At 42.5% G+C, this 56,494-nt stretch overlaps 5 protein-coding genes across 9 annotated transcripts in view; 2 read left to right on the top strand and 3 right to left on the bottom strand.

Moving 5' to 3' along the window:
- The first annotated feature begins 1,923 nt into the window (after positions 1–1,923).
- Positions 1,924–19,323, top strand: LOC105009079 (complement factor I). Its single transcript, XM_029117801.2, has 14 exons — positions 1,924–2,064; positions 2,898–3,079; positions 4,702–4,865; positions 7,991–8,138; positions 8,304–8,485; positions 10,368–10,478; positions 13,032–13,157; positions 13,433–13,468; positions 14,285–14,412; positions 15,020–15,123; positions 16,787–16,891; positions 17,145–17,320; positions 17,475–17,576; positions 18,700–19,323. The coding sequence occupies exons 1-14, from the start codon at positions 2,002–2,004 to the stop codon at positions 18,915–18,917; spliced, it is 1,845 nt and encodes a 614-aa protein (XP_028973634.2). The 5' UTR covers positions 1,924–2,001; the 3' UTR covers positions 18,918–19,323.
- A 1,699-nt stretch (positions 19,324–21,022) lies between these two features.
- Positions 21,023–35,954, bottom strand: LOC105009076 (phosphatidylcholine:ceramide cholinephosphotransferase 2). 2 transcript variants are annotated; one of them, XM_029117836.2, is made up of 7 exons: positions 35,869–35,954; positions 35,528–35,723; positions 25,141–25,926; positions 24,686–24,803; positions 23,823–23,976; positions 23,121–23,287; positions 21,023–22,200 (listed from the first exon to the last, which is right to left on the bottom strand). In XM_029117836.2, exons 3-7 carry the CDS (start codon positions 25,695–25,697, stop codon positions 22,012–22,014), a joined length of 1,185 nt encoding a protein of 394 aa, XP_028973669.1. In that variant the 5' UTR covers positions 25,698–25,926; positions 35,528–35,723; positions 35,869–35,954; the 3' UTR covers positions 21,023–22,011. The 2 variants fall into 2 exon arrangements, with proteins under 2 accessions (XP_028973669.1, XP_034146563.1); XM_034290672.1 differs by lacking the exon at positions 35,528–35,723 and having other exon boundaries at positions 35,869–35,944.
- Positions 35,233–46,454, top strand: aimp1b (aminoacyl tRNA synthetase complex interacting multifunctional protein 1b). 3 transcript variants are annotated; one of them, XM_029117855.2, is made up of 7 exons: positions 35,233–35,413; positions 42,887–42,987; positions 43,409–43,522; positions 43,833–43,976; positions 44,720–44,922; positions 45,372–45,570; positions 46,196–46,454. In XM_029117855.2, exons 2-7 carry the CDS (start codon positions 42,936–42,938, stop codon positions 46,360–46,362), a joined length of 879 nt encoding a protein of 292 aa, XP_028973688.2. In that variant the 5' UTR covers positions 35,233–35,413; positions 42,887–42,935; the 3' UTR covers positions 46,363–46,454. The 3 variants fall into 3 exon arrangements, with proteins under 3 accessions (XP_028973688.2, XP_034146564.1, XP_028973687.2); XM_034290673.1 differs by lacking the exon at positions 35,233–35,413 and adding an exon at positions 35,998–36,060; XM_029117854.2 differs by lacking the exon at positions 35,233–35,413 and adding an exon at positions 39,359–39,885.
- A 1,131-nt stretch (positions 46,455–47,585) lies between these two features.
- Positions 47,586–49,362, bottom strand: LOC106023979 (GTPase IMAP family member GIMD1). 2 transcript variants are annotated; one of them, XM_029117868.2, is made up of 3 exons: positions 49,210–49,362; positions 48,225–48,827; positions 47,586–48,111 (listed from the first exon to the last, which is right to left on the bottom strand). In XM_029117868.2, exons 2-3 carry the CDS (start codon positions 48,738–48,740, stop codon positions 47,839–47,841), a joined length of 789 nt encoding a protein of 262 aa, XP_028973701.2. In that variant the 5' UTR covers positions 48,741–48,827; positions 49,210–49,362; the 3' UTR covers positions 47,586–47,838. The 2 variants fall into 2 exon arrangements, with proteins under 2 accessions (XP_028973701.2, XP_028973700.2); XM_029117867.2 differs by having other exon boundaries at positions 48,225–48,799.
- Positions 49,363–54,802: 5,440 nt separating this feature from the next.
- LOC105006243 (dickkopf-related protein 2) overlaps positions 54,803–56,494 on the bottom strand; it is a 3,708-nt gene continuing 2,016 nt past the window's right edge. Inside the window, exon 4 of the mRNA XM_020043352.3 lies at positions 54,803–56,390. Coding sequence (XP_019898911.2) covers positions 56,053–56,390 — 338 coding nt within the window. The 3' untranslated portion in view covers positions 54,803–56,052. The remainder of the gene's footprint in view (positions 56,391–56,494) is intronic.

Here is a 56,494-nt window from a genome sequence, read left to right as displayed (position 1 = left end):
GATCTTTCAGAATATGACTTTCTATCTGAACATAACCTAAAATCTAAGGATGTGTTAGCTTATTCTGTTATTTGTGTCTTATTCATGTTTTTAATGGCTTCAAAACATTGTTGAAAAATAAATGGCATTTTCATAAAAAGAGCATTGACATTATTGTATTTAACAAGAAACCAGGCAAGCCTAGTTCAGCCAGCCCGCGATAAAAAGCGTTGCTCTCTCAAGATTCAAACCCAGTTCACCAATGTGGAAGGCTGTATCGTTAACCACTACACCACAATGCTCCACGTTCAATGGGTATAGCCTCTTGTCTCTATCCTGAACAAATCCTCTTTTGCCACTGGTTATTTTAACAGCTAATTGGCCATTCGTGATCGATATACAGTTAAACTGACTAAATTTTTTTACCTACACCACAAATAGTGTAAATGTACTGTATGATGTTTGCCACTGGCGGTTTTAACAGTGTATTAGCCAGTAATAGGCTTTGCCAGTTAATACTAACTTACAGGAATAGTCATAAGAATTGAGCAATTTCTAGTGAGTCTGCCAAAGCTATAGACTATTTAGTGGAATAGGAACATATTTTTTTCTTTCGTGGTATAAAAAAGTACTTTTTTCTTTCATTCGTGACTGACATTGATACAATAAGTAACGATTACTAACTAAGTGAAAAGACGAGAAAATCGTGGAATCTAATGGAAATAGTATTTCTATAGGATGAAGGATTTCTGTGGTGGCAGTGGTTTTGGATCTTGTTTATATCTGGTTTCTTCTTTGAAAGGTAGATTTTTTATTTGCGTTTGTGAATGCAGCGACATACTGTGTTCACAGACAATGGTTTTCTGAAGTGTTCCTGAGTCCATGCAGTAATTTCCACTACAGAATCATGTCTGTTTTTAATGCAGTGCCGCCTGAGGTCCCCGAAGATCATGGCCATCCAATACTGCTTTTCGACCTTGTCCCTTGCATACAGAGATTTCTCTGGGTTCTCTGAATCCTTTAATGATATTATGTACCATAGATGATGAGATGTCCAAACTCAATATTACATTGAGAGACTTTATTCTTAAATTGTTGCACTATTTGCGTAGTGTTTCACAGAGTGGTGAACCCTCCACATCTTTACTTCTGAAAGTCTCATTCTCTCTGGGATGATCTTTTTATACCCAGTCATGTTACCGACCTGTTGCAAATTAACATAATTAGTTGTGAGATGTTCCACCAGGCTTTTTTTTTGTATTACACTGTATTTCCAGCCTTTTGTTGCCCCTTTCCCAGCTTTTTTGAAACGTGTTCCTGGCATCAAATTGAAAGTGGGCATATATTTTTCAAGAAACAATAATATTACTCAGTTTCAACATTTGATATGTTGGCTTTGTACTATTTTCTACTGAATATGGTTAAAAAAAATATTATAACAGATTCACACACACACACATGGACACAAGAATACACGGACACACATCAAGACTCTACAGAAAAACATACACACACGGAAATAAAATAAAAATCTGGTGGTTAATGAACTAGCCTGGATAAATAGCGGTCAAATAAAACCAAACAGTCAAATAGTGGGTGCATGTGTCTGTGTGTGTGTGTCAAACAACTCTGTCAATATAAACAATAACCAACTGGGTTATACAGGACCATCACAAACAACACTGTCAAAATAACCAATATTGACATCTTTATTCATTTTCCCCAGTCATTCATGGTTTTTTCACATTTTTACAACACTGGATTTAGCTTATATATAGTATGAAATTCAAAATGTTAAGCATTATGTCAAATGTTTACTTTTGCCTTCACTTTTTGTTATTTGGTGTATGTTTCAAATGTTCTAATAGCTTGGGCAATGTAATGAAAGGCATGTGGTCCATATTGACACATAGAGTTAATGATTGACTAATGATCAATGTTACAACGAGAGACACAGACAGACTGTTACAGACAGATAAAGTATTTCTCTGATGTAGCTTGTTTGTTATTTGTTATATCACTATGGAGAAAACAGCCTTCAAATTACTGCTTCTAGGAGTTTTGTACATCTCACATGTTGCTATGGTGAGTTATTTGTGTTGTTGCTGATTGGCATTTCCTGTTTGTTTTATTTACATCAATTACTACTGTAGCTTTAAAGTAATTCTAATACTTTAACATAATAATATTTACAAGGTACTGTATATTGATCAATGTGATCAAAGGCCAAAATAATATATTTTATTGATAGTTCCCGTTTGTCTGAGAGCTGATTAAAAATGTATAGTAAAACAGGTAAGCTGGTACTTTTAACCAACTGTATGATTTCACAAGGATACATTCCATTACAACAGACCAATGACTTCAACTGGTTTAGGGCTGGGTTCCAAACTGTTCTATTAAACAATCAGGTCTGTGGACTGAATTACCTTCCAGTTGGTTTCCTAACACCTGCACAATCAGGCGTAGCATTATGCCAAAACATATTAACAGAAATAAATTATAAATACATAAAATATAAATATAAATGCACACTGTGATTTATTAGATAAAATACAATATAAATGGACACTGATTTATTACATAAAATACAATATAAATGCACACTGTGATTTATTAGATAAAATACAATATAAATGGACACTGATTTATTACATAAAATACAATATAAATGCACACTGTGATTTATTAGACAAAGTGATGACTAAGTGATTAAAGGATTTCGATAAAACCGATGACCAAGTTTGACCTATGACCTTTTAACTCTGCTTAAAGAGACTAAGATTCTGTAGATATGAAGATGCCCTCTGTTATTTTTCTTATCTGCCCTCTGAGTTTCTGTTATTAGTTGGTCCAACGGAAAGTTATCAGATTTTTCTCTAGCAACCTCTAACCTTTGATCTCTACCTGTTGAGCAGGGTGCACCAGGAAACGTAAAATTCCCCAAGAAACCCCCCTCCCATCTCCAGACCACCACCACCCCAGCCCCTCCCATGACAGATGCTTTCCTGGGACCGGCAGAGTGTTTGGATCAGAACTACACCAGACTGTCCTGTAACCGGGTCTTCTGTCCTCCCTGGATGAGATGTTTGGAGGGCAGGTGATTATCATCTAGTATGTACAGTATCTCACAAAAGTGTAAATATTTGATTAAATCTGTTCATGTGACAACACTGAAGAAACTACACTTTGCTACAATGTAAAGTAGTGAGTGTACAGCTTGTATAACAGTGTACATTTGCTGTCCCCTCAAAATAATAAAACACACAGTCATTAATGTCTAAACCGCTGGCAACAAAAATGAGTACACCCCTAAGTGAAAATGTCCAAATTGGGCCCAAAGTGTCAATATTTGACCACCATCATTTTCCAGCACTGCCTTAACCCTCTTAGGCATGGAGTTCACCAGTGCTTCACAGGTTGCCACTGGAGTCCTCTTTCACTCATCCATGATGACTTCACTGAGCTGGTGGATGTTAGAGACCTTAGGCTCCTCAACCTTTTGTTTGAGGATTCCCCACAGATGCTCAATAGGGTTTAGGTCTGGAGACATGCTTGGCCAGTCCATCACCTTTACCCTCAGCTTCTTTAGCAAGGCAGTGGTCATCTTGGAGGTGTTGGAATACTGCCCAGTCTCCAAAGGGATGGATCATGTTCTGCTTCAGTATTTCACAGTACATGTTGGCATTCATGGTTCCCTCAATGAACTATAGCTCCCAGGTGCCAGCAGCCCTCATGCAGCCCCAGATCATGACACTCCCACCACCATGCTTGACTGTAGCATGGTTGCAGCCACACACTCTTGACACCATCTGAAACAAATACGTTTCTCTTGGTCTCATCAGACCACAGGACATGGTTCCAGTAATCCATGTCCTTAGTCTGCTTGTCTTCAGTAAACTTTTGGGGGCTTTGTTGTACATCATCCTTAGAAGAGGCTTCCTTCTGGGACAACAGCCATGCAGACCAATTTGATGCAGTGTGCGGCGTATGGTCTGAGCACTGACAGGCTGACCCCCCACCCCTTCAACCTCTGCAGCAATGCTGGCAGCACTCATACGTCTATTTCCCAAAGACAACCTCTGCATATGACGCTGAGCACGTGCACTCAACTTCTTTGGTCAACCATGGCGAGGCCTGTTCTGAGTGGAACCTGTTAAACCGCTGTATGGTCTTGGCCACCGTGCGGCAGGGCAGTTTCAGGGTCTTGGCAATCTTCTTATAACCTAGGCCATCTTTATGTAGAGCAACAATTCTTTTTTTCAGATCATCAGAGAGTTATTTGCCATGAGGTGCCATTTTGAACTTCCAGGGACAAGTATGAGGGAGTGTGAGAGTGATAACACCAAATTTAACACACCTGCTCCCCATTCACACCTGAGACCTTGTAACACTAACGAGACACACGACACCGGGGAGGGAAAATGGCTAATTGGGCCCATTTGGACATTTTTACTTAGGGGTGTACTCACTGGCTGTGTGTTGAGTTATTTTGAGGGGACAGTAGATTTACACAGTTATACAAGCTGTACACTCACTACTTTACATAGCAAAGTGTCATTTCTTCAGTGTTATACTCAGATATTTACAAAAATGTGAGGAGTTGTACTCGCTTTTGTACTCGCTTTTGTAAGATACTGTATGCGTGTATGTGTGTCTGTGCGTCACTAGTTGTGTGTAAGAGCTGTGTGTTTCACCAGGTGTATATGTGTGTTTATACAGGTGTGTGTGTAAGCTGCCCTACCTGTGTCCGAAGGATGAGAAGATGCTTCCTGTGTGTGGGAATGACGGCAGAACCTACTATTCCTATTGCATGGCCATGGCTGTGTCCTGTCGGAGCGAACGACCAATCATGAGTCACTTTGAAGGAGAAGGATGCTCTAAAGGTGAGGCCAGATAACCAGTTACATGTTGATTTGTCTAAAGGTGAGGCCAGATAACTAGTTACATGTTGATTTGTCAAAAGGTGAGGCCAGATAACCAGTTACATGTTGATTTGTCTAAAGGTGAGGCCAGATAACTAGTTTCATGTTGATTTGTCTAAAGGTGAGGCCAGATAACTAGTTTCATGTTGATTTGTCTAAAGGTGAAGCCAGATAACTAGTTTCATGTTGATTTGTCTAAAGATGAAGCCAGATAACTAGTTTCATGTTGATTTGTCTAAAGATGAAGCCAGATAACTAGTTTCATGTTGATTTGTCTAAAGATGAAGCCAGATAACTAGTTTCATGTTGATTTGTCTAAAGATGAAGCCAGATAACTAGTTACATGTTGATTTGTCTAAAGATGAAGCCAGATAACTAGTTTCATGTTGATTTGTCTAAAGATGAAGCCAGATAACTAGTTTCATGTTGATTTGTCTAAAGATGAAGCCAGATAACTAGTTTCATGTTGATTTGTCTAAAGGTGAGGCCAGATAACTAGTTTCATGTTGATTTGTCTAAAGGTGAAGCCAGATAACTAGTTACATGTTGATTTGTCTAAAGATGAAGCCAGATAACTAGTTACATGTTGATTTGTCTAAAGATGAAGCCAGATAACTAGTTTCATGTTGATTTGTCTAAAGATGAAGCCAGATAACTAGTTACATGTTGATTTGTCTAAAGGAGAGGCCAGATAACTAGTTTCATGTTGATTTGTCTAAAGATGAAGCCAGATAACTAGTTACATGTTGATTTGTCTAAAGGTGAGGCCAGATAACTAGTTACATGTTGATTTGTCTAAAGGAGAGGCCAGATAACTAGTTTCACCCCCTTAGAATAGAACACAGCCCCTTAAAGTTGAAATTGAAACTTGCTTAGGAACAACCAACCACCTTACAAATCCAGCTAATCGGCTTCCATCTGTGAGTAATTGCAGTGATTTTGATTATTTCAGAATAAAAGCAGTTGTTCTTAGAGAACTCCAATGATTAGTAGTGCAATTCAAAACAGAGAACCCACTGTGGGCAGAAAGTTACTTTCAAAAGATCTATGAGATAATGTGGTGGAATCAGTTCAGACCATCAGATAAGACCATCAGATAAAACCATCAGATAAGACCATCAGATAAGACCATCAGATAAAACCATCAGATAAGACCATCAGTTCAGACCATCAGATAAAACCATCAGATAAGACCATCAGATCAGACCATCAGATAAGACCATCAGATAAAACCATCAGATAAGACCATCAGTTCAGACCATCAGATAAAACCATCAGATAAGACCATCAGATCAGACCATCAGATAAGACCATCAGATAAAACCATCAGATAAGACCATCAGATAAAACCATCAGATAAGACAATCAGTTCAGACCATCAGATAAAACCATCAGATAAGACCATCAGATCAGACCATCAGATAAGACCATCAGATAAAACCATCAGATAAGACCATCAGTTCAGACCATCAGATAAAACCATCAGATAAGACCATCAGATCAGACCATCAGATAAGACCATCAGATAAAACCATCAGATAAGACCATCAGATAAAACCATCAGATAAGACAATCAGTTCAGACCATCAGATAAAACCATCAGATAAGACCATCAGATCAGACCATCAGATAAGACCATCAGATAAAACCACCAGATAAGACCATCAGATAAAACCATCAGATAAGACCATCAGTTCAGACCATCAGATAAAACCATCAGATAAGACCATCAGATAAAACCATCAGATAAGACCATCAGATAAAACCATCAGATAAGACCATCAGATAAAACCATCAGATAAGACCATCAGTTCAGACCATCAGATAAAACCATCAGATAAGACCATCAGATCAGACCATCAGATAAGACCATCAGATAAAACCATCAGATAAGACCATCAGTTCAGACCATCAGATAAAACCATCAGATAAGACCATCAGATCAGACCATCAGATAAGACCATCAGATAAAACCATCAGATAAGACCATCAGATAAAACCATCAGATAAGACAATCAGTTCAGACCATCAGATAAAACCATCAGATAAGACCATCAGATCAGACCATCAGATAAGACCATCAGATAAAACCACCAGATAAGACCATCAGATAAAACCATCAGATAAGACCATCAGTTCAGACCATCAGATAAAACCATCAGATAAGACCATCAGATCAGACCATCAGATAAGACCATCAGATAAAACCATCAGATAAGACCATCAGATAAAACCATCAGATAAGACAATCAGTTCAGACCATCAGATAAAACCATCAGATAAGACCATCAGATCAGACCATCAGATAAGACCATCAGATAAAACCACCAGATAAGACCATCAGATAAAACCATCAGATAAGACCATCAGTTCAGACCATCAGATAAGACCATCAGATAAGACCATCAGATAAAACCATCAGATAAGACCATCAGATAAAACCATCAGATAAGACCATCAGATAAAACCATCAGATAAGACCATCAGTTCAGACCATCAGATAAAACCATCAGATAAGACCATCAGATAAGACCATCAGATAAAACCATCAGATAAGACAATCAGATAAAACCATCAGATAAGACCATCAGTTCAGACCATCAGATAAAACCATCAGATAAAACCATCAGATAAAACCATCAGATAAAACCATCAGTTCAGACCATCAGATAAAACCATCAGATAAAACCGTCAGTTCAGACCATCAGATAAGACCATCAGATAAGACCATCAGATAAAACCATCAGATAAAACCATCAGTTCAGACCATCAGATAAGACCATCAGATAAAACCATCAGATAAGACCATCAGATAAAACCATCAGTTCAGACCATCAGATAAGACCATCAGATAAGACCATCAGATAAAACCATCAGTTCAGACCATCAGATAAAACCATCCGATAAGACCATCAGATAAGACCATCAAATATTTTGGACAAATGTGTTGACGTTGAAAACTATCAGCAAATCTGTGTTGTTGTAAGCGACTGTTTGGCTGGCCTAGATGATCATCCTTTCTCCTCCATCCAGACAGTGAGAAGGTGGAGTCCAGTATAGATAACCCTCCTTTCTCCTCCATCCAGACAGTGAGAAGGTGGAGTCCAGTATAGATGACCAGACAGGTGTGGTCAGTCTGAAGATTCCAGGTAAAGGGAAGTTACTGGTTTGTGGAGAAACAGGGTGGAACATGGCTGCTGCTAACGTGCTCTGTCGGAACAAGAACCACCTGCTGTAAGACACAGTTGTTATACACACTTATTTACACAAAAATACACTAACACACAACAAAATACATAAGAAGGCCTTGTGTGTGTGTTTGTATATGTGTGTGTGTGGGTGTGTGTGTGTGTGTATGTGTGTGTGTATATGTGTGTGTGTGTGTGTGTGTGTGTGTAGGGGAGCGGTTGAGGCCTCTTCTGTTGATTATACAGACAAGGAGACGACTGGTGCAGATCACTGCGTTAATGTACGTTGTCAAGGATACGAGAACAGCCTGGCCGAGTGTTCCTTCTCAGACAGAACATCACGTGGGAGGGGTGACAAGATCGCTACGGTAACCTGTTTCCAGGAGCCCAAAGGTAGTGACCTTAACTATTAACAATGTGATAGTCTCCTATTGGCTGTCTGACCCCTGAGCCACAAGGCCGGGAATGGGAGGGGCAATCCACATAAAAAACACCTTTCATGTCTTTGTGATATTTTCAAACATTAATTCAAATGGTTTTGTTTTTTCCCAATGTAGTTAGGCAATTGCAGTAATACAATACAATCTTAAACCTTTTTTTTTTTTTTTCAACACATAATAGGCCTCCATAATTACACCAGGTGTTCATCATTAGGCTGCATTCTGTTGTAATGATTTTGTAAACAGGATGCCAGGTACAGAGTTCATGGACAATGAAGTTCGGTTTAATAACTGAACTAAAACAGGTTTTCAAATAAAACACACAGCAGGAACACAGGAACAAGGCAGCCAGTCAGGCAGTCAGGCAGGCAGGCAGCCAGTCAGGCAGCCAAGGAGGCAGGCAGGCGGGCAGGCAGCCAGTCAGGACCACATATAACTAAAGGCAAGATCCCAAGTCCTGTTACCTGAAGCCTAGACCCGGGCAACAGGACCAGCCTAAACCAAAAAAGCCAAATAAAAAAAAACTTTCTGGACCTTTCCTTAAAACACCACGAAGACTGTGGCCAGCCAATTATGGATAGAACCTGATAATTTTGCTGAAGAATAAGGATGTTGCCCAGGGTGTAGTGGTGAATCGTTACAGAGGGGGTTGAGTTTCAGATTTTTGCAAATTGATTTCATTATTGGGTGGGGACCAATTATCTGTTTCTAATATTTGGGGTGACATGTCCCCCTGTCCCTCCCATTACTACGCCCTTGGATTTCACTAATATATATTCAGAATCAAGAGACAAGTTTCCAACTTCAGGACCCCAGCTGCTCCTGACAGTCATATCAACACATGCCTTGTGAAGAACAGCGAGGGCAACATTGAATGTTTTTGTAGTCTCAAAAAGACACATTTCAGGAACATACATTTCTGTCAGAATCAAGTAAGAAACAAGCTAATAACTCATTATTAAAGATGTCAGAACAGCTCCTGCTCTGAAGGTACACCACCTGTGTCTTGGCACAAAGACAAATACTTGTTTTACTGTGGAGGGCTACAATTGAGCCCCAGTGCAATATCTCTGAAGGGGAAACACTGGTAGATTAATCCTGATCTCTGATAGCCTGGAGGGATTCAGACCATTTCCTGGTGCGGTGTGCATTTTTATTATATTGGTACTGTATGGATGTTTTCATTGCTAACCAGCTAGCAGCTATTAGATATATTTTAGGAAACTATGTGAGTAGCAACAATATCAAACGATTTATCCACACGTTTCTTCTGGTCTACTTACCTCTCCCATCTCATTGATCTTATATAGCTCTGGAAAAAATTAAGAGATGTTAGACCACTGCACCTTTTTCTATCCTTTCCAAAAAAGGTGGAAAGGAAGGTTTTGAGTGAGGAACAGAAGGGTTCAAATTAAGAGGAAAGAAAAACGTGCAGTGGTCTCTGAATTTTTTCCAGAGCTGCATATTTCGAAATATACAGAAATGTTAACAAATAGTTATAACCAATGAGAGTAGACCTACAGTTTGGATATCACATACACATGCCCCTATATGGAAACACCTTGGCAGCCATGTTTAATTTTCTGTACCAGGATTATAATAGAACCTGATCACCTGAGGTTTCAAAAATGCAGAACATGCATTTCTTAGATCAATAACTGTAGGGAAGGCAAAATGTAACAGAGTAAGAACAAAATATATTTTATCAGTAACTGATATATTATTGGAACAGTGCTCCATCATATTACTTGTTACAGCAAAAGGTAACATTATTCCTGTAACATGTTAACCCCTGCACTGCCACTGAGTATGCTTGTCTCCTATTGGTGGTCCAGAGGGGTCAAAGTGTGAGTTCCGGTGCGTCAACAGGAAGTGTGTGTTGTTGGAACAGACGTGTGATGGAGTGGATCACTGCGGAGACAGGAGTGACGAGATGTGCTGCACAGGTACACACACACACACACACACACACACGCACACACTTCTTTACTTTTTTTTTCCTCTGTCAAACCTCTTACCTGTGTGTTTTTGTGGCCTTTTCCTCTGGGATCACCTGATCAACTTACTTCCTCGTATTTATCTGACCTCAGCTTTAATCAGGTGAAGGCACCAAGCATCTTTAATCATGTGACGGCACCAAGCATCTTTAATCAGGTGACGGCACCAAGCATCTTTAATCAGGTGAAGGCACCAAGCATCTTTAATCAGGTGAAGGCACCAAGCATCTTTAATCAGGTGAAGGCACCAAGCATCTTTAATCAGGTGAAGGCACCAAGCATCTTTAATCAGGTGAAGGCACCAAGCATCTTTAATCAGGTGACGGCACCAAGCATCTTTAATCAGGTGACGGCACCAAGCATCTTTAATCAGGTGAAGGCACTGAGCATCTTTAATCAGGTGACGGCACCAAGCATCTTTGGTTATTTCACATTTGCCCTGGGATCTATTTATTTCGATTTATGTCTTTGGAGGGATTACACCTAACTCAGTTTACCAGGCACTGGAATGTAGCGTAAGGCGTAACTTGACTCACTGCAAGGTCAGTTAACTTCCAACCTGGCTTATGACACGCGTCCTAAGTCTGGAACGGTCCTATCGATCAATCCTCCGACAGAGGAACTTTTTATGTTGCCACCTGGCGGTTCCTAACGCTCAACAATATTTATAGTCGTGCGTATTTGGAACCGGTTCACTCACCGAGCCTGAGGTACTGAGAGCCACCCCTATCGTACATGTGCTGGCTTTAAATTGTCGAGGGGTCCCTTCTGGTCTGTTTAAACTACTGTCAGGTGCTCTCCAAGGTGTGGGTCCTTCCCAGCTGTAACTCACCAACCCTTGTCAGCCTGTTCCCCTCCTATCTGGCTCTAAGCCAACCTCCTAGCGCTGCCCACACAATGCCAGAGGTCGGATCTTTTAATGGACTCAAGGTTCTGTATTCCTTCTCGGGAACGAATCTCTGGTCAACCTGCTTTTTTGACCCCACCATACACTACGGAAAATATACTTACTTTCAATAAAACCCTTTTAAAAATCGTATCTGACCAATGCTGACCTTCTGTCAATCCAGCCGTTCTCCGCTTAGACTGGGTCAGAGGTCAGATCTTTTTATGGTGGGGACACAAGTTTCAATATACCTTCTCGAGAGCGAATCCCTGGTCAACCCGCTTCTTTTGACACTATCCTATACTATCGAAAATATGCTTACCTTCAATTATACCCAGAACAAACACCTCAAAGAATGAATGTATTTTCACACAACCTTGGAGCAAACCAGAACCAAACACACTCTCCTTACCCCTTTCATTCAGTTGCCTGCAAGGGACCTGGATGGGGAACTGAGATCGTCTCAAGGTTTAGGTTTTGATTTACGGAGTAGATGGTTAATCTCACTGCCTACTAACTCTAGTAAAAACAGGGCTGTGGCTCAGAGGCAGAGGAATTATGATCAAGCATTTGACAATCACACACCCACACAGAGACCAAAAGGGAGACAGCGCTCTTGCAAGTTCCTACCTTTATTTGGGTTAGTCAGTCACTAGTACAGACAGCGCCGGGTTCCGGGAGGGTCCAGTAGCCAAGAGTCCACGATCAAAAAGCCCCTGTTACGGGACCCTCCAGGCCCTTTTATAATGTTTTTTATTCATGATGTTTATGAAGGAGGTACACATTTTACATAATTTTACAGCAGTGGCGTCGTTAGGACTGGGCGCTCGGAGCTATAGCCCTGGATCTTTTATGAACAGCCCTGGATCTCAAATTGACCCAAAAAATAAAAGAATAGTCTCTTATCTATTCATCTATAATTTCAATCCATTATGACAATGAAGACTAACATGTATATTGACATTTTCTGCATGTACATTCAAAACCCACATACTTCCTGTCCCGGGCGGGGCCGGGGAGTGGGCTAAGCCCCGAATGTATTGTGATCCTAGCAACGCCTCTGATCCTAGCAACGCCATCTTCCAGTCCCCTCCCTTTGTGTATGAAGGATGTACATATTATACAACATTGTTCAATGATTGGTTTATCATTATCACATGACGCCAGACTTTACCACCCCTCCCATAGTCCTTATTTGGGGTCTATGTAGGCCCTCCCCATTTCTTCACAGAGCTGTTGAAAGTTTTCTGTTTAACTGGGGTCTTCGTCTTGTTCATAGAAAAACACCATGGGGGAGGGGGTAGTTGGACATCATCCATCTCAGGTCCTGGTGTAGATTAACACCAAGGGGGAGGGGGGTAGTTGGACATCATCCGTCTCAGGTCCTGGTGTAGATAAACACCAAGGGGGAGGGGGGTAGTTGGACATCATCCGTCTCAGGTCCTGGTGTAGATTAACACCAAGGGGGAGGTGTGTAATTGGACGTCATCCGTCTCAGAGCCTGGTGTAGATTGTTGATCCGAAAACCTCGACTCACCTTTTCTCAACAGTGTGTAACCCTCTGTATCTGTGTGGTTTTGAATCCGTGTGTGTGGGTGTGTGTGTGTGTGTGTCAGCCTGCAGAGGTGATTCAGCGTTCTGGTGTAAGTCAGGAGTGTGTGTGTCCAGAGAGGCGGTAAGAGACGGCATAAGAGACTGTCTGGGAGGGGAAGATGAAATGAAGACACACCCTGTTCAACCTGGTGGGTAGACACACACACACACACACTCACACTCACACACACTCACACACACACACAGACACACACACTCACACACACGCACACACAGACACACACACACACACACAATCTCACACACACGTACACACTCTCACACACACACACACACACAGACAGACACACACACACACACAGACACACACACACACACACACACACACACACACACATACTCACACACACATACAATCTAGAAAATATGTCTACAATTAGACAGACTGTGTATTTGATCCCAGTTTCAGGACATTCAGAGTTCAGGTCTCCTCTCAACGGTAAGGCTTTGTTTTATTTATTTATTTACTTCCTTTTTACATCAAGAAAACTTGGTTGTAATAAACTGCATAAGAGATAAGAAAAAGTATCTATAGTGGTGAACCAGAGTTCAGAAAAAACAAGGACCAATGTTGAGAAGTGAAGAACAGTGTTGTTGTATTGTGTATTGTTGTTGTGTTGTTTTGTTGTGTTGTGTTGTTGTGTTTTTGTTGTTGTGTTGTATTGTGTTGAGTGTGTTGTATTGTGTGGTTTTGTTGTATGTTGTTGGATTTTATGTTGTGTTGTATTATGTTGGTTTGTGTTGTATTGTGTTGAATGTTGTTGTGTTGTATTATGCTGGTTTGCTGTATGTTGTTGTATTGTATGTTGTTGTATGTTGGGGTGTTGTATGTTGTTGTGTTGTATGTTATGGTGCTGTATTGTGTTGTATGTTGTTGTGTTGTATGTTATGGTGCTGTATTGTGTTGTATGTTGTTGTGTTGAATGTTGTTTTGGTGTATTGTCTTGTATGTTCTTGTGTTCTTTATTTTGTTGTATCTTGTTGTATTGTATGTTGTTGTGTTGTATGTTGTTGTATGTTGTTGTATTATATTTTGTTGTGTTGTTTGTGTTTTATGTTGTTGTATTGTATGTTGTTGTGTTGTATTGTTTGTGTTTTATGTTGTTGTGTTGTGTTGTTTTGTTGTATGTTGTTCTGTTTTGTATGTTGTACATTGTGTTTTAATGTGTTGTATGTTGTTGTGTTGTGTTGTATGTTGTTGTGTTGTTCTGTTGTATGTTGTTGTGTTGTTCTGTTGTATGTTGTTGTGTTGCAGAGCTGAAAGCATCCAGAGACATTCTAGAAGGGAAGATCCACTGTGGAATCCCCAACGCCACGGCAACAGAGGAGATCAGGGAGGGAAGGAGACAGAAACGTGTGGTGGGAGGACTGGAGGCCAAACCAGTGAGACACACACACACATATATGTAGACACACACACACACACACACACACATATATGTAGACACACACACACACACACATATATGTAGACACACACACACACACACACACATATATGTAGACACACACACACACACACACACACACACACATATATGTAGACACACACACACACACACATATATGTAGACACACACACACACACACATATATATAGACACACACACACACACACACACATATATGTAGACACACACACACACACACACACATATATGTAGACACACACACACACACACACACCCACATATATGTAGACACACACACACACACACACACACACATATATGTAGACACACACACACACACACACACACATATATGTAGACACACACACACACACACATATATGTAGACACACACACACACCCACACACACAGAAACAGGTGGTGGGAGGACTGGAGGCCAAACCAGTGAGACACACACACACACACACATATATAGACACACACTGACACACACTGAGACACACACACACACACACAGAGACAAACACACCATTTAGGTTTGAACCAGTCCAACATCTGACCTCTAACCTCACTCCAGACTCAGATCCAGTGGCAGGTTGCGATTCGGGAGAGGGGTCGTATCGACTGTGGGGGCGCTTACATTGGGGGCTGCTGGGTTTTGACTGCCGCCCACTGTGTCAGGTAGGTATAAGCTGTGTGTGTGTTCGTTTGTGTGTGTGTGTGTGTGTGGACCCCTTGGGGTACCTCACTTTTCCACAGGGGGTACCTGAGAAGACTCGTGAGGGGGTGCAGCTGTGTAACAGGACAGCTGTGTGTGTGAGGGGTACAGTCTACTGGTACATGAACATGAGGGGTACAGTCTACTGGTACATGAACATGAGGGGTACAGTCCACTGGTACATGAACATGAGGGGTATAGTCTACTGGTACATGAACATGAGGGGTACAGTCTACTGGTACATGAACATGAGGGGGTACAGTCTACTGGTACATGAACATGAGGGGTACAGTCTACTGGTACATGAACATGAGGGGTACAGTCTACTGGTACATTAACATGAGGGGGTACAGTCTACTGGTACATGAACATGAGGGGTACAGTCCACTGGTACATGAACATGAGGGGTACAGTCTACTGGTACATGAACATGAGGGGTACAGTCTACTGGTACATGAACATGAGGGGGTACAATCTACTGGTACATTAACATGAGGGGTACAGTCTACTGGTACATTAACATGAGGGGTACAGTCTACTGGTACATGAACATGAGGGGGTACAGTCTACTGGTAGATTAACATGAGGGGGTACAGTCTACTGGTACATGAACATGAGGGGTACAGTCTACTGGTACATTAACATGAGGGGTACAGTCTACTGGTACATTAACATGAGGGGGTACTTCAGGCATCCTCAGTTCTGTGTTCCATTCTGTTGGTGCTACAGTAACAGAATAAGGGAACCACTGTGTGGTTGATATGAGGAGTTCTTGGCATCTTGGCTGCCACCTTGTGGCCTTTATAATGTACTGTAGAGTAATTGGGTTAATTAATTCTGGGAAACATTAGAAATCACTAACACTACATTATTTATTGCCTTTTGTCCTCTGCACATTTATAATGGCCATGTAAACCATTTGCATTAATTGCACATCCATACATTCCACTGGTACATACATATACATTTTCTGCACTCCTCTATTCGCACTTCTAGTTAGACGCTAAATGCATTCTGTTGTACTGTATTTTTTCCAGAAATAATTTGCCAAGTGAGCGGGTCTGGTCACCATGTTCCCAAGGACCCTGTCTCTTGAGTCCATTACCTAAACCTTAACCCCTAACCCTGTCTCTTGAGTCCATTACCTAAACCTTAACCCCTAACCCTGTCTCTTGAGTCCATTACCTAAACCTTAACCCCTAACCCTGTCTATTGAGTCCATTACCTAAACCTTAACCCCTAACCCTGTCTCTTGAGTCCATTACCTAAACCTTAACCCCTAACCCTGTCTCTTGAGTCCATTACCTAAACCTTAACCCCTAACCCTGTCTCTTGAGTCCATTACCTAAACCTTAACCCCTAACCCTGTCTCTTGAGTCCATTACCTAAACCTTAACCCCTAACCCTGTCTCTTGAGTCCATTACCTAAACCCTAACCCCTAACCCTGTCTCTTGAGTCCATTACCTAAACCTTAACCCCTAACCCTATTTTTAACCTAAAATGTAAAATAAGTAAAACTGAGAAATGTAAATGTGACAAAATGTTTATAAATCAAGTGTTTTAATTTAGATGTATTTCTTCCTTCCCTCTCCACTCTCTCTCCTCCCATCTCTCTGTCTCTCCAGGCCTGAACCAAAAGCATACATAATTATGTTCAGCCTCTGGAGGAAGAGAACTGTTCAGGGAACTACAGACAAAGTCCCTGTCAAGAACATTATCATCCACCACAAGTACTGTAACTTAACCCACAAAAAATATAAAAATTAAACAACACTTTTTTGAGAATCTCCCTACCAGAGTATGTACCGGGCCTCCAACCTTTAACCTCTATCTCTCCAGGTTTATTGCTAACACCTCTGACCTCTCTCTCTCCAGGTTCAATGCTAACACCTCTGACCTCTCTCTCTCCAGGTTCAATGCTAACACCTCTGACCTCTCTCTCTCCAGGTTCAATGCTAACACCTCTGACCTCTGTCTCTCCAGGTTCAATGCTAACACCTATGAGAATGACATTGCGCTGATAGAGATGAAGAAGCTGCCCTTCAGAGAGGACTGTTTCTTACCCAACCCAGCTGTGTCAGCAGTATGTGTCCCATGGTCTCTTCAACAGTTCAACCCCAATCACACCTGCAGTATCTCAGGCTGGGGAAGGATGAGAGGTGTGTGTGATGCCCAAACCCAAGCTCTTTTTTCTGAAACCTCTGTCAAAACTCTTCGCTGTTCTGACCATCTTCAGAAAACATCTGAAACCTCTTAGAAAACATCTACAATAAAACGTCTCAGTCTTGCTCATGGTTTCGGTGTGTTTTCCAGATGGTTATTCGGCTAATGTGTTGATGTGGGCCAACGTCTCTCTGATAGACAACTGTCAGCAGTACTACGGGGAGCGCTTCAAGGACGGCATGATGTGTGCAGGTACACTTCTAGTTCCCTGCCTTATGACTGTCATTACACCTTCATAACACCTGCATAACACATTCATGATGTGTGCAAGTACACTTCTAGTTCCCTGCCTTATGACAGTCATGACACCTTCATAACACCTGCATAACACATTCATGATGTGTGCAAGTACACTTCTAGTTCCCTGCCTTATGACAGTCATGACACCTTCATAACACATTCATGATGTGTGCAGGTACACTTCTAGTTCCCTGCCTTATGACAGTCATGACACTTTCATAACATCTTAATGACACATTCATGATGTGTGCAAGTACACATCTAGTTCCCTGCCTTATGACTGTCATGACACCTTCATAACACATTTATGATGTGTGAAGGTACACTTCTAGTTCCCTGCCTTATGACTGTCATGACACCTTCATAACACCTTCATAATACATTCATGATGTGTGCAGGTACACTTCTAGTTCCCTGCCTTATGACTGTCATGAGACCTTCATTATACCTTCATGACACCTTCATGATGTGTGCAGGTACACTTCTAGTTCCCTGGCTATGTCTTATGACTGTCATCAGGGGTGTAGAATTAGGGGGCATGGGGGGGGTCATGACCCCCCAAAATTACAGACAGGTCAGGGTGACCCCCCTGGAAAGTGTGAAAATGCTGGGATCCATTGACCCTGACCCCCCAATAAACAATACAAACCTACGCCGTTGACTGTCGTGACACCTTCATCAAACCTTCATAACACCTTCAAAACAAACCTATGCCGTTGACTGTTGTGACACCTTCATAACACCTTCATAACACCTTCAAAACAAACCTATGCCGTTGACTGTTGTGACACCTTCATGACACCTTCATGACACCTTCATAACACCTCACCCCTTCAGAGACTCTCAACAAGCTGCAGTTGGATCAGTGCTCCGGCTGAATCCATCAAACTTCTCGTTGTGTCTGACATTCTATGGTGTAATTTGATGTTTGAGTTTATTTTCCAGTATTTGTATTTACATATTTTTCTTTATACATTATTTAGTGTGTTGTCTTCTCTTGCAATTCGATGCCTTTCACCATAGAAAATGAGAGTTGGTTGTCAACTGATTTACCTGCATGTGTGTCTGTGTGCAGGTGACCTGGAAGGCCATGTGGACTCTTGTCAGGGAGACTCAGGTGGTCCTCTGGTGTGCCAGGACTCTCTGGGCATCTCCTACCTCTGGGGAATCATCGGCTGGAGGGAGAAGTGTGGACAGGCCAACTACCCTGGAGTGTACACTCAAGTAGCACACTACTTTGAATGGATCCGCGGCCACACCACCTGGTCTGCCGTAACTAAATACAATGTGTGAAGAAACAGCAGGGGTTCGTCAGTAACATCTGCCGGGTCTGGAGTATCGCAGGTTTGCAGTTCTACCGGGTCATTCATTGCCAGCCGAGGTCCATTGTTCTGTGTCAGCGTGCATAACTGTCTGATGTGAGACAATGACTTAGGACTTAATCAGCCCTTAGGGCATAAAACATGCATAGAAATAATGAATGGAACATGAGAGCCCAGGTCATTTGTCTGGTTACATGTTTTGATTTATTCAATTATAAAGGTTGATTTGGATTTGGTCAATTTTAAGTGTCTAAAGCAAGTATGAGGAGTCTACAAGTCAATGAAAATAGGGCCGGCGAGATCGTTTAAATGGGGAACATCTCAATCACTTTGAACAATTTTTAAGAATAAATAATATTTCAAACTTTAATTTTAAACCAAGTGCAGGTGTATTCTGGTCATTTATGCTTGTTGTACGCCTACAGTACATTACATATGGCCCCTTTATGGAAATCTGTAAGGCTGTTTATCGTGGGTTGTTTTAGAGCCGGTCTGTCGTGGTGAAGAAAGAGCTGAGTCGCAAGGTAAAGCTCTCGATTTACCGGTCAATCTACGTTCCTACTCTCACCTATGGTCATGAGCTTTGGGTCATGACCAAAAGGACAAGAACCCGGATACAGGCGGATGAAATGAGCTTTCTCCGCAGGGTGGCTGGGCGATCCCTTAGAGATAGGGTGAGAAGCTCGGTCACCCTGGAGGAGCTCAGAGTAGAGCCGCTGCTCCTCCACATCGAGAGGGGTCAGCTGAGGTGGCTTGGGCATCTTTTTCGGATGCCTCCGGAACGCCTTCCTGGGAAGGTGTTTCCGGTCCCGTCCCACCGGAAGGAGACCCCGGGGAAGACCTAGGACACGCTGGAGGGACTATGTCTCCCGGCTGGCCTGGGAACGCCTCGGTGTCCCCCGGAAGAACTGGAGGAAGTATCTAGGGAGAGGGAAGTCTGGGCATCTCTGCTTAGACTGCTGTCCCCGCGACCCAGCCCCAGATAAGCGGAAGAAGATGGATGGATGGATTTTAGAGCCATGGGCTTGAAACAAATCCAGTAGGCCATACTGTCCATGTTTTAGAATTACCCCACTGAAACGTAATGCAATTATTATTGTTTTAATGACACGTTTTAATGAGCTAAAACATATTTGACAGAGAATCTAGCTGTCCTGCTAATGTCTGTTTAATGTGTTTTTGGTTTTCATTAAGTCATTTCAAAAATATATTCTGGATTAGGAGAGACCGTTAACTCCAATTCAGACCCAGGTTAGGACCATGACAGCACAGCAATTGACTTCAGGAGTCTGTCAATCTCCTGCTCTGTCCGTCCATTATCAGATCCACGGGTGGACCTTTACAAGACTGCCTACATCTGATAAACATGTGTTTTAGATAACTGATCACTTCGCAAAGACGTATAGAAACTTTATTATTTCAACACTCTGTTCATGTAGTCTGTCTCGCCGAGTAGAGAACTTGAATATCGCTGCAACGGCTGACCGAGCGCGCGGAGAGCGCGAGCAAGTCCCGATGAGGCGAGTACTATTCTGTAGCATATCAGGGCTGCAAACGGAATAAGGACACTCAAAAGAAAAAGTCTGGTAAATTTACTACCTTGTAGGCTACGAAATAGTCTGAGACCGCCCCTTCTTTCTATGTCAAATCCGGTCTTCCCATTGGCGGAATGTTTACCGTCGTGCCAAAATGGACGTATACCCGAGTGTAGTGACGGCCATTCAAGGCTCCATTAGCGTTATTTCAGCAGCAGGATATTATGCTGGCAGCACTCAGATTTTGATTAATCACAATAAAAGCCATCATGGAAATGTATAAGACAATATGGTTTAAGATAGTCTGTGCCTCGAATGGCCATCACTACCTGAGTATAGTGTATTTATGTTGCATCTTAAATGTTTTCCAAAAATAACCTAAGCAAGGAAGACATTTTAACATGGTGTTTTGTTGGCTAAGGGGGTTTTAATCAACTGAATCAAAATTTACCTAGCTGTGGTGGAAGGAGATTGGGGCAGAGCCTGAACAACACACTGTGACAAAGACAGATGTCCTGACTAATGTTTGTGCTTCCTGTCACATGGCTAAGTAAGAACCGGTTTTATTACCAAAGCATACATTAGATTACACTCATTTACACAAGTTTAAATTACAAACAAATTAAGAAGTATATGAAACAAAAACACATTTCAGTAACATGGATAAAAGCAAACTCAATAATTAATAATTTATCTAGAACCAAACATTTTCTGGTGCGCCAGTCCGGTTGTGTCCACTTCTTTTCTGGGTCATGTGGGAAGGTCACGTGGAAAGGTCGTGTGGGAGGGTCATGTGGAAAGGTCGTGTGGGAGGGTCACGTGGAAAGGCCGTGTGGGAAGGTCACGTGAAAAGGTCGTGCGGGAAGGTCACGTGGAAAGGTCGTGTGGGAGGGTCACGTGGATAGGTCGTGCGGGAGGGTCACGTGGAAAGGTCGTGTGGGAGGGTCACGTGGATAGGTCGTGCGGGAGGGTCACGTGGAAAGGTCGTGTGGGAAGGTCACGTGGAAAGGTCGTGTGGGAAGGTCACGTGGAAAGGCCGTGTGGGAGGGTCGCTATGAAGATATTTGAATTATTATCCTTAAAACGTCAGAATTAGATTTTGTCCAACCTCTGGCTGGAACGACCAATGGCAGATGCATACAGATGCATAATGAGTAGTTGTCACATGGCAGTCTACTCCCTAATGAACCTCTCTGAACCAATACAGTCCACAGACCACCTCATCACAGGAAAGTCTACACTCAGACAGTCTCTGCAGACTACGCCGCAGTCTCACTGGACAGACCTTCATTCTCTCCACAAGGCACAAGGCCTGGAAGACATGTTTAGAACAGTTCTCCATTCTATATCCACACACAGGCACCTACTTTAGAATTGCCCAGTCCTAGAATGTGTGTGTGTGTGTGTGTGTGTTTGGTCAAGTTGGAAGCAGACAGTCTGCAAACAGGAAGACAGGAATGTTTTGGCCTCATTGTCCTCAAGTCCAGTGTTTCATCCGGCTTTTCAATCTTCCTCCTCTCCTCCTCTCCTCTACTCGTCCCTGTTTGCGTCTCCTTCCACCATGGAGTACTGCTCACATGGGTTGGTGTTACACCAGGGCAGAGATATGGGCCAGGAGAACACACACGGTACCGGCGTGGTGACGTTACTCTCCAGGAAGTTAAATATCGGGTTCCACCAGGTTCTTGACAAGTAGTTGTTAGGCGCCCCGCGCAGGGCCTGAACAAAAATACAATAACACGGAATGTGTTGGACAGGGTTTAACCTGACAGGGGGATTACCTTAATGTTGGACAGGGTTTAATCTGACAGGGGGATTACCTTAATGTTGGCCAGGGTTTAATCTGACAGGGGGATTACCTTAATGTTGGCCAGGGTTTAATCTGACAGGGGGATTACCTTAATGTTGGCCAGGGTTTAATCTGACAGGGGGATTACCTTAGTGTTGGACAGGGTTTAATCTGACAGGGGGATTACCTTAGTGTTGGACAGGGTTTAATCTGACAGGGGGATTACCTTAGTGTTGGACAGGGTTTAACCTGACAGGGGGATTACCTTAATGTTGGCCAGGGTTTAATCTGACAGGGGGATTACCTTAGTGTTGGCCAGGGTTTAACCTGACAGAGGGATTACCTTAATGTTGGACAGGGTTTAACCTGACAGGGGGATTACCTTAGTGTTGGCCATGGTTTAACCTGACAGGGGGATTACCTTAATGTTGGACAGGGTTTAACCTGACAGGGGGATTACCTTAATGTTGGCCATGGTTTAACCTGACAGGGGGATTACCTTAGTGTTGGCCATGGTTTAACCTGACAGGGGGATTACCTTAATGTTGGACAGGGTTTAACCTGACAGGGGGATTACCTTAGTGTTGGCCAGGGTTTAACCTGACAGGGGGATTACCTTAATGTTGGACAGGGTTTAATCTGACAGGGGGATTACCTTAATGTTGGACAGGGTTTAACCTGACAGGGGGATTACCTTAATGTTGGACAGGGTTTAACCTGACAGGGGGATTACCTTAATGTTGGACAGGGTTTAACCTGACAGGGGGATTACCTTAATGTTGGACAGGGTTTAACCTGACAGGGGGATTACCTTAGTGTTGGCCATGGTTTAACCTGACAGGGGGATTACCTTAGTGTTGGCCATGGTGTGGTACCACCAGAAGAGGCGTGATGTAACGAAGTAGGCGATGACAACATCAATGCTGTAATGCTCATGACCAATCAGGATACAGACAATGCCCACTGCGCTTAGCAACCAGCACAGCACCACATACCACCTCATCTTCTTGGGAGAGTCTGGTGAAAGAAAACAACAAATAAACAACAAACTGGGTTTATGTATGCATGTATGCACTGAATGAACAGATATGCCAGTGTTAGGGTCACATTATGTGTGTGTGTGTGTGTGTGTGTGTGTGTGTGTACATACACTCCTGAATGAACAGGTATGCCAGTGTTAGGGTCACATTATGTGTGTGTGTGTGTGTGTGTGTATGTATGTGTGTGTACATACACTCCTGAATGAACAGGTATGCCAGTGTTAGGGTCACAGTATGTGTGTGTGTGTGTGTGTGTGTGTGTGTGTGTACATACACTCCTGAATGAACAGGTATGCCAGTGTTAGGGTCACAGTATGTGTGTGTGTGTGTGTGTGTGTGTGTGTGTGTGTGTACATACACTCCTGAATGAACAGGTATGCCAGTGTTAGGGTCACATTATGTGTGTGTGTGTGTGTGTGTGTATATGTGTGTGTACATACACTCCTGAATGAACAGGTATGCCAGTGTTAGGGTCACAGTATGTGTGTGTGTGTGTGTGTGTGTGTACATACATTCCTGAATGAACAGGTATGCCAGTGTTAGGGTCACAGTATGTCCGCTGTACAGGAAGTCTCCACACATGAGGTGGGACCCGGTGATTGACAGGCCTCCCCCACTAATCAGTCGCAGGATTCGCCACACCTTCCTTTCCGAGTCTCCGTACAGCTACAGGGGGAGAAGCCAGCGTAGTTAACATACCGTAATCACTACTGTTTGTTCTATGATTCACTTCTGACTAAAAAAAAAGTTGTGAAAGGGAGGATGTTTGCATTTCGTCTACTGTATCCATCAGTGTGTGTGTGTGTGTGTGTGTGTGTGAGAGAGTGAGAGAGAGTGAGAGAGAGTGAGAGAGAGTGAGAGAGAGTGAGAGAGAGAGAGAAGGCAGACACACCCTCCAGTCCCTGTGGTAATAACTGTACGGTAGGCTGGTTCAGTGTTTTTAAATATTTCTGTGGATCAAGACTGGATAGTGGGCAGGGCCATTGACATGGATGGGTGGGGTCAATGACATGGATGGGTGGGGTCAATGACATGGGTGGGTGGGGTCAATGACACTGGGAGGCTTTCTTTCTTGAGGTAATTTTCCATAGTGGGAAACCGTCCACATTGTGAAACCCTGTTTACTCTGAACAACTGTCCTTAAGATCTGCTGTCTGTGAAGTAATGGACACCAATTGATCTTAGTGGCTCTCCCTCCTCAGACTCCTCACCCCCTGCGCACTCCTCACCCCCTGCGCACTCCTCACCCCCTGCGCACTCCTCACCCCCTGCGCAGTCTTCATCCTAGTCTTCACCTGCCAGTCGGTGCACCTGAACAAACATCTGACCCCAACACCACTACAGAGTGTCAGTGCTTGTGTGTGTGTGTGTGTACCTTGGGAGCACAGGTGAAGTGCTGGCCAGGCACAGGTAATGTTGTGATGTACATAGTAACACAGCGATACAGGTATAATGTTCCAATCATGAAGAAACACCTCCTTCCAATGATAGATCTGGAGAGAGGAGAGACAGTTAGTACAAAGAGAAGAGACAGACAGTATGGAGAGAGGAGAGACAGTTAGTACAAAGGACAGTAATATTACAATAATGTATTAGTAGTATAGTAGTTCAATTTATATTACAGTATAGTATTTATTTCAGTTTTACAGCGTAGCAGTTGTCATATTATTCATTTAGTAGTTATATTAGTATTAGATTAGTAGTTATATTAGTTTTACATTATTGTACTTCTATTAAAATGACAGTATAGTACAATTCATATTTTACATTTGGTATATCCCTATTACTGTATAATAGGTTTATAGTATTTTATACTGGTATTGTACTAACTTGTGTTTGAGGAAGAGCCACTGTATGAACCAGAGTCCAACCAGAACCATGCCATTGACCTCCGTTACCGTGAAGGCCCATGGGACACGCTCCACATAGTCAAAGAACTTGTCTGGTAACGGCGGGCTGACAGACTTGTCTGGGACCCGTTCGTGTACAACTGTGATAATGACGGTGGTCAGGACCAGGTTGAAGAGCGCGTAAACAAACGCCACACCAGTTTTCCACCATTCCCGTGGTAACCGGTTGCCACGGCCATCTGGAATCGGAATTTTGACATAGTTGTGGTGTCTACGGAGACCGTTACTAAGGGAGCGGATCAGCCGGCTGGACTTGCTGGTAACACTGCTGCCGCCGTCCTGGCGATCGTCGTGGTTACACTTGGGCTTGGTGTTAGGGGCATGGTCTGTTGTTGCTGAGGAGGGGTTGCAGCGGGCGTTGCCATTGGGTATGATGTGAGGAGGGGGGAGGGGCTCTATCGTCACGGATACGTCCAGGAGAGAGTTGCCTTCAGTCTGTCGCTCGTCATCCTGCAGCATCAGCTCTGTGGCAGCCATCTTTAAACCAGTCAGACAGAGGACTCCAAATGTCCTTAAACAAGTGTTACGAGACCCCTGATTGGTTAAACTATAATCAAGAGGGTCCAAAATGTCTTCCAGAAAGTTCCAGGAAGGTGCAACCACTAATAATGTTTGGTAGGTTAGAGGTCCCCAAGCAGTACCTCTATCAGGTCCAAATACTGCTATGAAGGGTGATGAATGCTCCGGTCAGGAGCTCCAGAAAGACCTGGAAACAAACAAATATCAGTCACAGGGTAGAATTTAGCTTAAATTACATTCACTTCCCAATTGAAACTAGTTCAGCGAGAATAAAAGTACCAGGTTGATATGAAAGGCAGAGCACAGTGGAAACTAATATATTGATGATTAAGAATATATTGTATAATATTCTACCAATCCTTGATTTATATTCCACCAATCCCTTGGCCACAGTCCGTTTTTCATCTGTATTTGGTTGTAGATGGGTGCTACTAATTAGAAAGTAAATGTAAAAAACAAAAATGAAAAAGGTTTCACTCCCATCTTAACTTTCTCTCCATCTCCAGCCACATTCTATCACTCGAAGGGCCGGTTTTGCACATACAGTTTAAGCTTGGCTTAATCCATGTCTAAGAAACTGTCCGTAAATGTCAAGCTTCATTCTCTGATTCTCTGAAACTCTTTGGCCCCTCCCCTTTCCTCAACCCCTCCCCCTTCAGATGTGATTGACGACATCAGCACCCTATTCACATTGTCCACTGGTCCACTGGGTCAAACTCACCGACTCCATGTGCCTATAATTACACCGGCAGGCAAACTGTGATCTTCCAAACGATGAGTTATCGTGGTAAATATAGCCACATACAATGTCAGCACCTATTAGCTTCTCAATCTACAGTAGCTATCTATTGCTGTATCTACAGTATCTCAGAAAACTGAGTACACCCCTCACATTTTTGTAAATATTTGATTACATCTTCTCTAAAGAAATGACACTTTGCTATATTGTTAAGTAGTGAGTGTACAGCTTATATAACTGTGTAAATATGATGTCCCCTCAAAATAACTCAACACACAGTCATTAAAAGTGAAAATGTCCAAATTGGGCCCAAAGTGTGAGTATTTTGTGTGGCCACCATTATTTTCCAGCACTGCCTTAACCCTCTTGGGCATGGAATTCACCAGAGCTTCACAGGTTGCCACTGGAGTCCTCTTCCACTCCTCCATGACGACATCACAGAGCTGGTGGATGTTAGAGACCTTGCGCTCCTCCACCTTCCGTTTGAGGATGCCCCACAGATGCTCAATAGGGTTTAGGTCTGGAGACATGCTTGGCCTGTCCATCACCTTTACCCTCAGGATCTTTAGCAAGGCAGTGGTCGTCTTGGAGGTGTGTTTGGGGGCGTTATCATGTTGGAATACTGCCCCTGCGGCCCAGACTCCAAAGGGATGGATCATGCTCTGCTTCATTATGTCACAGTACATGTTGGCATTTATGGTTCCCTCAATGAACTGTAGCTCCCCAGTGGCGGCAGCACTCATGCAGTCCCAGACCATGACACTCCCACCACCATGCTTGACTGTAGGCAAGACACACTTGTCTTTGTACTCCTCACCTGGTTGCCGCCACACACGCTTGACACCATCTGAACCAAATAAGTTTATCTTTGTCTCATCAGACCACAGGACATGGTTCCAGTAATCCATGTCCTTAGTCTGCTTGTCTTCAGCAAACTGTTTGTGGGCTTTCTTGTGCATCATCTTTAGAAGAGGCTTCCTTCTGGGACAACAGCCATGCAGACCAATTAGATGCATTGTGTGGCGTATGGTCTGAGCACTGACAGGCTGACCCCCCACCCCTTCAACCTCTGCAGCAATGCTGGCAGCACTCATACGTCTATTTCCCAAAGACAACCACTGTATAGTCTTGGCCACCGTGCTGCAGCTCAGTTTCAGGGTCTTGTTAATCTTCTTATAGCCTAGGCCATTTTTATGTAGTGCAACAAAAAAAAAATCAGATCCTCAGAGAGTTCTTTGCCATGAGGTACCACGTTGAACTTCCAGTGACCAGTATGAGGGAGTGTGAGAGCGATAACTTTAACACATCTTCTCCCCATTCACACCTAAGACCTTGGGGGAGGGAAAATGGCTAATTGAGCCCAATTTGGACATTTTCACTTAGGGGTGTACTCACTTTTGTTGCCAGCGGTTTAGACATTAATAGCTGTGTGTTGTGTTATTTTGAGGGGACACCAAATTTACATTGTTATGCAAGCTGTACACTCACTACTTTACATTGTAGCAAAGTGTCATTTCTTCAGTGTTGTCACATTAAAAGATATAATCAAATATTTACAAAAATGTGAGGGGTGTACTCACTTTTGTGAGATACTGTATATATTACACATAATAAAAGTACCACGTTGTGTTGCATCATTACAAATGTACTCTTATATCATGTTAAAAAACTGTTGAAGTTTCATTCACATTATTAGACACTCTTTCAGATAAAAATAGTGTAAATCATAAAACACAATTCAGAAAAATAACAGATAAAAACAAAATTTGGGGAAAAAATAAAACACATTCGCCTTAAGTAAGTCCTTCTGGATCAGCCTCAGAACCATTCACCTCCTACTCCAGTACACAAAGTCAGGTTCTTAAATTCTATTAATTCTCCTATTGGCAAGGAAATCATAATTTACCGTAAAAGTTAATAATTTGCGACAAAAAAAGATATACGGCAGAAATATATTTAATCCGTGACTTCTCCCTCCCTGTGGTCGTTAGTCAATATGGCTAGAGCTCTAGCGTTCAGAGAACACAGAGGGATTTCAGGTGTATTTCTAGCTGTGGTTTCAGGTGTAGTCACTCTGTCAACACAGGCGAGACAATGTCCCCTTCCTGTCTATGCACAGTCCCATTACACACACGAATGGAATGCAAGGTCGGCAGAGATTTATTCTGAACGCTGATTAGATACTGTACAATTGATTTGTTTCCATTATTTATCTGCACTGTGTGTCTTGTTGTTTTCCACCTGCTTTGGGTTTATAAACAAAATGCCTTCCATGCAAAGAGGACAAGAGGTGGACACTGCCTGAGTACAGGTCAACACACACGCACGCACACACACTTTTCAAGGGCTGACAAGTTTGTACAAAGACAAGTCCAGTCAGGAAGGTTTAGTGGGAGATGTGGAGATGGGAAGGGGAAGGTTGAGGCCAAAGTCCCACGGCAATAAAAAAGATTTTCGTTATAACCGGAGGCAAATCTTATTGGCCCACATGTTACCACAGTCTCAGTGTTCCCAGCTTGGTTTCACCAAAGGAAAATACAGTGCCCTACGCCGGCTACGGAGCACGCGCCGCCCGCCCTACGCTGGCTACGGAGCATGCGCCGCCCACCGTACAAACTGCAGCCTTGAATTTCCATTTTGCTGCTTGATGCTAACTTATTATGAGAGACGTTTGGTAAAATGTGGGTTGTTATACATTTACTGCAATTGGAGACATGAGAAAAGATCTTCAAATCCAAGTCGTCTCTGTAGTAAATGGAACATGGCGTATTCTGGGTTGTCCTGAGACACGGCACATCGGAGCCTTAACGGGGGTCCGTTGAGCACGAATTCAAAAAACAACATTGTGATGAGACATTCTGTGTCGGTAAAGAGCCCGACGTCTATAATGACGAGAGGATGATGGTGGTTACGGCCAGAACAACGTGATGACTGGACCATGTTCTCTCAGGTCAACACTAACCCGGCCTTTAGGGCGGACCTAGGAATGTTGGACTTCACTAAAAACAATGAATTTGACAGACATGTGGCAACGAGAGTTCTTATATGTACACTCACCTAAAGGATTATCAGGAAAACCATACTAATACTGTGTTTGACCCCCTTTCGCCTTCAGAACTGCCTTAATTCTATGTGGCATTGATTCAACAAGATGCTGAAAGCATTCTTTAGAAGTGTTGGCCCATATTGATAGGATAGCATCTTGCAGTTGATGGAGATTTGTGGGATGCACATCCAGGGCAAGAAGCTCCCGTTCCACCACATCCCAAAGATGCTCTATTGGGTTGAGATCTGGTGACTGTGGGGGCCATTTCAGTACAGTGAACTCATTGTCATGTTCAAGAAACCAATTTGAAATGATTCGAGCTTTGTGACATGGTGCATTATCCTGCTGGAAGTAGCCATCAGAGGATGGGTACATGGTGGTCATAAAGGGATGGACATGGTCAGAAACAATGCTCAGGTAGGCCGTGGCATTTAAACCATGCCCAATTGGCTCTAACGGGCCTAAAGTGTGCCAAGAAAACATCCCCCACACCATTACACCACCACCACCAGCCTGCACAGTGGTAACAAGGCATGATGGATCCATGTTCTCATTCTGTTTACGCCAAATTCTGACTCTACCATCTGAATGTCTCAACAGAAATCGAGACTCATCAGACCAGGCAACATTCTTCCAGTCTTCAACTGTCCAATTTTGGTGAGCTCGTGCAAATTGTAGCCTCTTTTTCCTATTTGTAGTGGAGATGAGTGGTACCCGGTGGGGTCTTCTGCTGTTGCAGCCCATCCGCCTCAAGGTTGTGCATGTTGTGGCTTCACAAATGCTTTGCTGCATACCTCGGTTGTAACGAGTGGTTATTTCAGTCAAAGTTGCTCTTCTATCAGCTTGAATCAGTCAGCCCATTCTCCTCTGACCTCTAGCATCAACAAGGCATTTTCGCCCACAGGACTGCCGCATACTGGATGTTTTTCCCTTTTCACACCATTCTTTGTAAACCCTAGAAATGGTTGCGCGTGAAAATCCCAGTAACTGAGCAGATTGTGAAATACTCAGACCGGCCCGTCTGGCACCAACAACCATGCCACGCTCAAAATTGCTTAAATCACCTTTCTTTCCCTTTCTGACATTCAATTTGGAGTTCAGGAGATTGTCTTGACCAGGACCACACCCCTAAATGCATTGAAGCAACTGCCATGTGATTGGTTGATTAGATAATTGCATTCATGAGAAATTGAACAGGTGTTCCTAATAATCCTTTAGGTGTGTGTGTGTGTGTGTGTGTGTGTGTGTGTGTGTGTATATATATATATAAAAAAAACTAAAAGAAGCATACTGCTGTAAATCTATTCTAGCTCAACCGATTAATTGGCAATCTGATGTAATTAGGCAATGCTGATCTTTCACATAAATATTTTAATCTTTATTTCACAGATAGAGTCATAGAAACTAGTATGTTGATGACTTACACATGTTGTATACATCTATTCACAATCCATGGAAGACAGGATTCCCACCCACACCCAAGGGGTGGGACAGGATTCCCACCCACACCCGAGGGGTGGGACAGGATTCCCACCCACACCCGAGGGGTGGGACAGGATTCCCACCCACACCCGAGGGGTGGGACAGAATTCCCACCCACACCCGAGGGGTGGGACAGGATTCCCACCGACACCCGAGGGGTGGGACAGGATTCCCACCGACACCAGAGGGGTGGGACAGGATTCCCACCGACACCCGAGGGGTGGCACAGGATTCCCACAGACACCCGAAGGTGGGACAACATTTCCCACACAACCATCCATGCCTCTTTTTTTTATTAAAGGTGTAAGTGATGAACATATCTCAGTACATCATTTGAAATCCATTGATTTGGGGAGAATCAATTACATTCACTAATTTGCCAATATGAACTTTAAGTAAAATCTTTGGAATTGTTGCATGTATTATTTTTATTCAGTGAATACTATCGTAAATCATGGACTTTTGCCTCCCTAAAATTGTAATCGAACAGAAAAAACCCAGATGTCAGTTTCTATTGTCTCACACATTGTTACTGCAATCAATATCATTTAGTAGACAGACTGAACCAACCCATACTAAGATAGTCCAAGAACAGGGATGTGGGTGGAAATACAATTAACTAAAACTTTAAACACGTTTACCTTAAAAAAACAGTTTTTAAATGAGGTGGGGAACAGCCATCAATGAAGTACAATATTCACTGAGCTCTCTGGACCTCAGAGATGTTTGATGTTCTGCAATGCAATTCAATTCAGTAGGAACACTCCAATTTCCTGTATGATATACTCTTCCTGACAAGACTTTGAGCAGAAGAGAGAAGAGAGAGAATGTGAAATTAACTAACAGTACACATCACACTGTCTCCTGGTCAGAAGAGTGTCTGGGAAACAGCACAATCAATAGGTTGATAACAGTAACCATGTGAGAGATAAGCTGTTGGTCCGTTCACCACAGAGCCCTACTGTCCAAAATGTTTAGCAACAGAAACTGCATGCTGTTGTGGTGAAAACAATACCTCCTTTTGGACATATTCAATGATGCATTCCAGTCTGGAGTCTAGTGTCAACAGGAAACGGCTTCTGTTGCAAAATGTTTTGGGACGATGTGTACCCGCTTACACTTTGGGTGGGAACACAACACACATCTGTCAGCGTGCACACACACACACACACAGAGACAGACATACACACACACAGACACACACACAGAGACAGACATACACACACACAGACACACACACAGACACACACACAGAGACAGACATACACACACAGAGACACACACGATTGTCAGACAACTGAGTGTGGAGAGGTAAACACAGAACCACCATGTGGACAGAGGTGTCAAGTTACAAAGAGGTGTCACATCACACACACACAAAGACAGACACATATAGACAGACACACACACAGAGACAGACATACACACACACAGACACACACACAGAGACAGACATACACACACACAGACACACACACAGAGACAGACATACACACACACAGACACACACACAGAGACAGACATACACACACACAGACACACACACAGAGACAGACATACACACACACAGACACACACGATTGTCAGACAACGGAGTGTGGAGAGGTAAACACAGAACCACCATGTGGACAGAGGTGTCAAGTTACAAAGAGGTGTCACATCACACACACACAAAGACAGACACATATAGACAGACACACACACAGAGACAGACATACACACACACAGACACACAAACACAGACAGACACACAAACACAGACAGACAGAACCTAACTTAACCAAATTCTAACCCTAACCAAACCTGAATAAACATACCTTTGTGGATAAACTTTATGGACAAAAACACCTCTGGGGACCAACCTGTCAGGTTTCACTGCCTTATTGGGGACATCTATATCAACCAAACCTAACAGCCATTCAATCCCACCAAACAAACCAATCAGTGAATAGGCAACAAGCATCTGGCTTATTATTTAAACAGTGTCTCTTCCAACACATCTCTCGCCTTCCTACTGGAACCTAAAGGTTAAAGGTCATCAACAGCAGGGGCTCAACTGGTTTTGTCATGGGACCTCAGTCATGTATAAAACAATTTGGACTGGAAAAACTTGGATGCAACATAGATGGAAAATATATCAATTACATTACAAGTCCATTTCCAAAAAAGTTGGGACAGAGGCCACAAAAGGCTGGAAAAGTTGTGTAATGCTAAAAACCTGGTGGAATATTTTTAGGTCAATTTGCTACAGGTCAGTTACATGATTTGGTATTTAAAGATCATTCCAGAGAGGATGGGTCTGTCAGAAGTGAGGATGGGGAGGGGTTCACCACTCTGTGAAAGACTGAACACATTTAAATAGTGCAACAATTAAAGAATAACGTTTCTCAATGTCAGATTTGTCATCATCTATTATTGTATACAATATCATAAAATATTCAGAGAATCCAGTGAAATCTCTGTACGCAAGGGACAAGGCTGAAAACCAATATCGGAGGGCCGTGATCTTTGAGCCCTCAAGCGGCACTGCAATAAAAACAGACAATTCTGTAGTGAAAATTACTACATGGGCTCATAAACATTTCTTAAAACCATTGTTTGAATGCAAGTTAAAACTCCACCATGCAAAGAAGAAACCATACATAAACAAGCTCCAGAAATGCCAGAGCATTCTCTGGTCCTGAGCACATTTAAGATGGACTGAGTCAAAGTGGAAACCTCTCCTGTGGTCTGAAAAATCTAAATGTGAAATTATTTTAGGGAATCATGGACGCCACATCCTCCGGGCTAATGAGGAGAGGGACCATGCAGCTTTTTATAAGCGCACAGATCATGGTATGGGGGTGCATTTGTGTGCATGCCATGGGTGACTTGCATATCTGTGAAGGCACCATTAATGCTGAACCATATATACTGGTTTTGGAGCAACATATGCTGCCATCCAAACAAAGTATTTTTAATTGAAGGCCTTATTTCAACAAGACAATGCAAAACCACATTTTGCACATATTACAACAGCATGGCTCTGTGAGAGTCTGGGTGCTAAACTGGGCGGCCCGCAGTCCAGACCTGTTACCCACTGAAGACATTTGGATCATTACAAAACCAAATATATGACAAAGGAGACCCCGAATATCAATCCTTGCTGCAATCCTACCTCAAGCAAACAATGGGAAAACAGTTCACTTTCAAAACTACAGGTCTACTAATGCATTTCTCTTTCGAAAGGAAAATCCTCTTTCCTGGGGTGGCGTATCCAGGGAAACATAATATTGACTGAGTTCTGGCTCACTGAAGTGTTTGTTCATCAAGTAACGTTCACAAAACAGGAGGTGGTCTGCTGGAGGGTGCCAGGTGTGGTTCCACAGGTGCCAAGTCATGGAATATTAAAGGACCACTCCGGTCACGGGATCGCCCCGTTGAAATGGCTAAGCTCCTCCAAAAAAAAACTGTTAAAAGAAAAAGCTGTTTAATCTTGTCAAAAACCCCAGTCACCCAGTCTGTGATGGCTCTCCAGCAATAACAATCCCAACCAAAACTGAGGTTCAGGTGGTTTGGGGAAGGGCAGGCACTACTCTCGCTCTGTTTTGATAGGTTAGAATCGGACGTCACATTTATTTTGTCTTGTAAAAAAACATTTATTATATCTAATGTGTCTTGTTTTGTTTTTGAATTGTGGGAATTTCAGCTGTTAGGATATTTTTGATGGATGACGATGTGATCTGGTTTCTCCTTTAAACAGCCGCACATGGGAGCTGAAGAGACAGGTCCACAATTATTTACTGTGGATATTTTTTCTCAAATTTAAACATAAAGAAAGAGAAACCAGCAGAAACAACTTCAAATGTACACTTTGTTGTGTGTACGGAGCACTTCAACTCTTCACTAAAAACAGACTGGACCCACGAAATCTAACATTAAATCAATATCAGTGCAGTTGTAGATCAGTCATCCAGTCTGAATTTACCAATAATACATTGCGGTAATGAACTGAGGGGATGGAATTAAACACGATGTATCATGGGTAAATTCGGACTGGCCGACTAATCAACGAGTACGGTGACATTAATAACGCCCAGTGACTTGTATATTTTTGAAGTATCGTGCTTTTATTTTGAACATGGCCAACGACTCCATGTCAATCATCTTCATGGAATTTGATGATTAAACTACAATGTTAAACTCTAGCTTTAGACCAGTGAGATGACGTGGGCTGTAAAAGCGGTAAGACTGGACAGGTGACCCATGATTAGTTTCCGTCGTCTTCCCAAATTACACGCAGGAAGCGTGTAAATCATCCGTTTTATTGTGAAATAGCATTACAAGAACCAGTTGATGCGAGGTAATTAAGTTCGCTTTTGTAATTTGCAAAAAGAGCTTACGCAACGTAGGCCTACCTGTGTAAAGGTGAGTTCAATTGCTCCCCGGGTTCAAACTTTTCACCTGCTTTCTCTACGCAATGCAACCAAAGCACTTAACCAAACCATTGGCCTGTCTACTTTATAAAACAATGGCACTCACCTGTTTTCAGTGGAATAAAGATCGGCAGGCCTTATATCTTTCAGTCCGTTCCTGGTCGACTTCTTATGTTTATTTGAGTGTCGATATGAGAAGGGGGACATGTAGCTCACACACTGGCACTTTTGACACGCCCATTCCTCCCCCCTAATGTCCAGGCAAACCCGGCACCTTCAGCAAAACACGCCCCTAAGAGTTTCTATTGCAACATTCAAATATCCTCTTTTAGTGGGTTAATATTTGGATAATATAAACCTTTCTGTATTTTCTAAAACTAAAAATCTGATAACGCCCTAGCTTATTTTTAACGAACTCTTACACAAGAGGCAGAATAGAGTCCTCACCTGCCCATATTTGGCCCAGCACCCTGCCTCCCATTTGCGAGCCACTTCATAGTCCTCTGGTTGGATAAACCTCCCGCTGGACTGAGTCATCCCCACCAGAGCCACGTAATAGCATATGACTGACCGCCACTAATCAGATACGTCACCACGGGGTCTGGGGACTGTCCTGTTCTGCGCTGTCTGCTGTCCTCGGTAATAAAAAAATTATTCAGCGATCAGCTGTTCGAGTTAACTCCTTTGCTCGTTTCTTCAATTTAGTTTCGATCTACCCCATGACTGTGGCGTGTCAAACGGCACACTAGAGCACTACTCTCGGTCCTGGTCAAAACTAGTGCAGTGCTAAGGGAATAGGGTGCGATTTCGGATGTCTAAAAGTATCAGTAAACAACCCGGTATGGAACGAAATTTGTCGGCCCTGGTCATAAAAAGAGGGAGTGATTCAGCCTATAAACTCTTGTTGTGAGGCTAAAACTCAAAGTAGGTAGGCCTACTAGTGAACATGCCAGTATACTGTGTAGCGTGTCCTAATAGGCTAGCAGGAGTGACAGACTTTTCTGATCTACTTAACCAATACTTCACGATGGGGTTTGTGGTTTATGCCCAAATAGGCATATAGGTATATTTTCTTAGGTTTGATGCATGTCGTGTTTTCATTCATGAATTGGATTTTCAGTTTTGTTTCTTGAAACGACTGCCTGTCATGTCTATTCTTGAAAGGACTGCCTTTCATGTCTGATAGAGCATGAACCTGCTAATCAAGTTAAATCGGATTCCCAGTCAATATACTCTCTCAAAAGAAAAGATTCTTGGAGTGTCTTTCATTACGAAACTGTGGCGGAACCCCTATAAGGTCTTCAAGGAATAATGTCAAAAGGTATTGTAAAGAACTACTTATACTTGTTATTCAAAGATCCAAATGAACAGCCAACCTGCTCAGAAATCTACCCCAACCGTTTCCTCAAAAGTTTTTGTTTGAGGAAACATTGAACAGGGCTTATTTCATTAATCCTTTTAAAGGGTTATTTGAAGAACTTGAAAGGGTTCCCCCATGTGAAGAACCCCTGAAGGACCCTCCAAGAACCTTGTCTTACAACTGCTTGTTTGAGTGACTGCGCTGCGTCCTACTCACCAGAAGAGGGCGACAGGAATCAATGAAAAATAATCCTGTTAACTGTTGTTGGGAGTTCTACTATATTAAACCATGCTTCAGGAGCAGATCTGTCTTTAAGGTAGAAAAGCATGTGATTGGTTGATGCAGTTGAGAGGGCGGAGCTTGCATTTGAAACAGGCTGACTGAAGCAGGTTTTCACAAGGGTTAGCCCTTGTCCCTAACACAAACTATAACCTCTAACCTTAACCTCTGTGCTCATCCTAACCTTGAATATGCAGTCTGGGTCTTTAGTGATTTACAAAATAAAACTATGTAAAATATCCCTTCTATGGTTGGATGTTTGTGTTTACATTTGCATCATCTGTATGTTGGATTTAGCCATGAAATGCTAAACGTGGTCAAATGCGTCTGAAAGCATGCAGCTCCGAGGGCAGGGCACCAGGACACATGCATAACACGGACCCTTTTTGACCACGTTTAAAGCCGGTGTCCGAGAATCACATAATGGATGTCTAAACGTTCTTAGCCGTTACCAGTTGATCACAGTTTTTCTCGATTGCTTACAAGCATCGGTCAATACTGAAACCACAATAAAAAAACTCTTCACAAAGCGTGCATTACCAACATGCATTGTTGCAAACGTGAATCTAACCCCCCAAAAACACACTCTCACTCATAACACACTGACCTAAAAACACTAACAACAGGGAGCATTACAGAAATGACAAAGTTTTATCTTGTACGTTTAAAAAAATAATAAAAAATCACATAAATCAGTATTTGATCATAGAATAAGAAAAACAACTCACTTTACTGGATTGACTATACTAAAGTATATGGAACAAGAATGAATCAGAAATGCGTAAATGTGGAGGAATATCCTTTATTCTTTCTATATCGTTGCATAAAGTAAATTATACTTTTGAAAAAAAATAAATAAATAAATAAAAAAGTTCAAACAAAAAACAAATTTCCCCAAATTCCAGGGCAGCAAAAATAACAAACAAACATCAACATGTATACTATATTCACTAGCCTCTGTGTATTGTAGAGGCCAATGAGTGGTTTATGTAACACCAAACCATCATTGGACAGTGCTGCACACATTGTGATGTTAGCTCCTCTCTGGCCTGGGACATCCATGGTGGCTCTCTGACCAATCACATTTCTTCCCCTGCGGTGTGTTTTCGCCAGGTTGAATCCAGCTTCATCCACAAAGATGAATTAATGTGCAGTTTCACTGGCTTCCATCTTCATAACTCTCTAAAAAAAACAGTAAATCCGTAGTTTTACAGTACTTTACATTATGTTTAAATGTGTGAATACCCTGTTTGGTTATTGAACATACATCTTACCTGGATATATTGATACCAGAGTTCTTTCACACATTTGCCGTTTCTCTCAAAAGTTACAGTGTACCAAACTTGGGTCGGTTTTCAGTTGAAACTGCAATCAACAGTCTTTGGATTGACTAAATATTCTAACATTATTTACATTTTCTAACAAATATAAAAACATTTTCTTCATATTTCAATCTGATTACTGCAAAAATGCACACCAGTTGCCACCATTCTGTTTTGAATGTGTTTTTAACAGTTTTGAGAACAGTGTGTAAGCATTTGAGGAAACATGTGCTGTGAATATATTTTGGGGGTGGTGGAGTATGAATGAGAAAAGAGTTCATGGATTTTGGGGAATGTGTTCATTGAATGCATTTTGTGTGAAGGCAATGAGAAATGATTCACAGTTTGGTTCAAATACACTTCAGCTTGGCTGACTGTGGGAAGAGTTTGGTTAATGGAACTTCTGTATTGTTCGATGCTTGTAAGCAATCGAGAAAAACTGTAAATGTGAACTTCAGATGAGTTGACCTCAGATTTGGGACGTAACCCTGAAGTCAATTCATTTCATTTGGAGGAACAGTCTGTAGACCTTAACGGGCATTCTAATTCAATTATTCAAAAAAAGCCTCTGCATGTTTTTCAGTGGCTTCTGACTGAAGAAGCTGAACATGTGTAAGTGTGTAGACCTCCTTCCAGAATCGAGAGCACCCCTGCTTAAGAGAGAGAGGTTTGATTGCAAAGGGTGTGGTTTAGTATGTGCACTAATGTCACCAATTGTGCCGTAGGCTTTTGGACTAAACAATATTAGATTTAACTTAATTGTCGATCCACAATGGATCTTTCTATGTCATTGTCATACATGAATGCATTCTCCCTGCAGGTTTTTACTAGTTTGTTATATTCCTAAGGACACGTTTTTTGTTTTCTGGGCACAAGAACAGCCGCAGTCTTATTTCAGGCCTGCTCTCATTAATTCCTCCCCCAGTCTCCCGCTTAAATAGCCCCTCTCCCCTTTCTCCCTGAACGCGACCCCGCCACGGGGGGGGGGATGTGGGAGAGGTGGCGTGGGCCATTCCGCTGCCCGCCGAAGACGCAGAGTGCAGCCAGGGAACGGAGTAGCAGTGCAGGCGCGAACGGCTTGTGGGAACTTGATCTGCAAGCACAACTGCTCCTGTGCTGAGTTGAAGAATGTGGACTATGTAGTGGAGAGAGGAGAGACCAGCCTAAACCCCTCAACATTTGTCAGACGCAGGAATAGACTGTTCTGGGTCGTAGTCAGTCCGTTGGTCGGTTGGTGTTCTTTGGTCGTAGTCAGTCTGTTGGTTGGTGTTCTTTGGTTGTAGTCAGTCTGTTGGTTGGTGTTCTTTGGTTGTAGTCAGTCTGTTGGTTGGTGTTCTTTGGTCGTAGTCAGTCTGTTGGTTGGTGTTCTTTGGTCGTAGTCAGTCTGTTGGTTGGTGTTCTTTGGTCGTAGTCAGTCTGTTCGTGGTTGGTCGGTGTCCTTCAGTTAAGCAGCAACGTTTCCATCATGGCTGAAAGTTCTAACTCACCGAATCACAGACACAGGTAAATTCATTCAGCTGTTTGTTTCTCTTGCTCTGTCTCTTTCATTCAGTCTCTTCTTGTCTCTTTCTTTCCTGGTCAAACTTTTATTGAGCCATGAATCTGAGTTTAGGATCAATGTGTGTTTGCATTAGCAGGCCTGGTGTCAGGTGGCGCTTATACTTATCATAGGCCTACATTGAGCCAACTAAACATACTTCAGGATGTTTGTTGTTTTTAAGCAACAACTCTTCATTGTGTGTGTGTGTGTGTGCGTGTGGTTTTAGTATGTATGTGTGTGTGTAGCCTATTTCACTAACCACCTGCCTGAGGTTGTTGACTTCTGCAAGATAGTTATTTATAGTTGCAGCTGCTCTGTCTTGTTCAGACTTACAGGACTCTTTGGTTCTAGGACCACATGTTATAACACACTGTTGGGTTGTAGTACCACAAGTTATAACACTCTGTTGGGTTCTACTACCACCAGTTATAACAATCTGTTGGGTTCTAGTACCACAAGTTATAACACTCTTTTGGGTTCTAGTACTACAAATAATAACAACCAGTTGAGCTCTAGTACTACTAGTTATAATACTGTTGGGTTCTAGTACTATAAGTTATAACACTGTGGGGTTGTTGTACTACAAGTTATAACACTCTGTTGGGTTCTAGTACTATAAGTTATAACACGGTGGGGTTCTAGTACTACAAGTTATAACACTCTGTTTGGTTCTAGTACTTCAAGTTATAACACTGTTGGGTTCTAGTACTTCAAGTTATAACACTGTTGGGTTCTAGTCCTACAAGTTATAACACTGTTTGGTTCTAGTACTTCAAGTTATAACACTGTTGGGTTCTAGTACTTCAAGTTATAATACTGTTGGGTTCTAGTACTACAAGTTATAACACTGTGGGGTTCTTGTACTACAAGTTATAACACTCTGTTGGGTTCTAGTACTATAAGTTATAAGACGGTGGGGTTCTAGTACTACAAGTTATAACACTCTGTTGGGTTCTAGTACTACAAGTTATAACACTGTTGGGTTCTAGTACTACAAGTTATAACTCTGTTGGGTTCTTGTACTACATGTTATAACACTGTTGGTTTCTAGTACTACAAGTTATAACACTGTTGGGTTCTAGTACTACAAGTAATAACACTGTTGGGTTCTAGTACTACTAGTTATAACTCTGTTGGGTTCTAGTACTACATGTTATAACACTGTTGGGTTCTAGTACTACACGTTATAACACTCTGTTGGGTTCTAGTACTATATGTTATAACACTCTTTTGGGTTCTAGTACTACAAGATATTACACTTTTGGGTTCTAGTACTACAAGTTATAACACTGTTGGGTTCTAGTACTTCAAGTCATAACACTGTTGGGTTCTAGTACTTCAAGTTATAACACTGCTGGGTTCTAGTACTACAAGTTATAACACTCTGTTGGGTTCTAGTACTATAAGTTATAACACTCTGTTGGGTTCTAGGACTACAAGTTATTACACTGTTGGGTTCTAGTACTACAAGTTATAACTCTGTTGGGTTCTAGTACTATAAGTTATAACACTGTTGGGTTCTAGTACTATAAGTTCTAGTACTCTTACTGTTGTTCTAGTACTGTGTGTGTCTGAGTGTATTATATCAAAGGTCTGACATCAGGTTGGACTTATGTTTGGAATTAGGCAAATGAGAGTCACCACACACACACACACACACGTCATGTGAAGTGATTGTATAGCTGTAAGGCTGGTATTATTGAATAAAATAAGGAGCCACAGAATGCTGTGATGGGTAATAGTCATCTGTTGTGAACAGCGTTCCTGCTCAGCTCTCCACTTCCTCATCGCTCTGAAGTCTGAATTCAAAGCAGCTTCATTGACATGGGAAACACAAAGCTAGAGTAATAGAAGGACAAGTGTTAATAGAGGAAATGAACAGTCACATGTTAACAGTCCCAGTAAACACACACGTTTACATAGACATATTTGAAATGTTAAAATGATTAACTTGACAGAAAAACAACGGACTTGAAAACTCCACACGCTCTTTTCTTATCTCTCTCTCTCTCCCCAAGTCCTCCCTCTGATTTCATATCGCCTGTGCCTGTGTGTTTGTATGGAAAGTTAATTGGGATGTGGCGAGGCAGAGGTGCCGTCGGGGAAGGCCACCAAAGCCCATAGTTTATGATTTATGGACCGGATAACAGGGAGGAAGTGGACTGAGTGCCATAGAGAAGCTGTGCTGCTTTGCATCCCGCCAGATAAAGACAGATTGATCTCCCTGTTCGTCAGCCCCACATCACCCTCTGTTTCAGTCACGTGTGTGTGTGAGTGTGTGTGTGTGTGTGAGTGTGTGTGTGTGTTTGGAACCAATCTGTCACGTGCGTGTAGAACCACTCTCTGTTTTTGGTGTGTGTGTGTGTGTGTGTGTGGAACCACTTTCTCTCCCTGCGCCTGACCCCTGGGCATTTGCGTGCCAGTGTGAAGGTTAAGGGGGACGTAGCCTCCAGTGGCTGCCCGTTCAGGTGTGATTGATTGGCGTAGAGAATAAAAGGCTTTTGTCATTTTAGATTTATTTTACTTTTAAGTTTGAGAAGACCTCAATAGATGTATTTTTTCTAAAAACTGATTGATAACATCCGGACTACAATAAACTAATATATAATATACATTATATATATATGTGTGTGTGTATATATATATATATATATGTGTGTGTGTGTGTGTGTGTGTATATATATATATATATATATATATGTGTGTGTACATCAGGTTTTCTGTATTTTAACAAAACCATCTTAAAGTTGGCTATTAGAAATGTTCTCATAGAATGCATTTTAAACTAATTAAACTTAACGCCATACCAAATTCTCTTCATATGTTTTCCTTTTTATGAAAGGTTTGGAGCAGAAGCGTGGAAGATGGAGTGGAGAGAGCAAGACATGATTGTCCCTTAACATGTGGTTTCAGTTATGGGTCTTATAAGTAAAGGTCACTTGTCTCCCTCTCCTCCCTGCCCAGTATTCCAGGTCTGTCATCTCTGGGGAAGCTGGACCCCAAGGAGACTGAGATGATCATGGAGTATTTTAAAACACAGGTTCTGCTCCTCCAGGAGAAAGCCCGTAAGAACTCTCTCTGGTCCTGTTTCTCTACCTGTCTCTCTCTCTGGTCCTATTTCTCTATCTGTCTCTCGCTCTCTGGTCCTATAACTCTACCTGTCTCTCGCTCTCTGGTCCTATAGCTCTACCTGTCTCTCTCGCTCTCTGGTCCTATAGCTCTACCTGTCTCTCTCTCTCTGGTCCTATAGCTCTACCTGTCTCTTTTTCTGGTCCTATATCTCTACCTGTCTCTCTCTCAGATCATATAGCTCTACTTGTCACTCACTTTGGTTCTATATCTCTACCTGTCTCTAGATCTGGTCCTATATCTCTACCTGTCTCTTGCTCTGGTCCTGTATCTCTGGTCCTTTATCTCTACCTGTCTCTCTAAATTATTCATAGATATTTGAACAAGTGCTTAAGTTGTAGTGTTTTCTGTGTGTAGTTTTGCAGGCCTCTGTCCGAGAGGAGAAGAAGCTGCTGGTTGAGAATGCCAAGCTGAAGAAAGACATCTGTGACCTCAAAGCTCTACTGACTGAAAAGCAGCAGAAGAAGAAAGGCAAGGCTAGAACAATTAGACCCTTTAGAACGAAGCAATAAGCAAATGGGTGACTGGCTGGTTGGTTAGTTTCCCTGGTCCTATATCCCTGGTTAATTGATTGATTCGCTAATTGATTGATTCGCTAATTGATTGATTCGCTAATTGATTGATTGGCTGATTGATTGGTTAATGTATTGATTGGTTAATGTATTGATTGGTTAATGTATTGATTGGTTAATGTATTGATTGGTTATTTGATTGATTGGCTAATTGATTGATTATAGATTAATTGGTTCATTGATTGACTGGCTGCGATTTACTCTGTCAGCTAAAGCAGCTGCTGCCAAACTGAATGCCACAGATTCTACCAACCTGGGGGGCACGGCTGCCCCCCCAGACCCCGGCACTTGCCCCAGACCTGCCCTCTACAGGGAGAGAGATGGAAGGAGGAGGAGAGGAGGGGAGAAAAAGGGTGAGTAACGCAGTTTCTCTCTCACATATGCACACACACACAGTCACTCCTGAAGATAATTTACAACTCTAAGGGATAGAAGTAAATGAGTACTACGTCAGTCCCCTATCTAGGCTGTAGTGTACTACTTCTGTCCCCTATCTAGGCTGCAGTGTACTACTTTTGTCCCCTATCTAGGCTGTAGTGTACTACTTCTGTCCCCTATCTAGGCAGCAGTGTACTACTTTTATCCCCTATCTAAGCTGCAGTGTACTTCTTCTGTCCTCTATCTAGGCTGTATTGTACTACTTCTGTCCTCTATCTAGGCTGTATTGTACTACTTCTGTCCTCTATCTAGGCTGTATTGTACTGCCTCTGATCCCTTGCGTGTAGTGATCCATTTAAGAGCGGTGGTTGGACAGCAACATCACTACCATCTCATGTTAACCCGACCCAGGGCCAACCAATCAATATGAACCAATCAGTATGAACCTATATCAACGAATCATTATGAACCAATATCAACCAATCAAAATGAACCGCCGGCAGAGGTGTTGCTGACAGGGACACACTCACGCACTGTCACACATTCCCACACACAGACACAGGCCTGGATGTTCAAAGAGATGTTTCAGGTATTTGTCTTCCAGGAGAGTCTGTGATGAAGGTCCGCCTGACTGGCGTCTCACATCCACTGTCTCCCTCTCCATCCCTCTATCATTTTCTGGCATCTCACATCCTCCATCCCTCCATCAATCTCTCAGGGAGGAAGGAGGGGCATAACTCTGACTCCGCCTTTGAGGAGGAGGCTCGTGTGGACGTGTCACGCCTCGACCTGCGGATTGGTCGGATCGTGGGCATCCGCTACCACCCATTGGCCGGTGCTCTATATGTCCAGGAGGTGGACCTGGGAGAGCCGGCTCCTCGTACTGTGGTCAGCGCATTACGACACATTCCCAAGGAACAGGTAAGAAACACATACCAACATGATCAACAAGACCCAAAACACACACTCCAATACCAACATGATCAACAAGACCCAAAACACACACTCCAATACCAACATGATCAACAAGACCCAAAACACATACAGCAATACCAACATGATCAACAAGACCCAGAACACATACAGCAATACCAACATGATCAACAAGACCCAAAACACACACTCCAATACCAACATGATCAACAAGACCCAAAACACATACAGCAATACCAACATGATCAACAAGACCCAAAACACATACAGCAATACCAACATGATCAACAAGACCCAAAACACATACAGCAATACCAACATGATCAACAAGACACAAAACACACACACCAATACCAACGTGATCAACAAGACCCAAAACACACACACCAACACCAACATGATCGACAAGACCCAAACGTGTGTGTGTGTGTGTGCAGCTTCAGGGTCACCTGGCAGTGTTGCTGTGCAACGTGCGCCCCTGTCGTGTGAAGGGCGTGGTCTCCACGGCGATGGTTCTCTGTGGCTCCGCCCCTAACGACAGTGATGATGTCAACGGTGATGAGATCCAGATGGAGCTTCTGGAACCACCCAGCAATGCAGTACCTGGCGACCGGATCACCTTCCAGGATTACCCTGGTAACCACTCTCCTCTTCATGTTGATTGCAGACTAACCACACCCACCTGCCCCCACTTGGTACTACCTGTCAGGGACCTTGTTGCACTACTCCCTTGTACTACTGGACTCTGACACTGCCTTGTACTACTGGACTCTGACACTGCCTCACAAAGTCTTGATGAGGACGTTTTTCAGTTGCTTCACATACTCATCTACCTCATTGCTGCTATCCCTTCATTTCAGTTGCACGTGCTACCTTGCACCTTCAGTTTGCCTTCATTGCACTTTTAGAATTGCCATTTGTACTTGCATTTGCATTTGCCAAATTCACTTGGGGTTATGGTTCCCTAACTCTTTTCTTTTGGCGTTTTGATTTGACAACTGATCCGGATCAGCATTTTTATATGTATCACAGAGCATGATGGGATGTTACTTGCTTAATTGCATCATTCAGTTCACCTGTATGAAAGCATCTGCATTTATTTTGTTCCTCCGCTCATTCATTCAGGATGTTCCTTTTATTTGTCTGTATACTGTCATGTTATAGTGTAATGTTTCCTCCTGGCCTGTAGGGGCGCTGTGTTCCAGAGAGGGGGACAGTTAGACCCAATAATTAATGTGTAATATTTTTTCCTGTCCACTAGGGGAGCCAGACCGTGTGTTGTCCCCGAGAGAGAGGCTCTGGGAGCGGATCCTTCCTGACCTTCAGACGGACTCACGGGGCGTGGCCACCTACAGGGGCGCTGGGTTCGAGGTGCGGGGAAAAGGCCTGTGCAGAGTCTCCACCCTGACCAACAGCAGCATAAAATAAACGCGCTCACTTCCCACGGATGAAATGTACGCTGATTGGCCTTACCTGTCAGAAAGTGTTTATCTCCCAATAAAGTTTTTTGATGCAATTTAGATTTTTCTTTGCTACGTTACTAAGCTTGTGAGAAACACAGCTCTTCACAACTTAATGGTGTCCTATTTTTTTCCAGGCTATTTACAATGTAACCCCAGAAAAGCAGATGATAAGGGAGACAAATAGGGAAAGAATGAGAGTGGAAGAGCTGGGTTGGAGGGGGATGGATGTGTGTCGTACAGTGAGGCAGAGGAGATTGGAAGAGGGGGACAGTTACAGAGGAGGTGCTGTAGTCTGGATACAGAGGGGTTGTAAAAGTGAGTGATTACATTTTTTCAGCGTGTCAGGAAACATTTTAGATCTGTCAAGACTTTATTAGTGTACATATAATCAAACACATCTGATAAAACACATGTGCACTTAAGGTGCATGGAGGTGCTCATCCACTTACACCTCACGACACACACTTGAGTAGCTGTGTAGTTGTTGTATAGCTAGCTATGTGTGTTGTGTAGTTGTATAGCTAGCTATGTGTGTTGTGTAGTTGTGTAGCTAGCTATGTGTGTTGTGTAGTTGTATAGCTAGCTATGTGTGTTGTGGTAGGTGTACAGCTAGGGGAATGTGTGTTGTGTAGTTGTATTGTAACTGTGTTGTGATAGGTGTACAGCTAGGGGTATGTGTGTTGTGTAGTTGTATAGTAACTGTGTTGTGGTAGGTGTACATCTAGGGGAATGTGTGTTGGGTAGTTGTATAGTAACTGTGTTGTGGTAGGTGTACATCTAGGGATATGTATGTTGTGTAGTTGTATAGTAACTGTGTTGTGATAGGTGTAAATCTAGGGGTATGTGTGTTGTGTAGTTGTATAGTAACTGTGTTGTGATAGGTGTACATCTAGGGATATGTGTGTTGTGTAGTTGTATAGTAACTGTGTTGTGGTAGGTGTACATCCAGGGATATGTCTGTTGTGTAGTTGTATAGTAACTGTTGTGGTAGGTGTACATCTAGGGGTATGTGTGTTGTGTAGTTGTATAGTAACTGTGTTGTGATAGGTGTACATCTAGGGATATGTGTGTTGTGTAGTTGTATAGTAACTGTGTTGTGGTAGGTGTACATCCAGGGATATGTCTGTTGTGTAGTTGTATAGTAACTGTTGTGGTAGGTGTACATCTAGGGGTATGTGTGTTGTGTAGTTGTATAGTAACTGTGTTGTGATAGGTGTACATCTAGGGATATGTGTGTTGTGTAGTTGTATAGTAACTGTTGTGGTAGGTGTACATCTAGGGGTATTTGTGTTGTGTAGTTGTATAGTAACTGTGTTGTGATAGGTGTACATCCAGGGATATGTCTGTTGTGTAGTTGTATAGTAACTGTTGTGGTAGGTGTACATCTAGGGGTATGTGTGTTGTGTAGTTGTATAGTAACTGTGTTGTGATAGGTGTACATCTAGGGGTATGTGTGTGGGATGGCTAGCGTTGCGTATGAGTTGCGAGCTGACAACTGCAGTAGTTTGTCTCTAAGTGGTCGCCCCTCGATTTCTGGCCAACCAGATGAACCATCCAGGTAGTGGTATTGGCCTCCCACCGCATCAATCAGAGCTCTCAGCGAATCAGAAGCCAGTGTTAGATACTCTGCCCTCCGGAGCCCCGCCTCCTTCAGCTGGTCAGCGTGTGTTAGCGCCAGGAGAGCATGGCTGCTCAAGCTAGCACCAAACAGCTCCTAGACGTCGTCCGTAAAACAAGCATATTAGTAACGCCAACATATTACACACACATGCTAATAACGCGCACAAAGATACAATGTGTGTTTGTGGTGTGGAGGTGTTGTACTACCTGTGCGTGTTGGACGAGGTGTTTATTGTGTAGAGGAACATCAGCTCTCGCCACCAATACTACAACGTGGACCCCTTCACTTAACCTGGCCCCCAGTCCTCTCTCTGTCCCTCTCACCCTCCCTCCCTCCATATCTCTCTCCCCCTCCTCATCCCTCTCTCCATCCCTCTCTCCATCCCTCTCTCCAGTAGTTAAAGGAGGAGTGTCCATCACCCTCAGTCTAAGGTCTGTCTCCACTCCTCTCCTCCGAAAGAACTTCGGGAACGTCCGGCAGCACAGACGGAATTCCCGAGTCACGGAACTCCCGGACAACCCTGTCTGGAACTCTGTCCCTCCAATGAGAGCATTCCCCACGGAGCTCCTCCCACTCTGTGCTTCACCCAATAGCAGCACGTTCAGGGTCTGAACATTCTGGTTGTCGGGGAGACGGTTATCACCGTTATTTCCGTGGAGCCCTTGGTTGACCTGACTGCGATGGTCGATTCCCAAATCTTTTTTTTGGTCGACCTGGTTCATTGCTGTAGGGATTGATGGATCGATCCAATGTGTTCGAGGCCTTCCTCTCCCCTCAGAGTCTTGGCAACATGGGAAGTGGTGACAAGGCTGAATTGTTATCAAGCACAGTTCTGCCCACTCACCAGTTGGCTCAAACACACTCAAACACATTTACATTTAGCCGACAACGTGGCGCCTGTTCAGCTGCACCATTCTGTTATTAGTTACTCTAACAGGAACCATTTTCTATTCTGATGCAAGTTTCCAACTGAAGAAACCCTGTGGGGTCTGCCTTTCTTTTTCTGATTCACAGTTCAACTAAAAACACACAAGTCCCTTCTAGTTTAGTCTCTCCTAGTTAATAGTGTGTCCCAATTAAGAGTTTTTACTAGTTAATAGTCTCTCCCAGTTTCTCATAGTTAAGTGTTTCTCCTAGATAAGAGTGTTGCATCTTTAATGCGTCTGTCAGGATAATGAACCATTTTCTTACCTGCTCAAGTGTGGATTTATTCAGGTGAATTTACTTCATCTGGTCTGGTCTCAAAATGGTGTCTGGTAGCTTGGAGTTCTATCTGGTCTCTAACACCTCCTACCTATCTATAGTTTTGTGTGTGAGTGTGTTTTTGTGTGTGTGTGTGTGTGTTTGCTCTGTTACAGGTTAACTAGCCCAACCATCTGGCTGTTCCATTTTGTACAGTACTAACACACCTCATTTATGTCCCTCACACACACACACACAGAAACACACACACACACATACACACACACACAGACACACACATCCTCTAGGACTCTTATCAGAGCAGAGCTGTAAAACAGAACAAACACCAGTGTTAAAGGGGCTCTACAGTCCTGCTCTGTTAATATCTTTTCAGCCACTAGTTTTTCATGTAGAGCTCCAAAGACATGGTAGGCCTTTTGGTTATTGTTTATCATAACACTAACCCCATATCATAAAACAAACCCCCCATATCCTAACCCTAACCTCCTATATCATAACACTAACCCCATATCATAAAACAAACCCCCCATATCCTAACCCTAACCTCCTATATCATAACACTAATCCTCCATATCAAAATCGTAACCTCCTCATATCATAACGCTAACCTACCATGTCATAACACTAACCCCCTATATCATAATGGTAACCTACCATGTCATAACACTAACCCCCTATATCATAATGGTAACCTACCATGTCATAACACTAACCCCCTATATCATAATGGTAACCTCCCATATCATAACACTAACCCCCTATATCATAATGGTAACCTCCCATATCATAACACTAACCCTCTATATCATAATGGTAACCTCCCATATCATAACACTAACCCTCTATATCATAACATTAACCGCCCATATCATAACACTAATCCCATATTATAACATGAACTCCTCTAACCATAATCCTAACCTACCATGTCATAACACTAACCCCCTATATCATAATGGTAACCTCCCATATCATAACACTAACCCTCTATATCATAACCATAACCTCCTATATCGTAACACTAATCCCATATTATAACATGAACTCCTCTAACCATAATCCTAACCTACCATACCATAATCCTAACCTACCATATCATAACCCTAACTTCACATATTGTAACACTAACCCCTCATATCATAACAGTAACCCCAATATCATAACAATAAACCAGTATAACACAAACCCCTAATTTCATAACACCAACCCCCATATTATTAAAATAACTCACCATATCATAACACTAACACCCATATCATAATACGGACACATAATACTAAACCAATATTACAGTACTAACCCCCTTATTACAGTACTAACCCCCTTATTACAGTACTAACTGCCCTTAAAAACTGCATTTCAGAACATTGGGTTGTGAATTTTATTCTGCCCATATGCACTACATTCACTATGTGTGTGGTGTTTTTACAGTAAATGTGTGTGTGGTGTTTTTACAATAACTGTGTGTGTGCCTGTCTGAATGTTGTTTTCACAGTAAATGTGTTTTCATTTTTGAAAAATGTTTTAAGTAAATTTGTGGTTCATTCACGCCGTGTGTTGACTTAACCTTTCTTAACCATTACAGCCTCGGTCATGATTAGTTCCTGTGAAAACAGATAGGTCACAAATTGATAACATCACCCACATACACACACAGGGATGTGAACCAGTCTCACAACAGTCCAGAGACAAACTGGGAATTGTGTATAGGTCAGATTATGTAGATGTGTGGGTCTGTGGGTGGAAATGCCTTGGAGATATTATTAAAAAAACAACCACAGAGTCACATCTTGTTTAGACATACCGAAAGTGAGAGAGAGAGGACGGGAGGGAGATCTTGTTCCCTTCGAGAATTATAAGAAATGTAAGTTTCTCGCAGAACTTTTAATAATGTTCCAAAAAGGTTATTTGGCTGTCCCCATGGAAGAACCCTTCATGATTAACTTGAGGAAAATGTTTTTGTTCCAAGTAGAACACTGTGTTGTTACGTAGAATCCTTGATGGAAACGGTTCTCATTGGAACCCAAGAGTGTTGTTTATATGACTATTCTATGGAGAAGAAGCTGAGGAAAACTTTTAGATTGTAGAGATCATTTTATTCATTAGATTTTTACACTGAGTTCTTTCCGTTTTTTTTTTTTTATTGCCCTGTGCCTGAACTCAACAGTAACTATATTTACTTTAAGATATACTCCACATACATCTGTATTAAAACTCCATATTATCTACATATGTATTACGATATATTCCATATTATCTACATCTGTATTAAGAAATGTTCCATTTTATCTACATCTGTATTAAGATATATTAAGATATATTCCATATTATCTACGTTTGTATTAAGATATGTTCCATATTATCTACATCCGTATTAAAACTCCATATTATCTACATCTGTATTAAGATATATTCCATATTATCTACATCTGTATTAAGATATATTCCATATCATCTACATCTGTATAAAGATATACTCCATATTATCTACATCTGTATTAACTCCAAACTGAATGTCAGAAAGGGAAAGAAAGGTGATTTAAGCAATTTTGAGCGTGGCATGGTTGTTGGTGGATGTGCATCCCACAAATCTCCATCAACTGCAAGATGCTAGCCTATCAATATGGGCCAACACTTCTAAAGAATGCTTTCAGCACCTTGTCGAATCAATGCCACGTAGAATTAAGGCAGTTCTGAAGGCGAAAGGGGGTCAAACACAGTATTAGTATGGTGTTCCTAATAATCCTTTAGGTGAGTGTATATTCCATATTATCTACATCTGTATTAAGATATATTCCATATTATCTACATCTGTATTAAGATATACTCCATATTATCTACATCTGTATTAAGATATATTCCATATTATCTACATCTGTATTAAGATATACTCCATATTATCTACATCTGTATTAAGATATACTCCATTTTATCTACATCTGTATTTATAGACAGGCTTTGTCACAAACGGCGCACTGTTCACTTTTGTAATGTACCACTTTTGACCGTCGCCCCATGACCACTTATACCTAGGTCAGAAGCAATGCACTTGTTATGCTGAATGTTTAGGGGTCTGCAGTTCTGCAGACTGGGGATTTTGGAGTATGCTGATGTTTCAGCTATGCTACGCTACTGAGGTGGTAACTGTACATTAGAGCCCAGTCAAATGCAATCAAATTGATTCAAGGTGTTTATACAACTTTTTCTTACTGACCAGTACAACACTTACCAGACAACCCATTCTCATTTCATTGCTAAAGTTTGGGACATCTTGGACCACTGTGTGATAAGACTTTCCAACAAACCATGATACACTGTCCTAAGAAGATTCCAGGGGATGTTCCCAGGACCAACCAGGAAGTGAACAAAACATCAGGGGTGTGGCCTCCCAGGTGACGCAGTGGTGAATAGGCACTCTGTCGGTGCATCAAACATGCCACCAGTTACGGTTTCTGGGAAGCCCCACCGGCGATGCAAAGCGGCCTGGATCAGTGACGAGCTGGCATCACCAATGTGGATTTCCATGTCTCATGGTGTTTTGGTGACTCCCTTACATACCTGTAAAGGTAATTGAGGTTGCCAGGAACTAGCTCTGACATGCATGGACCTACGTGACATCCTGGTTTTACGACTACTGTGGAAAACGGAATGGATTAGTTTGGAAGCCAAGGAAGAGGTCTTTGGTTTCAACACCCCTTAATCTGTTGGGAGTTCCTGCAATGATACATACAGTGGAATGCTTTTGGATTAAATTGGGCAGGGAGAAAAACTTAATTTGTCAAATAAATAATCTGGTGTAACATAGAACAAAGTCAAAAAAACTTGCTAAAAATGACCCAAAGGATGACCCCAGGACGAAAAAAACAAACACCTCAGATAAAAACCTCCAGGGGAATGTGACATGTAAAGACATCACATCACAATGTACCATACTAATACAGAACTAATACTGCCGGTTCACCACATCATGATGTACCATTACAGAACTAATACTGCCGGTTCACCACATCATGATTTACCGTTACAGAACTAATACTGCCGGTTCACCACATCATGATTTACCGTTACAGAACTAATACTGCCGGTTCACCACATCATGATGTACCATTACAGAACTAATACTGCCGGTTCACCACATCATGATTTACCGTTACAGAACTAATACTGCCGGTTCACCACATCATGATGTACCGTAACAGAACTAATACTGCCGGTTCACCACATCATGATGTACCGTTACAGAACTAATACTGCCAGTTCACCACATCATGATGTACCGTTACAGAACTAATACTGCCAGTTCACCACATCATGATGTACCGTTACAGAACTAATACTGCCGGTTCACCCCATCATGATGTACCGTTACAGAACTAACACTGCCAGTTCACCACATCATGATGTACCGTTACAGAACTAACACTGCCAGTTCACCACATCATGATGTACCGTTACAGAACTAACACTGCCGGTTCACCACATCATGATGTACCGTTACAGAACTAATACTGCCGGTTCACCACATCATGATTTACCCTTACAGAACTAATACTGCCGGTTCACCACATCATGATGTACCGTTACAGAACTAATACTGCCGGTTCACCACATCATGATTTACCGTTACAGAACAAATACTGCCGGTTCACCACATCATGATTTACCGTTACAGAACTAATACTGCCGGTTAACCACATCATGATGTACCGTTACAGAACTAATACTGCCGGTTCACCACATCATGATGTACCATTACAGAACTAATACTGCCGGTTCACCACATCATGATGTACCGTTACAGAACTAATACTGCCGGTTCACCACATCATGATGTACCGTTACAGAACTAATACTGCCGGTTCACCACATCATGATGTACCGTTACAGAACTAATACTGCCGGTTCACCACATCATGATGTACCGTTACAGAACTAATACTGCCGGTTCACCACATCATGATGTACCGTTACAGAACTAATACTGCCTGTTCACCACATCATGATGTACCGTTACAGAACTAATACTGCCGGTTCACCCCAACCTTGATGTACATGGTCAATCTGCAGTTCAATTCATATTTACGTTATGAGATTTTATAAAGGGGAATAGAGTGCTATTTAGGATGACTCAGTACATTAGAGCCCAGAGCTTCACAAACACATTCAGGACAGATTGTTTGATAGTATGATAACAGACACAAACACAGACACACACACACACAGATCTTTGCTCTGATCTGGGCATGTTCTATCCACCCAGTGATTACACGGCTGTCAGAGAACCCTCACAACAAAATAAAAAATGGATTCTTTGAATACACTGGAGGACTGGAAACCCTAAATCACAACAGGATGTGTGTGTGTGTGGTGTGTGTGTGTGTGTCTCAGATTGACTTCAAATTTACTGAGCAAATTCAGACAGATGTCCCCTCGCTTTTACTCTTGACTTTTGTCTTTTGATCCCCCTCTCTTTGTCACTCTTTGTCATCTTCATCATCATTTCTATTGGAAAGTTAGGTTCTTCTAAGTAGTAGACCAAGTTGCTGACTGTAAATCACGTTAACAATCCAGATGTGTGGTTATGTATGATCTTTAATATTGTTCTGTCAATTTAGTCAATGCTTAATTGTTGAAGAACTTTCTAATATAACATACATTCATTCAGATGAATCATTCAGTAAGAGATTTAATAGATTAATATACATGAATGTTTTTTAGATTAATATTGATAAAAAGAAACGTCACAGTCACACAGATCAGCCTCGTGATCATTCTCAATGATAAAGAAAGAGTAATGAAAAATAATCCTAATCTTGCCTGGCAACCCAAATTCACCACTCTAGCTGAACTCCAGAGATGTTTAATGTCTCTTCTACATGACGGGTCTTTTCCGCACTCTGTCTGACAGTGCCTAGAATGCAAACACATTCTTATCGTTCTGATTGGTCCCAGACACTGACAGGTTGGGCTAGAGTCAGAACACACATGGGTAAAGCAGTATTTTGATTGGTTGTGTTACTCTGATTGGCTGGAAGGCATCCAATCACTGATAACTTTATACTCCCTTCATTTGCACCATAAGATCCTTCAGAAATGGCAATCTGTAGAAACCCATTTGAGTTTGAGTTCTCATGCAAATCTTAGACACATTTAAAATGATATAATCTATGTTTTAAATGTGTAAAACATTGAACTGTCTCATGGAATGACTGTATGCCAGCGGATAACTATTTCAGGAGTCTTATTGGAATGTGTGTTAAAGATGTATTCCAGAGTTCTTTGTCTGCCAGCATTTGTGAAATTGGCCTCAAATGGACCCGCAGTTTTTGAAAAAATTATATGATATTCTATAAATCTACTTTAAAAATATAATAGAAAATTTGACATACACCTATCTGTCTACCCCAAAATATCAAGTCAGATGTAAATATGGCTTAGAGCTCCATTTAATCTGCAGAGCTAAAGAGCTGCACTAGCAACGGCTACTAATTAAACAGATCTGTTACTGTCAGCAGAGACGGCACTACATTGGACGCTGCATATGAGTGCCTAATCAGAAAACACCTTGACCTTTAAACTGTGCTACAGCACTAAACCTAAGCCAAGCAGGCGGAGTCGAGCTTCAAGAGTCTCTTAGAAACATGTCACAACTCCAGGCGGGAGGAGGAACTACAGGCAGACGCCTCTTCCTCCTTCTCCTCCTTCCCCCTCCCCTCACTGTCTCTTTTCTCAGTCTCTGAAGGTGTCCCACGCCTCCCCAATGTGAGGGGCTGAGCCCCGTCCTGAGGAGGCGGTCAGCGGAGGAACAGGAAGTGGTTAAGACTCGTTAACTCACTTCCCCTGGCACAGGTGCAACCTGCCTCTGGCTGCTACCGCCACGGTCGACGCCAAGTGAGCACGAGGCGACGGCGTTGACGACAGCGTTGACGACGGCGTTGACGACAAGGACCGCGGTGAGCGCTGGACGGGGAGGTGGGATTTACAGGCCAGCCCCTCCCCGCAGTCGCAGCGCTGGAACAGCTCCAGGCGCAGGTGTTCTTTCCGGCGGTGGCGTGTGCACACCTCCCCCTGCTTCAGCACCAGCTTGCAGATGCGCCCCCAGAAGTGACGCGCGCAGCAATGACCCTCGGAGCAGTCTGAGGTCCTGAGGCACGGGTCTCCAGTGTGACCTGGGGGGGGGGGGCAACACTTGGTTAGTTCAGAGGAGAGAGAGGCCGCCCAAACTCACAGCGCCCCCAGCCAATGATGTCCAACTGTTTTAACAATTAAAACA

The sequence above is a fragment of the Esox lucius genome, chromosome 24, assembly GCF_011004845.1.
Source record: "Esox lucius isolate fEsoLuc1 chromosome 24, fEsoLuc1.pri, whole genome shotgun sequence".
NCBI classification, from domain to species: domain Eukaryota; kingdom Metazoa; phylum Chordata; class Actinopteri; order Esociformes; family Esocidae; genus Esox; species Esox lucius.
The sequence above is the reverse complement of the archived record's forward strand: the minus strand, read 5'-3'. Positions and strand labels throughout refer to the sequence as shown.

Excerpts from the sequence above, each read along its gene's own strand:
- LOC105009079 (XM_029117801.2), top strand. The coding sequence starts at position 2,002 with ATGGAGAAAACAGCCTTCAAATTACTGCTTCTAGGAGTTTTGTACATC. Across the intron at positions 2,065-2,897 it reads ACATCTCACATGTTGCTATG|GGTGCACCAGGAAACGTAAA; the intron begins GTGAGTTATTTG and ends CCTGTTGAGCAG. Across the intron at positions 10,479-13,031 it reads TGACGAGATGTGCTGCACAG|CCTGCAGAGGTGATTCAGCG; the intron begins GTACACACACAC and ends TGTGTGTGTCAG.
- LOC105009076 (XM_029117836.2), bottom strand. The coding sequence starts at position 25,697 with ATGGCTGCCACAGAGCTGATGCTGCAGGATGACGAGCGACAGACTGAA. Across the intron at positions 24,804-25,140 it reads TGGCTCTTCCTCAAACACAA|ATCTATCATTGGAAGGAGGT; the intron begins GTTAGTACAATA and ends TCCTCTCTCCAG. Across the intron at positions 23,288-23,822 it reads ATACCTGTTCATTCAGGAAT|ACTCTCCCAAGAAGATGAGG; the intron begins GTATGTACACAC and ends TTCTTTCACCAG.
- aimp1b (XM_029117854.2), top strand. The coding sequence starts at position 39,848 with ATGGCTGAAAGTTCTAACTCACCGAATCACAGACACAG. Across the intron at positions 43,523-43,832 it reads AAAGCAGCAGAAGAAGAAAG|CTAAAGCAGCTGCTGCCAAA; the intron begins GCAAGGCTAGAA and ends TTACTCTGTCAG. Across the intron at positions 45,571-46,195 it reads CACCTTCCAGGATTACCCTG|GGGAGCCAGACCGTGTGTTG; the intron begins GTAACCACTCTC and ends CCTGTCCACTAG.
- LOC106023979 (XM_029117868.2), bottom strand. The coding sequence starts at position 48,740 with ATGAACCAGGTCGACCAAAAAAAAGATTTGGGAATCGACCATCGCAGT. Across the intron at positions 48,112-48,224 it reads ACCTCGTCCAACACGCACAG|GAGCTGTTTGGTGCTAGCTT; the intron begins GTAGTACAACAC and ends GACGACGTCTAG.